The sequence below is a fragment of the Haliotis cracherodii genome, unplaced genomic scaffold (assembly GCF_022045235.1).
Source record: "Haliotis cracherodii isolate W230 unplaced genomic scaffold, xgHalCrac1.p SCAF_18, whole genome shotgun sequence".
In the NCBI taxonomy this organism is placed as follows: domain Eukaryota; kingdom Metazoa; phylum Mollusca; class Gastropoda; order Lepetellida; family Haliotidae; genus Haliotis; species Haliotis cracherodii.
The window spans coordinates 17150260-17211207 of record NW_027266273.1 but is presented as its reverse complement, the minus strand read 5'-3'; the positions used below and the strand labels follow the sequence as shown (position 1 = coordinate 17211207).

General features: G+C 39.3%; 4 protein-coding genes across 6 annotated transcripts in view; 2 read left to right on the top strand and 2 right to left on the bottom strand.

Moving 5' to 3' along the window:
* Positions 1-689: 689 nt before the first annotated feature.
* LOC139465819 (uncharacterized) lies at positions 690-16480 on the bottom strand. 2 transcript variants are annotated; one of them, XM_071247753.1, is made up of 5 exons: positions 16438-16480; positions 10257-10386; positions 7858-8241; positions 5734-5828; positions 690-3800 (listed from the first exon to the last, which is right to left on the bottom strand). In XM_071247753.1, the coding sequence occupies exons 2-5, from the start codon at positions 10354-10356 to the stop codon at positions 3657-3659; spliced, it is 723 nt and encodes a 240-aa protein (XP_071103854.1). In that variant the 5' UTR covers positions 10357-10386; positions 16438-16480; the 3' UTR covers positions 690-3656. The 2 variants fall into 2 exon arrangements, with proteins under 2 accessions (XP_071103854.1, XP_071103855.1); XM_071247754.1 differs by having other exon boundaries at positions 10266-10386.
* A 5500-nt stretch (positions 16481-21980) lies between these two features.
* LOC139465320 (protein lifeguard 2-like) lies at positions 21981-44176 on the top strand. The gene is made up of 12 exons (XM_071247018.1): positions 21981-22068; positions 28145-28234; positions 30012-30232; positions 31514-31578; positions 33870-33926; positions 35471-35521; positions 37244-37283; positions 38587-38624; positions 39879-39966; positions 41192-41296; positions 41918-41965; positions 42870-44176. The coding sequence occupies exons 2-12, from the start codon at positions 28150-28152 to the stop codon at positions 43014-43016; spliced, it is 945 nt and encodes a 314-aa protein (XP_071103119.1). The 5' UTR covers positions 21981-22068; positions 28145-28149; the 3' UTR covers positions 43017-44176.
* A 6013-nt stretch (positions 44177-50189) lies between these two features.
* LOC139465319 (single-strand selective monofunctional uracil DNA glycosylase-like) lies at positions 50190-56495 on the bottom strand. 2 transcript variants are annotated; one of them, XM_071247015.1, is made up of 4 exons: positions 56447-56495; positions 55010-55983; positions 53150-53269; positions 50190-51437 (listed from the first exon to the last, which is right to left on the bottom strand). In XM_071247015.1, the coding sequence occupies exons 2-4, from the start codon at positions 55973-55975 to the stop codon at positions 51024-51026; spliced, it is 1500 nt and encodes a 499-aa protein (XP_071103116.1). In that variant the 5' UTR covers positions 55976-55983; positions 56447-56495; the 3' UTR covers positions 50190-51023. The 2 variants fall into 2 exon arrangements, with proteins under 2 accessions (XP_071103116.1, XP_071103117.1); XM_071247016.1 differs by having other exon boundaries at positions 56441-56490.
* A 251-nt stretch (positions 56496-56746) lies between these two features.
* The window catches only part of LOC139465818 (charged multivesicular body protein 5-like), an 8958-nt gene continuing 4756 nt past the window's right edge, over positions 56747-60948 (top strand). Inside the window, exons 1-4 of the mRNA XM_071247752.1 lie at positions 56747-56880; positions 57196-57300; positions 58943-58989; positions 60099-60192. Coding sequence (XP_071103853.1) covers positions 56812-56880; positions 57196-57300; positions 58943-58989; positions 60099-60192 — 315 coding nt within the window. The 5' untranslated portion in view covers positions 56747-56811. The remainder of the gene's footprint in view (positions 56881-57195; positions 57301-58942; positions 58990-60098; positions 60193-60948) is intronic.

Genomic DNA, 60948 nt, shown 5'->3' with positions numbered 1-60948 from the left:
AACTTTAGTTTTCGGTCATGTCTGACATCGCGCTGTTCGAATACAACTCAAAACGAGTGTGAGTGAGTTGGGTTTAACACCGCTTTTAACAGTATTACAGTTATATCAAGGCGTGTCAGCTTAATGTGGGAGGAAAGCCCGAGGTGATGCAGGTCTCAGAAGTTTACCACTTCGGTGAAACCCACGAGCACGGGTATGGTGCTGACAAACCTAGAAAAGAAATCGGGGCGAACCGGGATTCGAACCCACAATCACAGGTTTCTGGCGTGCCCAAGAGACACAACTCACAGCGAATTGCGGCTCCTTAGACGACTGGGCCCCCCGTGCCCCCCGTGCCCCCTAACTCAAAACAAAGTTGAGGTACTGGCCGCGAACGGGTCCAGAGTATCTATATATACTACTCAAAAGAATTTAAAAAAACCAGGCAGGGTAACAAGCACAGGAACTCGTTATTGGTCAGTAAATAAAAATATATACCCCCTATATGTAAGTAAAGTACTTATATATAGGGGTATATATTCTTATATTTACTGACCAATAACGAGTTCCAGTGGTAACAAGTACCATATTTCAACATCTTTTGTTAGGATCTGGGTCCGAACCACCACCCTACCTCCTCCAGGCAGATGCTCTCTCCGACTTGTCATCCCTAGTATAAGTGACTGAGAAAAAAAAAGGAGCTTGGTTATTTCACAATTTTATTCAGGCAACATGACAGATTTAACATTAACATGATGACTGATGTAATTCTCCCAACTGCCGATACCCACACGTCAGATGAATAAACAGCTTGAATGTTAATGCTAGTTCAGTCTCTGGCTCTGAACACTACTTGTGAGAAGCAGGACAACATTGAAGTAATCACTTTTACCAGGCTCTTCACATGCTAAAATAGTTCTCAAGGGAAAGCACATGTCATGAATGAACAAATCACCATGCTGCATTATCATGGCAGAGTTACATGCACCAGCATGTACATGATACATTTCAAATATTCCCCACTAAATGTACACAAATGTTGTAATCTGTGGCAACTTAATTCATTATTAGCAGTATCTGCCCTCAAATTTCAGAGAGAGCATAAAATATGACCACATGGTATTGAGTTGGGTTGAAGGCTGTTTTAAACAGTATTACATTTATAGGCAGGAGTGTCAGCTTGATGTGGTGGTAAAGTCAAAAGTGATGTTTACCACTTTGATGAAGCCCACGAGCAACCAAGAAACAATCGGGCAGAATCTGGGTTTTGAACCAACGAACAGACTCTGGAGTGCCTCAGTGATGCAACACTGCACAACGAATTGCAACACCTTGGAGAAGTGGGGATGGGTCTCCAATGTCATAGCTAGTATTGTATTGCTACACCAGTGCAGGTGGCACAGGATTTAATGGTCTGTAGTAAGAGGTTCAGTCTGTTGAGAATTACATGTCTTTCAAATCAGGGTGGGGTTTAACACTGCTTTAACCGTTTTTCAGATATATGGTGGCATGACAGATGGATGGGGTTAATTCCTCTGGTGTGTTGAGAAATAACCAATATTCATTTCTCACCTTTCATTAAATACTTTTCTGTCAGCCGATATGTGTTTGGAGAAACCTCAAAGTTGTGTAGGTCTTAGAACTCTACCACTAAGTTGAAAACCAAAAGCACAAGTATGGTGCTGAAAAACCAACAATAAAAAAACGGGCAAATTTCAAATTTGAACCCAAAATCATAGCAGTCTGGGATACCTAAGGGATGCAACTCTGCATAGCGAATTGCAGCAGTGCAGTAAGAGACTGACCACTTGCCTTGTCGCATGTATCTTGAAATATCAGCACTGTATCCAAATATCCATGTTCATCCCAAGTCTTTATTACCTTTGCCACCCAGACATATGTGATAAGGTAAGCCATGGAGTAAAGTTTTGGGACAATTCACTGTAGACATCCCATAGTCACCAAAGTGAGTGTATGAACCAACAGAGATGGGCCAAAAACTTCACACAGAATTGCATCTTAATCAGATAGATATTTCCATACATTGCTAATGTACATATGTCCTCACAAAACAACACACTGGCATTTGAAAAAAGCGTCTACTTAATATTGGATGAATATATTCTTGCTTAAAGATTTGTAAAAGAAACTGAAATCATACTATTTGAGGACTCACGTTCCATATTGACCTGAACAGTAGTAACATGTTTAATGTTTTTTGTTGCTTAAGCAACTTCATATATCTGAAAACTTCAATAGATTTTACCCCACACATAAGTGACCATTCAAGTGAATCATGAAAGCTTGTTAAACTGAACAACTAGTGACCTACACTGTCAAACACTCCAAAGCATGAGAATAACATCGAAATAGTTGACCTACGATGGACAGTTTCATAAATAGTCTTATATTATTTACACAGAAACAGCAATTTACAGCATGTTGTAAAGCAGGTATATAAATAGTGAGTTTTTCATAAATCTTAACACATCAGATTTGTATTTATAGTTTAAACATAGTCAAAACTTGTTTTAGTTTTAAATATCTTTGCAACAAACAACATGATATAAATTAATAACACATAACATCAAATATTTTGAAATCAAGGCTTCTAGTATTGAACTGAAACATAAAAAGGTAATTTTCAAAAATATCCAATTCATATCAAACATAGTATTTGGTCTAAGCTTTGTGAAAGAACTGAAACGAGACTGAAATGCACATCTAATTTCAATCTGTTCATAAAATCAGATCTTTTCCTCCAATACGGTACCTCTCTTCATGAAGTCCTTATAACACCGCCATAGGAGGTTGATTCAAGGGGGCTTCCTTAGGATTGCAGACCCGTGAAGATCCAGGGTAGAACAGGCCTTCAGCAACCCATGAAAATTGAAATCTTATTGTCTTAAAACCCCACGTATCCCTTGCATATTTGGTGGTAAAAAAGAACTGACGTGACCCTCCAGCTGTTAGGTGTCATCAGGTCTACACACACAGAGTAAAAGATCTGATTTCATTGAGATTGTTCTAATGTTTAGGTCTACTGCAGTAGTAACAGACAATATCAATGATTGTTGCAAAATATGAATATTTACTACCAACAGACTCAGTGACCATAAATATCAAATTTTATAAAGACATCAAATAATATTTACATAAAAACTGATATTTACAAAATATCAGTACATTTACAATGTTTATGGGAATTAATGAAATACCCAACATGACTGCATGAAACCCATCTGTGTAGCTGTCTGTCACCCATCTGTAAAGCAGGTGCGACTAAAGGGAGGTAATTCAATTACCACTCGGTTATCTCCCTTGGATACTGGCTTGGCTGAGTGTCTATATCACAAATCAAATATTGATAGAACGGGATCAAAATAACTGTTTAACATCGTGAAATTCTTAAAGACTATGTAGCTCCTATGTGAATGGATTCTGAGGGATTTTCTAGGTCCCCATTGTTTTCATTGACCCATTGCATTAACAACTAAACGATTCTAACACAAACTATCCTGTTTGTAACAAATGAAACATAATCTAACCAATAATATAACAACATAAACACTGACAGACAGCTACCCAGATTCTCCGCTGAAGGCATCTGGTATAGACAATGGTTTCAGAATGACCACACAGCAACGATGGTAAATGATGTGAACGATTGTTGATGATCATGTTTTCTCGGGGGATGCTTTAGGTCGTGAGAGGGCTTGCAGTCTCCGTTTCAGTTTGTCTTTCTTCTTCCCTGCTAATGGTGTGAACTCCACATTGATTCTCCGACCTGCTAACTTGGTCTGGTGTAGACGCAGAGCAATCTGAAATATATACTTATCCTTTAGAAAAGAAACCCGAGACAGTTTGTGTGTCTTCAATAGTTATGTCAGGAAGCCTGCTGCTGTGAGGTGAGGTGAGGTGAGGTGAGGTGAGGTGAGGTGAGGTGAGGTGAGGTGAGGTGAGGTGAGGTGAGGTGAGGTGAGGTGAGGTGAGGTGAGGCTTAACCTCACCTCCAAAATTATTGTACTTATATTGCAATGCGCATGTATGCATGTGCCTGCTTGTATTAGTCCGAACTAACGCTGGCTTCATAGTGCTTGCCCACTGAGATACCATGCCACAGTTTAACATGGATACCCCACTCAGACGCTCCGAGCCAACCTGTCCTTGTTTTAACCCACTAATGTCAAGCACCAGGCAGCACAACAACAAGTACCATCTTTGAACGTATGACCTGGCCGGGGATCAAACCACCGGCAAATCAGTGGTTGTTATGGACAACATCGCACTCTGCCAGGGTACGACGTCACATCAACCATGTCATCGAGTCTGACCACCTGATTCAACTTGGTCGCCAGTTTTGACAAGCAATAAAGTCATCTGTTGGGCAATACATTACTCTCATTGCTCGATGATGTAACACATAAATATTTCAATGAAAATAAATCTTTGTAAAATTTGTAATGTGTCAACAGCCAGGTGAACTGTATAGAATTTTACTAGCTGAACATTCGTGAACTCGTTCCAACATGTGGAACCTACCAACGAAATAAAATTAGACAATCATGACAGTGATGATATTGAACATCCTTTTCATTGACAGTGAGTATTATTATGGAAAACAATTTCTGTTTCACAAAACATACCCAATGTTTCAGGGTTACTTCTTGCCCTTTCATCAGGCGAATGAAGAGGCAACAGGCAGCCCCGAAACACTATGGGTATGGATAAAAAAGACGTTGTTATCCATAATAATTCTCATTGTCATGTTTACATCCAACTTCTAAATGCCAATATACATATAGACATGATAACGACTATCATAATTTTCTTAGGTATCAGTAAGATTGGATTAACTCTGATCTTAATATTGATTTGTATTATCAATTCAAACAAAGTCAGTCTCCCAGAATAAATTAAAAAAGGCGTCAAAGTCAAGTCTGGAATGAATGGACAAGTCTAGATTGCCTCAGCTCCTGAAATTATGCAATGTTCTGAGCTCAATTTGCATAAGGAAGAGAATATATGGATGTCAACTTCTTTATTATAAGGAACACAGTGTATATGCTTACTCCTTCATCAGGTGAATGAATACTTACTTACTTACTTACTTCGCCTATTTCGCACACGGGCCCGGCCAGGCCATTTAATGTGTTTCCGAAAGGGGCGAAAGTGGTGTGTGCAACCCAAGAGGCTTGGGACTTATTGCTTTGATTGTTGCTGACTTCCTAGCTGGCTTCAATTTGCCCCTTGCTATGTCCATTTTTTCACCTATCAGTGCTAATTACCCCGGCCTCCAGTTTGCCCATTACCTATAACTTATCTATGATACATAAATGCTGGCTTCCATACTATCAGCGCTAATTACTGTAAAGTGTTGGCTTCCATTGTCTGTTGCTAATCTCCTATCACAGCCAATCATCTGTTGGCTTCCCTTGTTAGTTTCTACCCTTTGTTATTCACCTTTTGTTATCTTATTAATTTTGTTGTCCTTACATGTACATATATATGCTCTGTGCCTCATGGCATTCATTCACCTGATGAAGGAGTAAGCATATACTCCGAAATGTTGTCCTCCTCATAATAAAGAGGTTGAAACCTATATATTCGCTTCCTTTAAGGATTGTGTGTATCACTTCTAAATGCCTCTCAAAGACCTCAATTTGCATAACATTTTTTTTTATTTTGTAGATATATATTTTTAAATAAGATAACTATTTCTGGGACTAAATGTCAGTCTAATTAATATATTACCCCATGGCTTATTCTGTCCTTAAACTCCATATAAGCATAGCCACGCCCCTTCTCTGTTCCTTTCTCCTTTGGAATACGTGTACTCTTTACACCACCTGCAAAAACAGAACATTAAAGGTTGATCTAAACTGATAAAATATACAATTATCTTTGTCGTTCTAATTATCTATGAAACCAGTACATATTTCAATGAAGCTAGAAATATATCTCATTTAAAATAAATCTGATCCTTTATTCGAATATACCATTTGCATGATCAGAGGTCACTGCCATCAAGTTCATAGGATGAAAGTATACAAGACCTTTTTTTTGGAAAATCTTGTTCATATCAAACGTGGGATATAAATGCATGTATTAATAAGTGTGTCACAAGGCACTCATAAAGATGTGTCAGTGGTGTTTATTTGTTGTTTAACGCAGCACGAAGCAACATTCCAGCTAAAGGATGGCGTTCTGTAAATAATCAAGTGAGTGAGTGAGTTGGGTTTAATGCCGCTTTTAACAGTATTCCAGTTATATCACGGCGTGTCAGCTTAATGTGGGAGGAAAGCCCGAAGTCTCTGCAGGTCTCTGACGTTTACCACTTCAGTGAAACCCACGAGCACGGGTATGGTGCTGACAAACCTAGAAACATAATCGGGGCGAACCGGGATTCGAACCCACAATCATAGGTTTCTGGCGGGCAACTCTGCACAGCGAATCGTGGCGCCTTAGACGACTGGGCCACCTGTGCCCCCGTAAATAATCAAGTCTGGACCAGACAATCCAGTGATTGACATCATGAGCATCGAACCACGCATTTGGGATACGATGACATGCATCAACCAAGTCAGTGAGTCTGACCACCCGTTCGCATTAGTCGCGTCTTACGACAAGCATAGTCGCCTTTTACAGCAAGCATGGGTTGCTGAAGACCTATTCTACCCCGGATCCTCAAGGGTCAGATGTGTCAGTGTGCCCTTTTGAATTTTAGTGTGCCACCTAGAAGAAAACATCTGCTAATTCTGTGAATGTCTTTTCACTAAGGCTAGACAATGAATAGTCATGTTTTAGAAAAAGTGCTCCCTTCCTCTTAATTGAGATTGCTAACACCCAATGCTATTTTGTGCATCATACCGTTCACATCTTCATAACGTTCCATGTGTCTGTCATGTTTACTTGAGCGAAAGTACATTAATCACTGGCTTCAATTAACAACCATTGTCACAAGGTACTGTTGTCTAAAAACATTTATAAGTGGGTCCTTATAATTGTGCCATTGCGATTTGAACTGTGCCATTGTCATCAAAATACATGGAATTTTGACCCCTGCAAACAAAATATTTGGTCTAAGCTGGTCTAAGCTTGTGTATGCTGTGAAAACACTGAAACCGGTGAGACAGAAATGTACATTTAATTTCGATCTTAATGAAATCAGATCTTTTACTTCATTATGATTCCTCTATGCATTAAGACCTGATCATACTCCCATTGGAGGTCGCATCAGGTGAACTTTCTCATCAGCCAATCAGCATCAAGGCTTCTAATTTCTCATGAGTGAGCAGGCAGGCCTATCTGAGATATGTATCTCAAAAAAGAATACAATCGAGGAGTTCCAATGCAAAAGCATGAAGCCATGCAGTGATTCTTGTGGATATGTTACGCTTCCAGTCTTTTCTGAGTGGCATGGCATCATTATCCAAAATTGTAAATTTAACATTGTTTATTATAATCATGATAATAATCATCCTATCTCACACTATCTCAAACTGTGTATTTCTCTTCCTTCTTTCGATCCTTAGTGGAAAACATGCCCAAACAAAGGTTTCCAGCTTCTCAAAAACAATTCATCCAAACACATCCATCATCGCCATGGTCAACTCCCAGCAATCTGGGTCATGCATGCTTTTTTTGCTTGTTGACCACACATGCTGAACACTGGTTTCCCCAGCCAACTCATTCTCTTTCTGGATTATAATACTAGGCTATAGATGCGGGAATAGATGGGTGGGCATGTAGCATTTGAGATAGGATAAGTATAGAAATGTACCATTTATTGTAAAGTTGACAAATTTTAAACTTATCCCAAAATATGAACTATCAAGAACTTTGATGCCATGTTACTGTGGTTACACATTTACTGACCTGTCTTCCTGAAATGGTCTTCAAGTTGCTCCTTAGTAATATCCACCGGTAGGTTACTAATGTGTAATATGTATGATTTGGGTATATGGTGATTATTCACAACCGATAATCCATTGACAGGCATCACCGGCGCCACGCTAGGAATTTCCAAGTCTGTTTTCACTTGAGTCACCAGGACAGGGGGTTTCGGGGGACTTTTCTTTTTCACAATTGGCTTTGGAACAACAGGCTTAGCTGTTGTTTTCTTGTGGTTTGCATTGCGTGGGTGTTGTGCTATAAGTTTGAGTTTCAATGTGTCCGTCAACTTGGATCGGAATCGACCACGATTTTCCCCTGAAGACATCATTGAGCTCATATTGTCTTTCGTGGATGTCACAGTTCTTGCTGGAACAGAAATCATAGAAAACATAAATCTACTGTCATTCTTCTACAGCAAATGTCACTCATGTCAAATCTTTTCTCGATGTGAGAGTAAGTGATTTGGGCTAAATGCTGATTTGAACAGAATTCCAGTTATTTCACAGCATGTCAGCTGATGAGGAATGCCCGGAGTGATGCAGGTTCCAGGCGTCTCCCACTTTGGTGAAACCCACTTGCATGGGTATGGTGCTGACAAACCTAGAAACTGATCAGGGTCAACCGGGATTCAAACCCATGATGATAGGTTTCTGGCATGCTCAAGGGATGCAACTCTGCACAGCGAATTGCGGCACAGACGACTGGGCCATTCATTCCCCCTTTCTGAATGTGAAGAAACAGACTCATAGGAGCAGGTAACAGTTGGGTTCAAAACTTGAACCCATCCAAATGAGTGAGTGAGTGAGTTGGGTTTAACACCGCTTTTAACAATATTCCAGTTATATCACAGAGTGTCAGCTTAATGTGGGAGGAAAGACCAAAGTGATTGAGGTCTCAGACGTTTACCACTTTGGTGAAACCCACGAGCATGGGGGGTATGGTGCTGACAAACCTAGAAACATAATCGGGGCAAACCGGGATTCGAACCCACAATCATAGGTTTATGGTGTGTCCAAGGGACGCAACTCTGCAGTGCGAATTACGGCCCCTTAGACGACTGGGCCACCCGTGCCCCCCTAACAAAATGAAATATTACCATGATAACTGATCAGTAAGACTGAGAATGTGATTGTATGTATGATTTTGGGGGATCATGATGACGTATTCAGTCACAGAATCCCAACTAGATGATGATTGTAGGGTACTGATGACCTCTTCTGATACAGAATGGGCATGGGGCACTGATGACTCGGAATCTAGTAATATTAATAACTATATTGACATTAATTGGGATGTTTTTTATTCCAAATCGGAATATCTACTAACAGATGCTGCATACTTGGGGACGAATCTTGGAGTCTGGGCAGTTCTACATGAAGCCCTGCTTTGCTGCTGATAATAGTTCGACCAATGTCAAAGGGTCACAGGATTGTCCTGACAGATGTCTGAACAAAGATGTAAGTACGAGAATGATGAGTGAGTGAGTGACTGGCTTTATGTCACTTGAATTATTTTGTAGTCACCACTATTCACCATTGTACATCACTGAATCACTGTCTGGAAACGGCGGAACAATGAAAGATTTGCCCCATGTGGAGATGAGTCTGAGATCAGCAACCCATGACTAATGTAGATATGATTCCATTGTCAGGTAGGATTGCCACACTATTTAGCCTGTCCTGGGCCCACTTGCACAAAATGATCTTAGCGCTAAGACTATTGTAAGCTTATGTTAAAGTATGGGAGTTAAGATAATCTTAGTGCTAAGATCGCTTTGTGCAAGTGGGCCCATGACTGGAATGGTCACAGCGATGAACTGTGACTGATACCAGGACTATTGACATACACTTAACCGTTTCCTACACAAATTCCACACATTGTATCCACCGGGTCTTCATTTTGGTCGGCTCTTACAACTAGCATGAGATGCAGATCTATATTTGTTTGTTGTTTAATGCTGCAATCAGCAATATTCCAGCCATGATGGCCACCTGTGAATAATGGAGTTGGACAGGCAATCTAGTGATTGAAATTTTGAGTAACGATCCACTCTCTTGGGATACGCGAACAGCAATCAACCAAGTCTGATCACCCGATCCATTTGGTCACCTCTTACGAGCAGCATAGCATTTTAATGTGAAATCCCAGCAGGACAGATGCCAATCTATACTACACCACTTTTGGTAGGGATATTTTTTATTTTCCATGATACACAAAACTGATTCTCATAATGTGTCAAGTGTATGTTTAAACAGAATGCTTAAATATATTATCCTTATCAAAAGTGGAGCAGTATATATACCTAAGGGTAATATAAACCCAACCTAATACAACAGCAGTTCACTCAAAAAGTATTCTTAAATGTTACAAAATATATTAACTGCTTTTACGGAGTGGCTGTGTTCGCTTTGGCCTCTTCTTGTCGCCCCAGGGGTCTCTACTGCGCAGAGTACGACTGCTGGGGGCAGAATCGGATGACATGGTTGCTTTCGACTACCACTTCACAGATGACTGCAAGATGAACACAGGAAATAAAGGTGAGATAGTGAGATGAGACTCTTTCAATACTGTAGCAACATCAAGCAGTGTAAGGCAGCTGGGAATTGGTGCACTAGCTAAAAGGGCTAGTGACCGCACAACCAGAACCTATCAGGACTCAAGCCAATTGGCCATCCAGGCTGATCACGTCATTCAAAACCAAATTTGATAATTTTATGTTATCATATTGCTGTTTACATATCAGCCTTGTTATAGGTCTAAGGTCTGTCATATTGGCCAGAGGCAGAATTTTTTGGCCAGAGGCAGAATTTATTGCCCAGAGGCAGAATTTATTGCCCAGAGGCAGAATTTATTGCCCAGAGGCAATGCAATACAACCTGTTGAGGGCAAATATGTCTGACCGAGGACCAATAAAAGCTGATATGAAAACAGCCATTTGATGACATATTTACAGTTTGACTACCTAAGCTGTGTTTCAAAGTAGCACTGGGCAAAAGACCTCAAGAAAAAGCCAAACATGGCACAGTAAAAATAAACAGGATCCACACTCTAATGATGTGTGATGACAGCAGGCTATCACCTTGGTTCAATGTAACGAATGCGATCACGTGGAAAAGCTGTATTGGCTTGCTCAAATCCTGTACTGGTCCACTAAACCCTCAATGGTCCACTAAACCCGCATTGGTCCACTAAACCCGCATTGGTCCACTAAACCTGCATTGGTCCACTAAACCCGCATTGGTCCACTAAACCCGCATTGGTCCACTAAACCCTCATTGGTCCACTAAACCCGCATTGGTCCACTAAACCCACATTGGTCCACCAAACCCGCATTGGTCCACTAAACCTGCATTGGTCCACTAAAGCAGTATTGGACCACTAAACCCTCATTGGTCCACTAAACCTGCATTGGTCCACTACACCCGCATTGGCCCACTAAACCGGTATTGGTCCACTAAACCCTCATTGGTCCACTAAACCTGCATTGGTCCACTAAACCCGTATTGGCCCACTAAACCCGCATTGGTCCACTAAACCCGCATTGGTCCACTAAACCTGCATTGGTCCACTAAAGCAGTATTGGCCCACTAAACCCTCATTGGTCCCTAAACCTGCATTGGTCCACTAAACCCGCATTGGCCCACTAAACCGGTATTGGTCCACTAAACCCTCATTGGTCCACTAAACCTGCATTGGCCCACTAAAGCAATATTGGCCCACTAAACCCGCATTGGTCCACTAAACCCGCATTGGTCCACTAAACCCTCATTGGTCCACTAAACCCTCATTGGTCCACTAAACCCGCATTGGTCCACTAAACCCGCACTGGTCCACTAAACCCGCATTGGTCCACTAAACCCTCATTGGTCCACTAAACCCGCATTGGTCCACTAAACCCGCATTGGTCCACTAAACCCGCATTGGTCCACTAAAGCAGTGTTGGCCCACTAAACCCTCATTGGTCCACTAAACCTGCATTGGTCCACTAAACCCGCATTGGTCCACTAAAGCAGTATTGGCCCACTAAACCGGTATTGGCCCACTAAACCTGCATTGGTCCACTAAACCCGCATTGGCCCACTAAACCCTCATTGGTCCACTAAAGCAGTATTGGCCCACTAAACCCTCATTGGTCCACTAAACCTGCATTGGCCCACTAAACCCCCATTGGTCTACTAAAGCAGTATTGGCCCACTAAACCCTCATTGGTCCACTAAACCTGCATTGGTCCACTAAACCCGCATTGGCCCACTAAACCCGCATTGGCCCACTAAACCTGCATTGGCCCACTAAACCTTCATTGGCCCACTAAACCTTCATTGGCCCAATAAACCCCTATTGGTCCACTAAACCCGTATTGGCCCTCCAGCGCTTCTATATGATGCAGGTTTATTTGACTGAGCGTAATACAAACAGTTGAATATACTATATATTATGTAACGTATATTATGATGGAAGTTAGTCTCAATCTTCTTAACACAGACTGCATCTCCAGTTGATCTCAGTTTCACATGACTCCTACAAGAATGTCTAAACCTTGACTGGACATGGGGACCATACCACAGAGGTCCTTCTTTAGGCGCTTTCCCTATAATGCTCAAAATACAGTAGCCTACAGCTTTACGATACTTGATAGTGTCTACAACATGTCCTGTTTTGTTTTGATGAAATATAAAAAGTTGCTTGTGTATATGTAAAATGTCAGTCAGAAGAATCTGTTTAGTTGTTTAACGCCACACACAGCAATTCTAGCCATATGACGATGGTCTGAATAATCGAGCTGGACCAGACAATCCAGTGATTGACATGAGCATCGGTCCAAGCAACTGAGATTCAATGACATGTATTAACAAAGTCAGTGAGCCTGTTGCCTCTAAAGACAAGCATAGTCGCCTCTTACTGTAAGCATGGATAGCTGAAGACCTATTCTAACCCGGGTCTTTACCTGTCAAAATAGATTTTGACATAACAAACCTAACTGTCAACACTTCATTATCACATCAATCCTTCTGCAAAGTAGCATGCTTTGATTACTGTTGCAAGATACCAGAAATATATTTGTTATTCTAATACAAAAGTGAGAAAAATATTGAAAAAGCAGTGAAAATATGGCAATACTGTATTCCCTTAGTTGCTAAGTGAGTAACTTTGGTTTAATGCTGCTTTGAAGAGTATTTCAATAATACACGGCAGAGCCTGAAGTGATTTTTGTTTTGCTTAATGATGCACTCAACAATATTTCAGCTAAATGATGGCGGTCTGTAAATAATCGAATCTGGTCCAGATAATCCAGTGACTGAAATCACGAACATTGATCCACGCAATTGGGATACGAATACATCCATTAACCAAGTCAGCAAGCCTGACCACACGATCCCAATAGTTGCCTCTTAAGACAATCATAGTCACCTTTTACGGCAAGCATGGGTTGCTGAAGACCTATTCTAGACCGAATTATTTTTCTAGCCCGAAGTGATGCAGGTCTCAGACATTTACCACTTTGGTGAAACCCATGGGCATGGGTTGGGTGCTGACAATCCAAGAAACATAATTGGGGATTGATAAGGGGGATTCAAAGTATGGCTTGGCCACATGTGACAACACCTGGGCCGTTATTTACTCCTTCCACACTGCTATGTTTTCAGCTAAAAAGGAGGGTTTATTAAAATTACTTAAATATCAGTCTATGAGTATCGTATGTGCCCTTATAAGCATGAGAAGCTTCCCTGGAGGCTTTGGAAAATTAACAAAGGGGTTTTGGTGCTTACCGGTATGAAAAACCACAAACAAATAAAATTTAGATCAAGCTGTAGTAAACAAACCTAGTTCAAGCGTCAATGAAACCAAATATTTTCTATAATATTCAATAGCTAATTTTTTACCCCTTCCACTTTTGTACACAAATCTGTTATATACACAAGAAATTATAGACTGTCACGTATGTTTTTTGGTTATTATTTGGGGGCATTTATAAAGATTATGTACAGTGAGTGAGTATGGTTTTATGCCGCTTTTAGCAATATTCCAGCAATATCATGGCTGGGGACACCAGAAATGGGCTTCACACATTGTACCCACATTGGGAATTGAACCCGGGTCTTCGGCCTGACGAGCTATCGCTTTAACCACTAGGCTACCCGACCGCCCCAGATTATGTACAGATTAGTCTAGAAGGTGGATGGGGGAGCTTACTGGAGCAGGAGACTTAATATGGCAAGTTCAGTAACCGAGTTTGTTGTGTAATGGCATACTCAGCATTCTGCTACGAAATAATCCAGGTATACGAGAGCAGTCTGTAAATGATTACATATGGAAGAAACATGCAACAATGCTAGGGTGAAGCAATAAATTGCAGCAATCAGGGTTTATTATAATCACAATTGTAATGTAATAAAGAAGCTGATAATCCATTCATCTTGTCACACGTCATGTGCTTTCAAGCATGACAAGTAACAGCTTTTGGACACTAAGTGTAGGAGGAAGGTCATGTAAACATGACTGTCAAATGTATTACAGTAAACTACGGATATAACGAACTTACTTTTTTGGTCCAGACTATTTGCTGTAGTTATGCTGTATATATGATTATAACGAACTACGGTTATAACGAACTAAAATTAGTAGTCCCTTTGAGTTCGTTAGAATTGTACTTTACTGTACTCAACAAAGTTTTTCTTTATTTTTGGAATGTCTTAAATCAAATCCGTCCATTTGTCTCGACATTGGCGAGTAAATAAGTCAGTTGAATTATAATAGGGATATTTTAGAAGCAAACATGTGAAAGTGGGCAGAATGAATATTAACCAGATATATTACCTTGTTAATTTAGTGTTATTCTAAGGGTGAGAGTCAATGAATGTTGTTCAAGACCACAATCAAATAAATTCTGTCAAAATAATGGCTGTTGGTACATAATAAAATCTGGACCAGACACACCAGTGCTATAGCATTGACCCCCATCATCAGGGTACAATGACAGATTGTTTCAGCGGTAGAAACTAACAGTTTTCGGCCATTGTCCTTATGAAGATAAACACATAGCAAAACCCTTGAAAAGGGCCAATTTCTACTAGTCCTTGTGATACCTTAACTATTGGGCAGTTTGGCAAGGACTATAGGACTAGTGCCAATTTCTAACGCTGTTGTCTGTTTCTTGTTTAATGCTGCACTGAGCAATATAGCAGCTATATGATCTGCAATCTGTAAATAATCCAGTCTGACCAGACAACTTAGTGATTGACAACATGAACATGGATTCACGCAATTGAGATACAATTACATGCATCAACCATTTCAGCGAGTCTGACCACCGGATCCCGTTAGTCGCCTCTTACGACAAGCCTAGTCGCCCTTGTCAATCATGGGTTGCTGAAGACCTATTTCTACCCAGGATCTCCAAGGGTCACAATGACATGTAATCGGCGTGGTTGCAATGACCACAGAGCAAGACCATCCAATCCCCTTTTCTGTTGTACAAAGGGGGTAAGTGAGACGTGGTGTGGTATCCAAGGATTTATAAATAATAAAACTAAAAGACACTATATCCATGATGTCAGCCTGTGTTGACCATACTGAAGTGTGTGTAAAGGAAGGATGTCCAACTCCTACAAACACATACCTAAATTGTAAGCAGTAGTTTATCATGTTTATTGATATGCAGGACATATCTACATATTCATATCTGATGATACAAAACAAACAAGGCCAAGAAAAATATTCAGTTCATTCAGATGGTTACTAATGTGTGAGAGCTAGTTCTCTTCAACACTAGGCGGCACTGCTGTCCCAGTAAATAGTTGTTTTTTCCAAATATAATACTATATAAACCTTGTCTAGATGTTCTAATATAATGTTGGGCATTTTTCTATAACTTTATAACATTCCTTTTCCTCAAAATTCGAGCATTATGCATTACAATTTCAATTCAAAGCTGTGCACTGGTAATGTCGCTTACTTCCACATTCATCTGCTCAAAATGGTTTCTTGTCGTGTTAGGGAAACAACTGATTTTTTACGAAACAGAAAATATTTTCAATTCACAAGTTCATTTATGTGAGTAACAAAACAAATGAAAACCTAATATTTCAATGTGGACCAATGTATGATATCAATAGGCCTGCACATTGAATTCCCTATGTCCTGACGCTCAACATTCTTCCCCATTGTCAGTCAAGTTACTTTTTTTCACATCGTTGTCGATATGTCAACACATTACTTTCAATAGACTTGCAGACGATTATAACATGTCAAAATAAATTTGCAAGGGAATGGTAACACTTGGACAAAACGACTCGCGCTTGTGTACGTGAGACAGTGCACGCACGAAGACTCGACGCTGCCTTGCACCAGCTTGCTCAAACAACACAGCTGTACTTCGAAGGAACCTGGCTCACACCTTGATTTCACAAACCCAGTTCCGGAGTCAGCAGACAGAACTCTTGTATCAGACATGCTGATGCTCTCCTCCGAGTCGTAATTACAACATTAAATTGCTTCCAAATTAACATTAAAGTTTAACAACAACAGTCCAGGAAAAAAATACGGTATTATTGTCGTACTTACTGCCGTCATGACCTGACCATGCCCCTTTCTTCTTCACACTGCCATCTGTCGAGCAAACATGTCACATTGTTTAAGGGGAGAGAACTTGGTTTGACCTGTGAATATTGATCCATATTGCACGGGAACAAGTTTGTTACTATGTTAGAAATATAAATAGGTAACTAAAACAGAAACATTTAGGAAAAAGGTTACACATCTAGGGAAACTGAAACACCCTACCGGGACTATTTCCGTTATTACGCTCGACCATAGGCTTAAAAACGGAAATAATACTTAGGCTCATGGACTCACATTCGGATATTTATTAGGGCTGGGACGAGTCCACATTTACAACCCGGTACCCCCCCCCCCCCCCCCCCCCCCCCCACCCCACCATTTTACCCGGGTACCAACTGTTGGTTTCAAGAGATACAAAATGTACGATTGGGAATACCTTTACTACATTACTTGCAAAACGTATTTAGATACATGTATCAAATGATCTGGTCATGCATACACTGAAGTTGACTTAACTTATTCAACCATATGAAAAGTCAGAAGGAATGGGTGCATAGTCCGAAAGAATAACCACGGGTCCGGGTAGTCCTGAGGTACCCGGGTCCTTCCCAGTACCCACCCGACCCGGGTACCTGAGTTACCCGTCCCAGCCCTAATATTTATGTTTAATTACTTACTCCCTTCGAAAGTTGATACGTGGCGATGCACTTCACGAGGCAAATCCTAATGTGGATTAAATTTTCAAAGTTAAAATTCATGTTTTGTATTTTTTAAGTTTCTTTAATGATAGTTTCTAATTTTATTCAGCAAAGGGTGTCCCCTATTCAGGTAAGATAGCGTCAGCTTCCGAAATAAGGCCCAGGGCTTAATTTCGGATAACATTTTAAATGAAAAAGTGCTATTGACGTAATTAGTCCCGGGACTTTCATACGGGAAGTACCGGTAATATATAGGTCAACGTGTCTATAACATAACAGTAAATAAATAGAGAATCTAGTGTCTTCCGAGATCAACTATTTCAAGACGAGGTCATAAAATTTAAAAATACCCGCGATGCTTGTCGAGGATTTTTCCCCAATTATCAAGGATTCTTGAGATATTCGAAGAAACGAGGGGGAGATTCTATTTATCATCCGAAATCATTCTGCCAATTCTTTCTTTTTGTAAACCGTAATAAACAGTGTGTATGGTGTATAAAACAGCTAAAAAGCTAAAATCACAAAGAGAATAGTCATGTCTTTTGATTGTGGCGTAATGGTACCCAATGATGTTGCGCTTGTCTGTAGAGGCATAATGGTACCCAATGATGTTGCACTTGTCTGTAGACCCGTGAAGATCCGGGTAGAATAGGTCATCGGCAACCCTTGCTTGCCGTAAAAGGCGACTATGCTTATCGTAAAAAGGCGACTAACAGGATCGGGTGGTCAGGCTCGCTGACTTGGTTGATGCATGTTATCGATCTGAATTGTGTGGATCGATGCTCATGATATCAATCACTGGATTGTCTGGTCAAGACTCGATTATTTACAGACCGTCGTCACATAGATGGAATATTGCTGAGTGAGGCGTTAAACAACCAACCAACCAACCACTTGTCTGTCGAGCACTGTGCTGCGGTTTCATTGTAGTGATTTCCGTCGTGAGATATCCTTGATCTCTTGAGATATCCTGTATGGGCTTGTATGCGTTTAGTCTGTGTCAGATAAGCGTTATATGTGTTTGATAAGCGTTATAAGTGTTAAAAAAGGCATTGCAACATGTTTGCTATCATATTAATAACACTTAGCAACGACCCTGTATATATATATATGACCTAATTCTTGGTATGGCATATACATGTCTATAACTATAACTAGCACCTGTAGTAATACATAATATGCAGATATGTTAATAACCTTTATTCAATTACTTTTTAGTGTTTATTTCGACAATATTGTCGTGATGTAAGACGGTAGTCGTGATCAATGCATTATTTTAAACGGGAGTTCAAAAGGATTAAGCAATAATGGGTAATATAAATGGAGGATGTTTCATGTGTCGAGTGAAATATCATGTTTCTCTCGTCGAGTGACGGGGGAAAGGGAGATATAATGGACACGTAAATTCGGTATCATACATTTAGATATGATTATATACAAAATCAACTTTAACTTTAACAAAATATAATCTTGAAAACTAGGAGACCGCTGTTGGAAGCGAAAGAATACACGCTGGTCAAGTTAAAAAATGGCTCTTTGCGAAAAAACCAGCCTCGATTGACTAGTTATTTGAGATATTTCCTTTTTGTAACAAAACATTTTTTAAGGAATAACAAACGGCATGAAGCGATATTAACTCCATAATTGATCACGTGTCATTATTTTGCCTTGTCATTGTGGAACTAACGTAAAAAGGAAGTCAACAGTTTTTCTACGGACCAGACGCGCGCTGACGATAAGGGGAGACAATTTGAGGGGAGGTCACTCTTGTATCACAATAGTTCCATCAAAGTGTTATGTTCATAGCAATGAATTATCAAGTGTTATGTTCACTGCAGTGATTTTTTGTTTTGTTTGTTGTTTAAAGCCGCACTCAGGAAGATTCCAGTTTGACGGCGGTCTGTAAATAGTCCAGTCTGGACCCAATCTCATTAAAATCAGATCTTAGTTTTCGCTACCGCTAAACAAAGATCTGAGGACATCCCATTACGGGTCACGTCAGAACGACCTTTCGCCAATTTTGACCGACCAATGAAATGACTGACAAGAAATCGCCAATCAGAAGGCAGCTTTCTCGAGCTTTACGACACTAGTTTCTAACTGGCGACTACGCTTCGAAACATATTTTGACGTATTCTCGGTTCATAAAAAAAAAAAAAAAGTCATAAGAAGAACATTCTGGAATGGCTTATAGATGGCCTAGGTTGTATTTATATAATCATAAAACCCGTAACTGTCGTTCGGAATACCCTGTGTTAAATATTTCGTGGTTGCATGATGAGAAAACACATTCCGACTGTCACTTTCATGATCTGGTAAGCAACGCTCTGATTAGGTGGATGAAAGGTCGTTTTGACGTGACCCTTAATGGGATGTCTTCAGATCTTTGTTCAGCGATAGCGAGAACTAAGATCTGATTTTAATGAGATCGGTCTGGACCAGACAATCCTGTGATTGACATCATGAGCATTGATCCACGCAATTGGTATACGATGACATGCATCAACCAAGTCAGCGAGCCTGACCACCCGATCCCGTTAGTCGCCTCTAAGGACAAGCATAGGTTGCTGAAGATCAACCTATTCTATCCCGGATCTTCACGGGTATCACTGCAGTGAAATAACAAGTGTTGTGTTCACTGCAATGAAAATATCACTTTTCTCAACTTCGGAAAACTCAGTCTTTCGCACTGAAGTGTATAATAAAAGAATTTATTATACTCGCGTGCGTGTCATACTGATTTTACGAAACTGTTGTAAGAATTCATGTATATTACCTTCTCGGGAAATACAATTCTGACGCTTGTTTCGTAAAATCTGTACGACACGCATGCTCGTATAATAATCTCTATATAATTCGATTTTAAGATGTCACTCCCAATTGAATATATAGAGGTTATCACGCGAGTGTGTTTGGGGATGGTAAATATCATGCATTAGGAATAAACATTGTATTTAGCGAGAAATGGCGAGCTAAATACATAGTCTATGAGACGTCACGGCCACGGTCAGACGTTGTTGACAGTCGGTCTGTCCTTTCATAACGTTAAGAAGTGTAGTCAGATGTACACACAGCGACAAATCGAAACAAGGTATCAGTTCAAACATATTTCGGCCGAATCCAACCATTTTGATTTGTGGAGAAGGTTTCAAGCCACAGAGTCTACAAGCACAGATATGGCTACTGATCCCGCTTGGCTAGGCCTCGTGCCCTCGCAAAATTGTTTCGAAATTTAAATATCTCGAAAGTTGCCAAAACTTATAAAATGCCTTAGCTACGTCACGGTTAGACACTGGTGGTTAATTCTGACTCGATCGTCGAATGACGAGGGCGACGCCATGTTTGTTTATAAACAGTGAAAGTAGCCCTACTTGACCTTTGATATTTGCATCTCTATCCGCATATGACCCCAACGGATATCGTTTTTATCCGTTGGCTTTATCCTGCCGAGAAACCTACCCATTATATGATAAATAAATATATCAGTATGTACAACAAAAATAAAGTATTATATGTTAAAATGTGAAGATCTTTAATTGATTAATTTAAAAAAAAGAAGCATGTCCGAGTATACTCCCTTACCCTTTTTTCATGGAGGTCGTACCCGTACATCGCTTAAACAGTGCTATGTATTGAATTTTTGAGTCATCTTCTTTCATGGAATGTCGTTACATTTACTTGAAGTCCTACCATACACCAAAGGTTAAGTTAAAATGAGTCGTTTGGAAAAAAACTAATTTAAGACCAAAAACAGCGTTACTTAGCGATACTGTATGAAAACGTTGGGGCTTGGCAGTCATGTTTGGTGGTCGTGGACGGTTTGTTCAGAGAGTTATCGCCAGCAGACAAATTTTTAAATGACCTATGGGGAAAACGGATTATACTTGCCTGTTAAGTTTGGGTATCAGCAGTTTACCTATAATTAGCTATAAATAAATGTTTGGTGAGTGTCCGCGGCTACTACCGCTGTCCGGGTGCTGCTGCAACCACTCTAGTTTTACTGGATGTCACAATTGCCCCAGTCATTTATATGTACTTAATGCCTTACGTCCATATATATATATATTTCCTCAGCACTATAATAAAATCGGCATTAGTCCGGTCAAGTACAAACAAGTCCGTATACTTATAAAGTGCAATAATCTTGAACGCGACGTTAAACACCCTTCACCTCACCTCACCCAAATGATTCTGTCCCGAGGACTTTTGGTCCAATTCAATTCTCGCCAGAAACTGTTAAACCATTCCCGAAGGCAAAGCCCCGCAAACAACAAAAGGGAGGACGAAAAAGAGAGAAATCCCAATTTCTTACTGACACGCCTGTCAAACGGATCTTGTTAGAAAAGAAACTGAAGGCGAAGGAAAAGAAGAAACCAAAACCAAAACTAAAACGTCTGGCGATTAAAGGAAGAAGTAATTTTTTGCCAAAAGTTTTCAAATAGTCGTCCAGGTGAAGAATGGGTACAATGTTCTTCATATATTGTCATGAAGAGTGTACATCAAAACAAGGATTCTCCGAACAAAGTTAATCAGTTTCATAGTTCTATTTTAGAGTAATTATCAATATTAAACAGTTTGTTACATTCGACCCTTTTTTGTTACAATTGAACAATGATTGGGTACGATTGTAATACATGCTATCCAGGTGTATGGACAGTATACAGTAAACATATATTATATGTTAAAATGCGCAACTGATAGTGAACACTGTTCACGCATGTCTCTTATCATGTCTTTTGTAAAACCCGCTCTCGGTTACTGTCATCGTGACGCGTTGAAAGTATTGCGAAAGTAAGAATGAATTTGATTGGTCAATTCTCAACACTACGCACTTCCGTGTTTACTACTTTGCGTAATAGGCAACGGGCGTTGCTTGGATTTCAGTTGAAAGATATCGCCTCTATAACCATATTTTGGATAGTCTAACACCGCACAGGTAAGATGAAAGAGACTGCAACATCAGCTTATAATATTTACAGCGTGTCGACTGAAGGCATACTTTCTGTCTCATCTTATCCGATCTGTCACCGCCATCAGACTCTGATTCAGAGTGCTGCAGACATATGATTATGATGTGGGCCTAGTCGTATGTATACGGTTCAACAATCGTGAATGCATCTGTTTTAGTGATTCGTTAAAACTGTGATAGACAAAGTTAGTCAAATCAAGGCTAGCAGTAGCTAGTTTTTGTTCAGATAACAACCATAGTCAATCTGGATTTTTACTCTAGTTTCGGGCTAACGGATTATATATAGTGCCGTGTTTATCCCTGGTTAAAATAATCACATACTTAAACAGAATTTGTCACATTGCACTAAGATCGGTGTCTGTTTGTGTAATTACTATTTTAATGAATGACAATCTTAGGAAATTTAAGGCGTGGTGGAGTTGCCAAGTGGTTAAAGCGTAAGTGCACTCGTCATGCTGAAAGACCCAGGTGCAATTCTCAGTATGGGTACAATGTGTGAATACCATTTCTGGTATCCCCTGCAGCGATATTGCTTGAATATTGCGAAACGCGGCGTAAAAACTCAAATGACTCACTCTGGATGCTTGACTTGACGAAGGATATTTATGAGATTCAGCACATCCTCTAAATCGCGTCAGGGATAACCACAGGTCGGCGAGTGATAATATCCTTAAAGGGGCACTGATCTAAAGAAATTCCCCGGGACTGGTCGTTGCCTTTGTTATTGTTTTTCCTTGTGAGTACCCGGATGATACGCAACGCAACTGAGCGTGACAAGAGACTGGGCTACCATCTGCAAGGACAGCATAATAAACTTGGAGGCAATATTTGTTTTACCCATATTTGAACATTGATTGGTTAACCGTGATCTATTAAGATTTCCACAAAGGCTGCATGTTAATTAATTTCTTCAGCCTAAACAAACAGACAAAAAGAACGGCAGAGCTCATCGGTTGTTGTCATTTGGAAATACCCCTGATTGTTATAGTTTAAAAAAAAGTATCAATGCAGTGAAAGCATTTTCGGATTTCGGATTGCGTCGATAATACAATTACTACTCCCTTGTTGTCATCCACGTTTTCTGGTATAACCCTACACTTGTGTATTTGTCGTCATTCACTTGATGCTCAGTTAATGAATTTATTACATGTATTATTAGTGGTAGCACCCCTCCGTATACCCGAGGAAGCTTCCCATTTGGCATTTATTGTGTCGGGGGTAATTATTCAATCTAAATCCAGGTTTGACGTGAGGTGAAATATGTGTTATGTAATATGCACATAGCAGCCCAGCAAAAGATGAATGATCAGTTGATTTACTTTTTTTGTAAATCAGTGAATCGTTCGTAGTCATCAAAGGATTAACAGAAATTACATTGATTGATTAATCACTGTTATCTTGCATGGTGGATATGTCAAAAGTGAGTGTTTACATGTCTAGGTTTACTAAAACAAAGGGAATACACTCATATCATGGCGTGAAGTGCCGATGTAAAAACAACATACTTTGTTCAAAGGGTTAACCGATAATACATTGATTAATTGCTCATTGTTATCTAACTCAATGGATTTTTTTAGGAACCGTGGACGTTATGAAAATAGTTGTCACCTGGGCTTCCTCAGCTGACCTTTGAGACTTTTCACCTATATGAAACACCTGAAACAATTTAAGTGATCAGTTGAGAACCGAACACGGGTTATAATATCCCGAAACGATATATATCTTTTAAAATATTTGATTGTTACAGAGACACATGACATCGAATATGTTTCTTTGTACAGCTGCAGACGTTTGGGATATTGTTCCTTTGTGTGGATATTCACGTACACGTTCCTTAAACAAGGAAGCTGCCTAAAATTATACACATAAATTTGGTAGGTTGTAATTATGATATTCGCATTTTGTTTTCCTTCATTTGCAGTAGCATTGGACAGATTCATTCTTGTTCCTCTACGTCTTGGTTGGGAAATTCTTCGATGCTTGATAGATGTTGTTTTCACAAGTCTTTTCCTTTGTATATTACAGTCAATTTGTAGAATGTGATTCTCTCAGGCAAGTTATAAAATGTGTAAATATTTCAGTCAGTTTGACTAAAAAATCTGTCCATTTCTTTAACAGATTGACCAAAATTGATTAAGACGATCAATAGGGCCTAAAAACATCACAATAGATTATTATGTAGGATTAGAAGCCAAACAATATAGAAATGTACTTTTCATCATAACATTTTCAGTCTCTTGGTGATGATATTAAACATAAAAATGATTGGAATTTGTTGTCATAATAATACAGATGGACATATTTTTCAGTCAATTTGTAAAATAACTGAATATTCAGGCGTTACATAACTTTCCTAGGTGAAAATTTTGCACATGTTGACTGTAAAAATATAAACACGATAAAATAAGCAATGCTCATGAGAAATATTTACTTTGTGTTGCAAGTCAAAATAGTGTAAACGAAAATCGCACAATTACCAAGCAAGTGACTTATCAAAACTTCGTCACCATTACCGATGCTACCCACAAAGATACCTATATATAGCTACATTTCCTTATTATTTCCAAAACTGTATTTCATTTTGTTGATCAATGTGACCATATGCCTTATACTGTCAATAAAAGTGACAAATGTGCTTACGAATTGCGCAGCACAGGTCGCGAACTAGCCTAGGTTTCTGCTATATCATCCGGGTACTCATGGGAAAAAACAATAACAAAGGCAACAACCAGTCCCGGGGAATTGCTTTAGATCAGTGCCCCTTTAACATGTTAATATGTCTGTACTGCAATTGGCATACAGTATGAAAATGGTGTTATTTTCAATTGATCTCATTTCTGAGATGAAGAAATTGTCTTAACAGTTGGAGAGAATAATTAATTCCCATGTTCCCACGCAATTGGGATCGATTACATGCATCAACCAAGTCAGCGAGCCTGATCAACCGATCCCGTTAGTCGCCTTTTACGACAAGCAGTGGCCCTTTACGGCAAGTATGGGTTGCTGAAGACCTATTCTACCCCGGAATCTTCACAGGTCCCAAAGTACAATGAAAAATAAATATGATTCAGTGTAAACAGCACCAGTCATCCTTCTTTAGCCAATGTATTTTTCTATCCGTCTTAGACCATATATTTTTCATCCTTGTCAGCAGTGCATTCAAATATAACAGTATATATTCTGATTTAATCTAATAGTTTGCTTGTGTGAGGACGCATTTTTGAACGTAAATCTATGACAAACTCTCATTCAATAGATGACTTTTGATTGTTGATTACGTGTTCATGTATGAGAAAATATTTGTGATAAGATAACGATAAGAGAGAGGGAGATGGTGATCAAAGTGATGTCGCTTCTGAAACGGCAGATGAGGTCCAGTGTAGTAGGAATAAACGACGAGTGTTTATTGTAAGATAAACAACAACTGCAAGTCGTTTATTTCGTATATATATGAGATATCAACAGCCTTTTTAAGGATGTCAAGAAAATGTACAAGCTTTAAAAACATTTACCTGTGTTTGAATAATGGTGACTCCCTTAATACAATCCGACCTCGGCAATGTCGGACAAGTCCATTTTATGTACAGGGTGGTTACATTTGGTATTTCCTGGATATTTAATATTTGCAGTTAAATTTACACCATCATTTAGGAAATTTATCATTCTCCACCTCTGCGAAATTTTATAGCCAGAGGTAGATCCAGTGCTGCGTGAGCGCAATTCTCGCACAACCTTCACTTTTCTGATCTTAGGAAAATGTACGTCAGAAAAAACAACTTGGCATCCAGAGGGTTAAATACAATGTTAAAATACAACAGAAATTAAGAAAATAAGAACTTTTGAAAAATCCCTGTTTTAAACAAAATAATGATTTTGTCCCTTTTACCTGCCACTTACTTTAGAATGCAAGGTAAATTCCTGATTACAGAAATAGTTTAAAGCATTGTTGAAATATGATGACATGTTTGCTGTGTGGGTTAGAGAGGGAGGCTTGATCAGATGCTTCTTACCCTGTTTACAGTTGATTTATATGGTGAAGTGTTGTTATTGCACTCAGCAATATTCCAGCTATATGACGGCGGTCTGTAAATATCAAGTCTGGGCCAGACAATCCAGTGATTGATATCATGAGCATCGATCAACGCAATTGGGATGGATGACATGCATCAACCAAGTCAGCGATCCTGACCACCCGATCCCGTTAGTCGCCTTTTATGACAAGCATAGTCGCCTTTTACGGCTAGCATGGTTTGAAGGCCTATTTTATCCCGGATCTTCACGGGTCTACAGGCATAGTACGCATGTTGCATGACATTATAGTAAAAGTTGAAACAAGTACTGTAACATATCATTAAAAAAACATTATACATTTGATTTAGGTGTTACACACGCCCGACCGACCGACTGAATATTACAAGTTCCGTGTATATCACTGATTCAGTTGCATTTTTCTAAAATAAACTGTGACCAATTTTAGTCTATGAAGTTATTTATTTTAAAATAAAAAATTAGGCATGGCAGCTTTAACTAGGATTTGTGCGAGAGATGATCCTTCCCTGATACACGATTGGTCTCAGGTTACCTGGGAAGTGGCACTCTGTGGGTTGTGTCAGACACTGGTCCTGTGACCTTGTTTACATGTGTTGTACAGCTATGTCAACACTGTAGCCTAGACTGTGAACTGTGGACTGATATTGACTTATAATCGATCGAAGTGGAGACAGGATAATGGCTTCAGCTATTGTGCTTGAATCGTAAATAGTTGAATTGTTGAATTGAAATTGAACAGTGTTTTCGCATACATTTAAAGGTTTGTGATTTTGACTGTCTATGCATGATAAAACATGTCAAAAAAAAGGAAAAAGAAGTGTCTCATCTTTGTGTGGTTCATTTTAAGCCTAGTGGGTCAATGCTTTTTCCCCCCGTTTCTGAATTCAGCCATTCAATTAGCATTGTTTGGAGTTATCTTTCCTTTACTGTGTAACCGCCATGTTTTATATGGTACATTTTTGGGGGGGGGGGGGCTTCCCTCTTTAAGGAGGCACGCTATTGTACACTACATACAAAATAGATATAGTTTAGTTATTTCCAAGTTAATAGAATGTACTTTCAACAATTCTGTGTTGGAATACCTACACTTATTTTAGTGTCTTTGGTTGTCTTCTTTCATTAGCTTTTGTTGAGGAATCTAAGTCAGTGCAAAACCCGAAGCAGAAAGATTAAGCCGAGAAAAATGGCATCAGTTAGCAGGCTGGAGCCCTCACTTACTTCACTTTGAAATTATGTCTGAGGACACATATTTGAAAAACTATCTTCAGAAACAAAGGCAATCCGTTGTCAATGTTTTTCAAGTATAGAATGTTTTAACGTGTATTTAATGCTAGAACATGGCAATATTCATGTACAATGAATGTGTTCGTGAATAACAATGAATCATTGTTGCTTTTCATTTTGTCTTACGACAATCCAGAGATTGATTTTGTGAGCCAGTGTCCATGCCATCGGGTACAATGACACGTAATCAACAAATTCACAAGCTTGACCACCCAATCAATTTTGTTGTATCCCACGACCAGCTTTGGTTGCTAGGGGCCTATGCTAACTGGGAATTCTTGTAGGGGTACATTCATGATCATTGCGAATGAAGATTAGCTCAACAAAACATATAAGGCCAGACCCAAGTAATTACTTGCTATATAAGACCATCCTTAAATTTGTCACTGCTTGACCTCATCACCTGATGCTGATATCGTGGCAAAGAATTACCCAGTATTTCATTTGCGTGGATCGATCTCAGTGGGATAGCATTTAAATGTCAGCATTAGTCCAGACTAGTACAGACACCACAGGCTCGCTGACTTGGTTGATGCATGTCATCGTATCCAAGTTGCGTGGATTGATGCTCATGATATCAGTCACTGGATTATCTGGTCCAGACTCGATTATTTACAGACCGCCATCATATAGCTGGAATATTGCTGAGTGCGGCGTTAAACAACAAACAACAACAACAATAACAACAACCCAATTTTTATGATTTCAGTGAAGATGAGCAAGTACCCTGCAGCGCCGCCACCTTCTTATGACCAAGCCCATGGCTATGGCTATGACCAAAACCAGCCTCCAAGTACAGGTGAGTTTTTTGTCTGTATGACATTTTGCAGTGTTTTTGTAATGATAATAACATCATTACATTCCATATCAATATGAGGTTGTCATTGTTTCTGTGTTCAGTTTGTTTCACCCTGTTGCTGTTTATATACAAGAATATGGATTGGTTATTCCTGAATGCAGAATTCATTCACTCACTCACCCTGTAAGGTAAGATATTTAGAACATCATCTGAAGCAGGATCCGTATCTCAAGGACTGCACGGTATTACCAATACACTGCAATACTTAAGAATTGCCTTCACTTTGTGTGAGTTCATTGGAGTATAAACCTTCATAGAGTGAGGGCCAAACTGTGTGAACGTCGGAGCTTGCAACAACGTTCATACAATATTTGGCCTTCACTCTATGAAGGTTCATACTCCAATGAACTCACACAAAGTGAAGGCAATTCTTATAATTCTTTTATCACAATTTCTTACCTCAAAGGATATGGGCCAAGATCCACCACAATTTTATTTAGTACGTGTGACTTCATGTTTACACTGACAGCCATACAACAACCAGCTATATCGCGGAGTAAAATAGTTCCTCAAAAAGAGAGGTGACATGGGCGTATGGATGCACAACTTGCTCTTCAGAAACATCTTACGCAGCACATGTGTTCAAATCATATCCTTTTTAGATGAGAAAGGTCTGTAAAGAACTACCTCAGTAAGTCAGTAACAGCGTGTCGTAATACATTTTCATCAAGTACAAGACGTCAAAATGGCCGACACGAGAGATTTCCGAAGTTGTTAATGAACCTGTGGTGGTTACATGTGTTAGTCATCATTGATCAACTGGCCGATCATTGAAAGGGGATTAAAGATGCGTCAAACAGACACTAAGGTAAATTCATAGATTGCTGGAGACGGTCAATGTCAGCCAAGGCACGGATCGAGTCGATACTACGATAGTTTAGATGTGCATTTCTATGTTTGTTCATTAATTAGGATGGGCCGTAGCAAGGATATTCGTAAACAATCATGCAGTCAAGCTCTCTGACATTTCTCAATGTATACTGAAATGCTGAGACCAAGAGTAAAGGTTCTAAATAATCAGAAAGAACGTTTATGTATGTTTTTGTGCTAGGGAATTCCCAGGGGCTTCCTCAGGAATGTGGAAGTAGTCCGTCAGTGTTTACGTCATTTCAAGAACACGGTCTCGTGAAAAACATATGAATGTCAATTGTGTCGTTCATACACCTATGAACGTCAGTTTCGCGGTCATGTGACCGCCTTCTCGTCCAATGGAAAAGCCGTGTGTCATGTAAACTATTGTTTTTTTGTTCCAGTATATGGTGTAAAAAATACATAAATAGTTTTGCTAATACTGTGTCCTTTTACCTAAAATCTACAGCGAATTTCATTCACAAATGATGTTTCACTTAACAAATTGATAGACAAAACGACGGAACACGCAGAAGTTATTTTCCCCTAACATTGTTATCCCCCCTGCATCCATGACAAAATGGCAGCTCCTGACCATTCTGAGTAATATTTGCTTCAGTGTGTAGAAAATAGGATCTGCATGTACAATCAGTGTCAATCACTGTTGAACACTCAAGCTCCCAATATGTCGCAATATATATCGCAATACAGATACCTGCTTTGCAATATACATTTTTTGCCAATACACAGCCCTAAGTAGATCTTGTGATTCAATTTGATGAGATGAATTCGATATTTTTACTATAATTTTTAGTATCGTTGTTTATGATCCTAAAATATTTTTACTTTTTCTCCCTTTCTGTTGCAGGTATTGGATTTGCCCCAATTGAGATGGGCCAGGGCCAGTACAACACGGCCTACAGTGAAACGACACCTGCCCCTGCATCGTACCGACCCCCACCCCAGCAAGCCTTAGGGACATTTCCCCCACCTCGGGTGGAGCCTAAACCAGAAGATAATGACGCATTCAATGGAATAGTCGCGACAGGCTTCTCAGACAAAGCCATCCGACGATCTTTTATCAGGAAGGTATGTTTCAGCAAGAGGATATTTGGCTGTCTCAGACAAATTCTGCATTAAAATCATCAAAATTCTGCGTAAAGAACAAAACCATTTCCCTCTCAAAAATTAGTCAAACTCATTTTTTTTCTTTAAGATTTTTAATCTTTTGCATTCGGACATTTCCAGTTTTGTTTGAGGTATATCAACTTTATGTGGTCATTACGCCACAAGAATGTTTATTAGAGAGAATTAGTTATTTCAAATTTAGTTTTATTGTATTGTTTGGACTTTGTTATTTTTATATGTTGAATGTTTGGGTGTCATTTGAGGGCAAAATTGAAAAAATTCCAAACAAATTGTAAATAATGAAAATAAATTTGTTGATATCCAGGTATCCTTGGTAACAGGTATTGGACTGTCTTTTACCTTCTCACACATGTTTCTGGAATGTTTGTTTGTTGTTTAACGCCGCACTCAGCAATAATTGAGCTATAGAAGGCGGTCTGTAAATAATCGAGTCTGGACCAGACAATCCAGTGACTGACATCATGAGCATTGATCCACACAATGGGGATACGATGACATGCATCAACCAAGTCAGCGAGCCTGACCGCTTGATCCTGTTAGTTGCCTCTTAGTCGCCTGTTTCTGGAATGACAGATGTGATGGTTTATGTTTCAGGTGTAGTCGCCTGTTTCTGGAATGACAGATGTGATGATGTATGTTTCAGGTGTAGTCGCCTGTTTCTGGAATGACAGATGTGATGGTGTATGTTTCAGGTGTAGTCGCCTGTTTCTGGAATGACAGATGTGATGGTGTATGTTTCAGGTGTAGTCGCCTGTTTCTGGAATGACAGATGTGATGGTGTATGTTTCAGGTGTAGTCGCCTGTTTCTGGAATGACAGATGTAATGGTGTATGTTTCAGGTGTAGTCGCCTGTTTCTGGAATGACAGATGTGATGGTGTATGTTTCAGGTGTAGTCGCCTGTTTCTGGAATGACAAATGTGATGGTGTATGTTTCAGGTGTAGTCGCCTGTTTCTGGAATGACAAATGTGATGGTGTATGTTTCAGGTGTATGTTTCAGGTTTAGTCGCCTGTTTCTGGAATGACAGAGGTGATGGTGTATGTTTCAGGTGTAGTCGCCTGTTTCTGGAATGACAGATGTGATGGTGTATGTTTCAGGTGTAGTCGCCTGTTTCTGGAATGACAGATGTGATGGTGTATGTTTCAGGTGTAGTCGCCTGTTTCTGGAATGACAGATGTGATGGTGTATGTTTCAGGTGTATGTTTCAGGTATATGTTTCAGGTGTATCTTATCCTGATGAGTCAGTTGCTGATGACAGTCGGCTTCATTTGTCTCTTTATATATGTGTGAGTATCTCCTGTTATTTAATCATTAAGGGGGCACAGGTGGCAGAGTCGGCACAGTAGGCACTGTCTAAGTGGCCACATCTCACTGAGTTGGGCACACCTGCAAACTATGATTGAAGGTTCGATTCCCAGTTTTCCCTGATTATTGTCTGGAAGTTAATTTAAGGTACCGACGTTTACTACAATATCGGAAAAACTATTGGACCTACTCCAGTCAAAGTTGGTATGAGATTATTAAACAGTCATACATAACTGGATATTACATTTAAAGACAATCGGTGCATGAATTAAAAAATCTGTCTATTTAGCTATCACTATATTTCATCAACAACCAGACCTGTTCGTTAAAGGTGGAATGAGTTGATTGGTTCAACTGTGTCATATGGCCCTGTGATGTAGGGGTAGCATTATGCAGATGGCTGTTACAATGAATGCTCGTTCCAACCGTGACGAACAGGTCTGGTTGTTGATGTTCCAGATCATATGTTTCTAGGTTTGTCAGCAACAAACGTGCTCGTGGGTTTCGCCAAGGTGGTAAATGTCTGAGACCTACATCACTTTGGGCTTTCCTCCCACATCTAGCTGATATGCCCTGATGTGACTGGAATACTGTTCAAAGCGACGTTAAATTCAACTCACTCACACTCAGTTTAATCAGTTAGTTTCACTGTAGTGAGTGAGTTGGGTTTTATGCTACTTGTATTGTATTTTAGGTACACCATGGCTTGTAAGCTTGATGTGGGTGAAACGCCTGAAGTGATGTAGGTCTAAGACATTTGCGCCTTTGGTGAAACACGTGGACAGTGGTACTTCCCTCTCAAAATTAACATCAGCAAGTAGAGAGCGCATGTTCGAATCTCCAGATATGACGTCCAATAGAACAGTTTTATCTTGAAATAACCACGCTTTATTCTTCATTGTTTTTTGAGAGTTATCACGTAGCTATCTTAATAAGTTATATACACAGATATGTGGTCCAAGTAATGATGAAGGATTATGTATGTAGGAGTTCTTAAATGAAGAATGTAATAGCATTTGTTATGGGGTATGATGCTAAAATCATGTTGCTAAAAGAAACCTAGAAACAGAATTATGATCTGGGATTTGAACCCAACATCATTGGTTTCTGAAGTGCCTAAGGGACGCAACTCTGCATAGCCTGGAGTAGAGTGAGACCCTGGTTCTCAGTAACACGGCTTGAAAACACTTCTTTCTGCTTACCCCAAACCTCTTTGTTATTGGATGACACAGGCATGTCAGGTGGGCCTCAGAGTATCAGAATGGGAGCAGTAGACATATTTATCGTTCTGTTTTGTTTACTGGACAACCAATCATTTAGGAAAGCAGCCTTGTCCAATCTTTGCCATGTTTGCAAATGACCCTTTCAGTGCCTTACCTGACTAAAACGTGAAAGAAGTATATTTGAGAAATAAAGGACGAGTGGGACTTATTTTTTTCTCCCTGCAGTGTTTTATTGTATGATTTAACGACCATGTGTCGTTCATTTCGTATATGAGATTTTAATGTCATGCCTCTTTAAGGATGTTAATTAAAGCATTTGCTTGTCATGCCGAAGACCCGAGTTTGAATCCCGACATGGGTACAATGTGTGAAGCCCATTTCTAGTGTCCCCTGCTGTGATATTGCTGGAATATTGCTAAAAGCAGCGTAAAAGCAAACTCACTCACTCACTCACTCACTCACTCACTCACTCACTCACTCACTCACTCACTCACTCACTCACTCACTCACTCACTCACTCACTCACTCACTCACTCACTCACTCACTCACTCACTCACTCACTCACTCACTCACTCACTCACTCACTCACTCACTCACTCACTCACTCACTCACTCACTCACTCACTCACTCACTCACTCACTCACTCACTCACTCACTCACTCACTCACTCACTCACTCACTCACTCACTCACTCACTCACTCACTCACTCACTCACTCACTCACTCACTCACTCACTCACTCACTCACTCACTCACTCACTCACTCACTCACTCACTCACTCACTCACTCACTCACTCACTTCCCTCCCAAAAATAACATCATCCAATTTACATCATCAAGTAGAGAGCACATATTCGAATCTCCAGATCTTGAATTAACCGCACTTTATTTTCCATTGTTCTTTGCAAGTAATAGTTATCATGTAGCTATCTCATAGACACAGATATGTGGTCCAAGTAATGATGAAGGATTGTGTATGTAGTAGTTCTTGATATATATGTATATAATAGCCTTTGTTAGGACCGGTTTTATGTTCCATCTTTCAGGAATCCGATCAGGAACTGGGTGCAGACCGATGGCTTCTGGTTCTACTATGTGTCCTAGTAAGTCACTTTCTCCTTTGTGGTACACAATCAGAGCTCCAGATAAGCTTTTGGTGTTGTGGGTATTTTACCCATGCATTTTAAAATCATTGGGTATCAGTAATTCTATCTGGGTATTCAAATTTCTGTTACCCACTAGTTTTTACACATGTGGGTATTTAAGTTAAATATTTAAAAACACTATTCATCTAGTCCCTGCAAACTGGTGCCGTGTGGGTTCGAGAGCTTTATAGGACTCAAAAATACCACAATACTTCCACAAGAAAGTGTGATGGCAAATGATCGTGATGTAACTGTCACCGTGGAGTTTGGCAAGGTTGACGGAATGCCCATTTATAATTTCAAAATAAGTTGCTGATATGCTAATCGAATATGGAGGGTTACTTCACAATATTTTGATGATACGCACAAATTTTATTTTTGTAGCGTATCTGTAATGTTTCTTGTGTATTTGATACTTGGATTTACTGCATATTTCTGCATTTCTGATGCGTATTTTACGCAGATACGCAGCTTATCTGGAGCTCTGCACAATAACTCATTGCATTGTTTTGTCTTGAATTTGTTGAGGTGGGTGAATGTCCCCTTTAGCTGTGAAAGACAACTTTTTTCCACTGCTGGGTCAACAATAGTATTCACATGTTTATAAACTTAGAAGCTCCAACAGATGGTTCACAGCAACATGACAATCCACTTTTGTGTAATTTATATGCTTCTTGACATGTCAGCAAAACTGTCCTGTTATTCTGGAGTATCAATCTTACAGCAGAGTTCATCACAAAGTTTGTAGTAAGCTCAACTATGTATTTGCATCTAGTCTACGGTATTTAGAGCGCGGTTTTATGCTTTTGCTTAAAAATCATCGTGTAGGAATACATATAAGCATTTTAGGGGTTGTACTACCCCATTTGGATAGCTCTTCTATCCTGAGGATTACCTTCAGCATTCATATTATGAAGACAATTATAACCCAAATTAAACTGAGAATAGGTTCTTTTTATGTTCAACAATGTTGTTTTGAGAGGGTATTCTTACAGATAAGGACCACCTCCGTGGTCTAGTGGTAGAGCGTCCGCCCGGAGAGCGAAAGGTCTGGGGTTCGATCCTCAGCCGCGTCATACCAAAAGATGTTAAAAGATGGTACTTGGTGTTACCCTGTCTGGCGCTCGGCATTAAGGGGCTAAAACAAGGACTGGTCGGCTCGGAGACAGTATACCTTGTCTGAGTGGGGTATTCATGTTAAACTGCGGCATGGTATCTCAGTGAGCTAGCACTATAAATGGGCATCAGTCCGGACTAGTACAAGCAGCCACACAAACACACATCACGTACATGCACGTTGCTATATAAGTGCAAAAATCTGGGACGCGACGTTAAACCCCATTTCACCTTACCTCACCTGACAAATAATTTTCCGTTTTAGAAGTAATTTAATTTTTTGAACTTTGTTTACCATCATTATTATGATGCCATGTTCACACTCCTTCAGCTAGAACTCTCTCTGTGTTCCTGTCATTCATCTGACATTGTTTCCCTGTTTGCAGTGGCACATTCCTGGTGACATACTTTGTGCTGATTTGCATTCCGTCTGTTAGGTAAGTTTTTATTTAGATATTTATCCTATTCCTATGGGCCTTTGTTTGATAGGCATTTTTTAGAAGTTGAGGGATGACAAAGTAGAGATAATTCATGGATAACAACTTCTTTATTTACAGTAAAGGCGTCGTTTAGATCCTTATACTGTTGCCAAGGAAGGCATAAGGATCTATACCAAAACGTCGCCTTTAATGTAAATAAAGAAGTTGTTATCCATGAATTATAACTACTTTGTTGTTTAATGCCGCACTCAGCAATCAGTGTTCCAGCTCTATGACACCGGTCTGTAAATAATTGAAATAATTGACCAGACAGTCCAGTGATTGACATCTTGAGCATTGATCTACGCTATTGGAATATAATGACATTCATGAACCAAGTCAAGGCGCCTGACTACCGAATCCTGTTAGTCGCCTCTTACAGCAAGCAAGGGTTGCTGAAGATCTATTCTCTACCCAGATCTTCACGGGTACAGATTATTTAAGAATTGACTTCTATTTGTTTGCGTTTATCATGTTTATGGAGGTTTATACATAGGAGCTTGGTGTTGATTGTAAGAAATGATTGGTAACTGTCTTGAAAAACAACCACTTTTCAGCTGTTGTCTCACAATTACATGTTGGTATTAGTATTGGATTTTGATATTGTCTAGTTTTCGTCATTTGAATTTGAGATACAATAACAGTTGCGTATTCCATAATCTGGTATTTATGCAGCCATAATCTGGTATTCATGCAGTCATGATATGGTATTCCGACAACAATTACTGGTGTAAGTCACGCCTGTGAAGACCCGGGGTCTAGGTCTTCAGTAACTCATGCTTGCTGTAAAAGGCGACTATGCTTGTCGTATGAGGCGACTAACGGGATTGTCCCCATTGCGAAGATCCATGCTCGTGCTCGTGATGTCAATCACTGGATAGTCTGGTCCAGACTGGATTATTTACAGACCACCGTCATATAGCTGGCATATTGCTGAGTTTGGCATTAAGCAACAAACAAACAAACAAACAATGAGGCTTCTATTGTCATATGCAACAAAATAGGAGATTGAAAAAAGACATCACAAAATGTCCTGAGAACAAGACAGTTTTAAGAAATTACAATGTATCTAATTATTGGGTATAATCTCTGATGCACATAATAACGACTTGGGCACATCTTCACACCTTGGGGGTGGACAGGTAGCCTAGTGGTTAAAGCGTCAGTTCGTCACTCTGATGACCCGGGTTCGATTCTCGATGTGGGTATAATGTGTGAAGCCCATTTCTGGTGTCCCCGGCTGTGATATTGCTGGACTGTTGCTAAAAGCGGCGTAAAACCATACTCACTCACGCACTTCACACCTTGAATGTTTAGTGGACATATTATTGAATGTCTAAGGCGCCGAGATTCGCTGTGAAGAGTTGCGTCCCTTGGCCACGCCAGAAACCTATGATTGTGGGTTCGAATCCCGGTTTGGCCCTGATTATGTTTCAAGGTTTGTCAGCACCATACCCGTACTCGTGGGTTTCACCAAAGTGGTTAACGTCAGAGACCTGCATCATTTCGGGCTTTCCTCCCACATTCAGCTGACACGCCACGATATAACTGGAATACTCTTAAAAGCAGCCAAACACACTCACTCACTCACTTGAATGTTTTATCACTGACTAAAGGTTAGCCTCAGTACCTGTCTATGCTGGTTTTTGGTGCAACATTAATGTTATCTTTTTTTTATAGGCGACAAACTCCTGGAAATTACATCTGCCTCATAGTATTTGTGAGTAGCTTTTGATATTTACCTGTTTTACCTTATCCTGAGTCATACTAATTGCATATCTCTGAAGGTACTGGAAACTTACTGTCCTGTGTTCCCAGAGTACAGAAACATCTCACCAAAATTCACTGTTCCCAAGCGCGTCAGAACCATGTCACCAAGCAGTGTGACTCTAAATTTTCTCATTTTCAGCCAACGAGCTAGTTGGGAATTTTCATATAATTTTTTTGGGTATGGACTATCTTATCTAACTTCCATCACATATTCATCGATTATTTTTAGATTTGGCTGTAACTAATTCACATTTTTGCTCTTTAAATGTCCCCCTGTTTTCATGATGAAAACGTGTACTACATGTCATCATCACCTCAAGCCGTTCAAGTACAGCAGTTGACTGTAGGGATGTCCGGGACGACCTGTTTGTATCGAACATTCTCAGGAAGGGTTACTGACCAGCTTAAGAGAGGAACCTCCTCTCTCTCTCAATCCGCTGATTGTTCAATATCCGGAGACACTGCAATCCAAATGAACAGAAGTCATCAACACACTTCTTTCAAAGGGAGCAGTAGAGATAGTACAACCAGATGTCCGGGGTTTTATTCACTGATCTTCCTCGTCCTCAAAAAGAACTCAAACCAAAAGTTTTGTTTAATCTACCACATGAAAGAATTCAACAAAAAGTACCTTTAAAAGGGAGGCAGGTTCCACCTACCTGACAAAAGAGATGATATAACAGGACAATTAGGCTTAAAAAAATGAAAAGAATTGGCTCTAAGGCGATGACTTTTGAAAATATAGTGTTTTTTTTTATTTTGCTTGTTCAAACGAGTATGTAGCCAAATAAACAGTTGTGTACCATCAACCTGGGAAAGAGCCTTCCTATATCACTATAATAAAATAAGCATACAATTCCTATTGCCACCATTATCAGAGAAGCACATTAAAGCAGTGTGCATGTAAAGGGAATTTAAGTAACAATGTTATATCTAACATAAAGCAATGTGAAGGGTGTGTTTGGGTGAGATGTTTTTCCGTTCTATGGGAACACAGGAAGTTTCAATGAGAAGAAATAAGCAATTAGTATGAGCAAGGAAAAGTATATGATATTTTTACCTTAACAAAGTCATGTTTCTTGAGTTCTTCTTAATCACACACTGTGTCAGCCTGCACATATTGCCCTATTAACATGATTAATACTTCCATGTTGTGACTGATGCAGATGCGACTTGTTTTAAATTTAAAAGTAACTTAAGATTATATCAACTAATCTGTAAATATGTTTTCACGACAGTCTTTTCTGTTTCAGACATTGGCCTTCTCCTACATGGTGGGAACTATATCATGGTGAGGAGAGCTGTCATCACACTTAGACTTTATTCAACAGGAACAACTGGCGCAGTTTCATTCACTGTGCAGAGTTGCTTCCCTTCATCATACAAGGATCTGCTGATCGTTAGTTCGAAGTCCAGATTCAGGCAGATCATGAACATGACCCACTATCCCCATACGCATGTGTGTTGCGAAAAAGCAAGAAGCAATGACACAATGAGATGCCAACTGATATACCCTCACTCAGTCATTCATTCAACTTGAGATTTTATTTTTATTATGTCACAATACATTCCACACATGCTTCCAATCCCTGTAAGAGTTCTCCTTTTGATCTGCTTTTCGTACTTTATTTTGATTTGGATATATGGAATACAAAACGAGCTCCCATGTAATATGAAATTTATGAAGCGAGTGAATAGATCTGGTATCTGACAAGCGAACGCGAGTCAAATACCAGACCTATTCACGGGTTTCATAAAATTGGTATTAAATGGGAGCTGGTTTCATATTATATTTATCACTTGCCGTTTATAACTTTTTTCTAAATTTCACTGTCATGTGTGAATAGGCAGATATCTACATGATCCACATCATATTGAGTTTAACAGAATAAGGCTAAAAAAAAATTATTCTTGGTTCTCAGGCACCGCCGCATCATCACAAAGGCCACCGCACGTTTCGTTTTTATTTCCATTTAAAAAAAAGAAATCCTTAAATATCCCCCCCCAAAAAAGCCGCCCACCCGCCCAATATTTTCTGAACCTATTGCCTGAGAACCAACTTATTTTTTTCATCCTAATACTTCAAACACGTCAAAAGTTGACATGTATTAATTTAATATCATACAACAGCCTAGCTTAGAATTCAGGGTTCCATTCCACAAAGTTATTGTAGCACTAAGGTTATCATTATTCCCATTCTTTAACATAGACTTACGACTGTTGTGCGGGGGATCTCTTCACACACAGTCGTCTGAGGCGCCGTGATTCGCTGTGCAGAGTTGCGTCCCTCGGGCATGCCAGAAACCTATGATTGTGGGTTGGAATCCCAGTTCGTCCCGATTATGTCTCTAGGTTTACCCGTGCTCGTGGGTTTCACCTAAGTGGTAAACGTCTGAGACCTGCATCACTTCGGGCTTTCCTCCCACATCAAGCTGACACGCCGCGATATAACTGGAATACTGTTAAAAGCGGCGTTAAACTCACTCACTCACTCTTCATGGCCAGGTAATAAAAAATGTGAATGATATTTGTTCCTTTGTTCCAGTTACTATTCCACAAACATTGTACTGATCATGATGGGTATCACGACCCTGGTCTGTCTGTCCATCTCCCTGTTCGCCATACAGACAAAGGTAGGTGCAGTCAAGGAGTATCCACGAACCCAACATGGCTATCATTCTCGGTATATTTTACTCTTTACAAATGAGACCCGTGAAGATCCGGGGTAGAATATGCTTGCCGTAAAAGGCGACTATGCTTGTCGTAAGAGGCGACTAACGGGATCAGGTGGTCAGGCTCGCTGACTTAGTTGAAGCATTTCATGGATCCCAATTGCGTGGGTCGATGCTCATGATATCAATCACTGGATTGTCTGGTCCACACTCGGTTATTTACAGACCACCGTCAAACCAACTTTACAGGATTTTTAAGGATTTTCGTCAGCCCAGTTTCATATTCAGCCTCAGTCCAGTGTTACTCCGCCCAGTGTCACTGCGTGCAGCGTCACTGCATCCAGCATCACTGCGCTAGTGTCACTGTGCCCAGTTTCACTGCGTCCGTGTCACTCCACCCAGTGTCACTCCACCCAGTGTCACTCTGTCACTCTGCCATCTGATCCCCACAGGCTGTTTGGTGTTCCAGATTCAGAGATAGGAACCATTATGATTTTGGTCGAATCATTTTGCAGTTTTGCAGCGTGATTAAATCACAAAATTACAATTAAATTTATAGAAAAACAACTACCGTATATTGCATGTAAGTTGAGACCCAAATTATATGTATGTGTACTGTTCAAATGGTACCGCTTTACTCAATAATCCAGACATCAGATTGCAAGATGGGTTTTGACAGTATGGATAAATGAGACTACAAATTTCGCCATCAATATGGAATGTTGAGGAAAACAGAAGCTTGGTATCTCAGTATCGGCTTTATTCTGGACTAGTACACACACTACAGGCTCGCTGACTTGGTTGATGCATGTCATCGTATCCCAATTGTGTGGATTGATGCTCATGATATCAGTCACTGGATTGTCTGGTCCAGACTCAATTATTTAAAGACTGCCGTCATATAGCTGGACGATTGCTAAGTGCAGTGTTAAACAAACAAACAAACAAACAAACGAAAAAAAAGAAAAAAAAGTACACACACCAACCAAGATAGAAATTTGACTTAAAGTAACAGTCAGATCATTTGTTTTTTCAAATTTGTGTGTGTGTGTAGGGGGGATTTCTCATCTTCTGATGACTGTTGTTTAAAATCCTGGGTCAAGTTCTGGGTAATGTGACTCGGCTGAGAGAAAGAACCAGTGTTTGTTTTCAATATTCACCATGTTTGTGTGATTCTGTTGTCCAGATTGACTTCACCATGTGCAGTGGCCTGCTGTTTGTTCTGGTGATGGTGCTGTTTTTCTTCGGCTGGTCGTGTCTCTTCACCTTCTACGCCTACGGCTACAACAGGGTATGTTGAAGATCTTTGACCATCGCTACTCCTATTGTGCTGCTGCTATTATACTTTGCTAAGCACAGACATACATACGACAGCCGTAATGCTATAATCGCATCGTGGTACGAGGCCCCCTACCCCACATTGAACTTTTGGCAGATTCAGATCAGGCTCCATTGGCAGGGTAATTGGGAAAGACGGACAAATGGACAGACTGACTGACCCACTGACAAGGCCTTGAATTTTAAGGTCCCTCTTGAATAGCCTTAATTTTTAGTGTTTAACTTTTAAGGCCTTGAAAATCACTAAAATAGCTTGAAAAGCCTTGAATTTGAACAAAACACGTTATACTTGTGTATGAAAGTATTTTAATTCAGTGGAAAGCCATCTAAAGGCCGTGAATTTTAGTGTTTCAGATCTGCCCGAACATACAAAGTACATAAAAGCAAGTGAAGTTGCAATGGGCAAGAAATTACAAATGTGGATTTTATCCTTTTTGATGAGAAGTGAAGCTTAAAGTTGTTATTCTGGAAAAAGAAATGCAGATATTTTGCGGAGAGCTTGATCTGTAAGTATCAGTGATACTTACATGAATTTGACCTTGACTTCACTATGACCTCTAATTCGGTGTTTCAGATCTTGGACTGTGTCTATGGAGGTCTCGCTGCCCTTGTCTTTGGTTTGGTGAGTATGGGAGGAATGTTTCCTTTCTTAAGGGGGCGGTAGGGTCAAGGTCAAGGTGACAGCAAAACAACACTTTGAGTAGAAATCATGTTGAACGGAAAGTTTTTTATCATTAATTTCTCACATTCGCAATAACTTTGTCAGCGTCTTTGAATGAGTGAAGAACATTGACACCTTCGTTACACTCTCGTTAACATCGCTGGCACCAGTGTGGGCGTGACCACTACAAGAATGTTGAAATTTGCCCTCTTACCCAAATGTAGTAACGTTTATACTTTTGTTTATGTCTTTGGGAATGCCAATACAGTTATTTTTTAAAAGGTTTACGACTGACCATATTTCTTAGATTAATTAACCTTTTTGTTTGTTTGATCGGATTGCTTCAAGATTGCAGATGAAGGGAAAATCAACCAACCTCTGCCTTACATTCTTACTATACCAAGTACATGATAGTTGTAATGAAACAGAAATTCAAATTGACAAACGAAGAAAATAATTTAGCAGGGTAAGAGTATTCGGCGTCACAGCAGTCATCACTTGTTTGTAAACATAACGGTCAGTCAGTTGCAAGTTCAACTCCAAGCATGGTTGAAGCCACCTATCACAGTTGGGAGCTTTGACTGGTGGCAGCGATAGCTTTGTGAAGGAGATATCGCTATGAGGAAATTGGCAGAGCGCATGTAGAGGGAAGTACCTGCTATACTGGATGGCATTGTTTTTAAGTATGAGGATTTTTTTACTTTGGGGAAAATGGAAATAAAGACGAAATGTGCGATGGACTTTATGATGATGCGGGCGGTCCCTGAGAACCAAGACTATTATTTGTTTTAGCCTAAGTTATCATTATTTGGGTAAGTGCTTAAACAACTGATCACTTCCTGTTATGTACTGCCGACTGTTTCAGTTCTTGATCTACGACACTCAGATGATCGTCGGCGGCAGGAAGCACGAACTGTCCCCAGAGGAGTACATCTTCGGCGCTCTGCAACTCTACATTGACGTCGTCTACCTCTTCCTCATCCTCCTCTCCCTCTTCGGCAAGAGCAACTAAAACATCGGAAACTACATCAGAAAGACGTGCACATGACATGACTCGCTGACAGAAAGATACAAGTCAATATTTAGTGTCTGACACAACTGACACGATTGTTTGATTTCTGACATACAATCAGAATTTGAAGATAATCAAACGTCCACATTATGACCAAAATTAATGATTTGAGGTCAGTTTCATTGTGAAATTGACATTTATTTCCCTCCAGTCTTCAAGTCAATGATTGCCATGATTATCAATGATATAGATCAATGATGGTGTTATGATTATTGTTATGCTATGATTACTGATTTATATTGTTGGGAATTCACTCTCTTGGTGTCCATGGTAACACAGATGATTCGAACAGTTTGTACATAACTCATCCTTGCTGAAGGATGCCAGCTCGGTACTGATGTTATGAGATCTGTGTACGCAATACCATCACTGACAATATATCCCCGGCAGCTACTTCCATGATGTACCACAAGGAGGGTTATGGCTGAATAGGCAACAGCATTCATTGGTTCGTGATTGAAAGAAAATACATAGCAGACTATGTGATGTTTGTAAAGTAATCACTCACTCCAAAATTAACATCAGGAGATCACTTTGTTATCATTTTTATTGCCCCAATGAAACAGCACCTTCCTGAATTATATTAATCTTTGGCAAACAGGTGTTAATTTTAAACATTGCTTGTTTTGTGGGCAGTGTCAGTCTGAGGCTGCGGCATGTTGTGTCCAGGCGTTATTGATATTCCTTCTATAACCATGACATGACCAAGGACAAGATTGTATCATCAAGATTCTGAGACTTTACGTAATTTGTCATGGAGTTGAAATTAGTACAATTTGAAATAAAAAATTCTGTTGCAGTTGGTTCAGTAGGTACTGTATTTTCTTGAGTATAGTGCACACTTTTTTCCCAAGAAACGCAGCTGTGTAGTTGAATGATTGAGGCACGAATTGAGATATAAACTTTGACTCTCTTTTCTTAAACACTTCCTTTAAAGTTAATAATATTGTTTATTTACAAAGTCTGTAATCTTAATGGTTAACTTGACTGTAACCATGGTAACTTTATCTTATGTCAAGGGAAGATAAGTTAATTTTGGTCTTCTCTGCAAAGTGCCACTCTTGCCTCAAGCTTCTTAATTCACAGCATGGATATTTTGAGATAAATTCTGTAGTTAGGTCAAAGTTGGGACCCAGTCCAAGGTTTGAGATAGTGCTATGTATTTTTATCTCAAATTTGAGACATGGGGTCAAATGTGTGTCTATTCAGGCAGTCGGGACTGGAGAATAGGGTTGAGATATCAGCAATTTGAGATAACAGATTTTGAGATAACAAGGTTTGACTGTACCCCTAGATCTTATGTTAAGTGATTATATGTTAAGTTAAGAAAACACACATGACATGAAATTGATTATCGAGCACATTATGACAATAATAGGTGCTCTTTCATCACATGAAACTTGATTACTATAGGTCGTTATGACAACAGGAGGGTTCTCTTCATCACATGAAACTTGATTACTACAGGTCATTATGACAACAGAAGGGTTCTCTTCATCACATGAAACTTGATTACTATAGGTCATTATGACAATAGAAGGGTTCTCTTCATCACATGAAACTTGATTACTACAGGTCGTTATGACAACAGTAGGATTCTCTTCATCACATGAAACTTGATTACTACAGGTCATGACAACAGAAGGGTTCTCTTCACATGAAACTTGATTACGACAGGTCATTATGACAACAGAAGGGTTCTCTTCATCACATGAAACTTGATTACTATAGGTCATTATGACAACAGAAGGGTTCTCTTCACATGAAACCTGATTATGACAGGTCATTATGACAACAGAAGGGTTCTCTTCATCACATGAAACTTGATTACGACAGGTCATTATGACAAAAGAAGGGTTCTCTTCACATGAAACTTGATTACTATAGGTCATTATGACAACAGAAGGGTTCTCTTCATCACATGAAACTTGATTACGACAGGTCATTATGACAACAGAAGGGTTCTCTTCATCACATGAAACTTGATTACGACAGGTCATTATGACAACAGAAGGGTTCTCTTCACATGAAACTTGATTACCGGTACTATAGGTCATTATGACAACAGAGGGGTTCTCTTCACATGAAACTTGATTACCGGTACTATAGGTCATTATGACAACAGTAAGATTCTCTTCATCACATGAAACCTGATTACTATAGGTCGTTATGACAACAGTAGGATTCTCTTCATCACATGAAACTTGATTACTATAGGTCATTATGACAACAGAAGGGTTCTCTTCATCACTTGAAACCTGATTACTATAGGTCATTATGACAACAGAAGGGTTCTCTTCATCACTTGAAACCTGATTACTATAGGTCGTTATGACAACAGAAGGGTTCTCTTCATCACATGAAACTTGATTACTATAGGTCGTTATGACAACAGAAGGGTTCTCTTCATCACTTGAAACCTGATTACTATAGGTCATTATGACAACAGAAGGGTTCTCTTCATCACATGAAACCTGATTACTATAGGTCGTTATGACAACAGAAGGGTTCTCTTCATCATATGAAACTTGATTACTATAGGTCATTATGACAACAGTAGGATTCTCTTCATCACATGAAACCTGATTACTATAGGTCGTTATGACAACAGAAGGGTTCTCTTCATCACTTGAAACTGACGAGCATGTTTTGACAGCTAGTGTTGCACTTATTACAGTTAACAACTAAATGATAACTGCTTTGTGACTGACTGTGTAAGAGAGATTTTCTTCACATCATGGCTGTGATTTTTGCTCAATCCTTCTGTGACATTTGGATGTTGATATATAATTGATGGAAAGCATATTATTAGAAATTCAACATGTTTCATCCCAGATGTTGTTTGCATATTGCTTCCATCACTGGCCAACAATGTATGAAGCTGTTCGTGTTATAATAATTGCCAATACTGAGCTGAAAATATTTTAGATATTTTGAAATCCTTTATGACATGAGAAATCTTATGAACTTGTTTGTATCTTGTAAATAAGCTTCACTGGGGTTTCAAAGTTTTTAAACTGCAAATGGCAAATGGTGTGATATTTGACAAAATCTAGTCTTGAGTATGAAAACTCATTCTCAGAGTGAAAGTATTGCAAAGAAATCTAAAACAGGCCTTGCATGTCAACTATTTTTCAGCACTCTGTTTACCAGAACATATACCTGAGGCTCTGTTTACCAGAACATATACTTGAGGCTTTGTTTACCAAAACGTTTGTTTAAGTCAATGACTTCTGTCTCCTATCTATTTTTGATACACTCCCATGTAGATGTGAGAGAGTTCCTGTATCATCAACCAATGGTTAACTCTACTTCTTTGTACTTCTCTTGTGTCTCTCTTGTGTTTTGGGGTATTTCTGTACTTGAAGTTTCTTCACAGCCCTGTATTTTACAGTATCACTGGTTTCCGAATGTAAATATGGAAAGATATTTTTGTATGTTTCAAAAAGATTAACCCCAGATAATATTCTTATCTTCTATTCTTCTGAGACTGTATGTTTTGGGGCTAAGTGCCCATTTTGAAATATTTTAATGTATTAAATGTTTTATTGTCATCGCATATCGTGTCAATTTATTGGTCCAGCTTAAAAACAAGAAGTGTCAAAATGCTGATGCTCTCAGGATTTGCTTGCATGTGATTTGTCGATGCCTTATTAGGCTGGTTCTTAACATGAATATGCCAAAGACAATACAGATCAATTTACTATTTTTGGATTTGTATGTACAGTGTACTTTTTGAATGAAGAATTTTCCTTTTTAAGGTGGTTTCATTAAGCTCACCATGGTCTTTTGGCCAATTGCGCCTTTTGAATTGGAATGTTTCAGTTGTTGAAACTGTAAGTACCACAGTCATGGTATGTTTCCATTCCAGAGCTTTGATGGCTAAATATAAAAATCTGACAATAGCTTCTGATTATTAGTGGTGTCGGATTTCTGCATGCTATCAAAATCCTTAATTGAAGATGGAAGTCTACGGTGGCCCATAAGGGACATGGAGTCTGTTTTTCCATATTTTGATATTTCACTTACATTTATCGTAACCTTTTGCAAATTAAAACGATTTGTCTTACAAATATGTGATAAATCATGTGTATAGAAGATATTGAATCGGTGAAAAACGAAACGAAAATGTCAAAAACACTAAACGAAAATGTCAAAAACTAAAATGAAAATACAGAAAACTATTTCCACCGCGGTGTAAATATTATCACCGCGGTGGAAATAGTTTTCACCTCGGTGTAAATATTATCACCGCGGAGTAAATAGTTTTCACCGCGGTGATGATATTTACACTGCGGTGGAAATAGTTTTCTGTGTATTCATTTTAGTTTTTGACATTTTCGTTTTGTGTTTTTGACATTTTCATTTTAGTTTTTGACCTTTTCGTTTTGGTTTTTGACATTTCCATTTTAGTTTTTGACATTTTCACTTCCCATTTCAGCGACTCAAAAGCTACTTAAAAGTACATTTTCTATGTTTTTGGATGTTTTTATACATGATTTATCACATATTTGTATGGCAGATTGTGTTAATTTGCAAAAGGTTAAGATAAAAGTAAGTTAATCATCAAAATATTGAAAAACAGACTCCATGTCCCTTATGGGCCACCGTAGAAGTCAGAAGGCGTATTTCTTTTTTTAACCTTTCAGACCAGAAACTCAAAATGGATGACACTTCATGTGTCAGATGATCGCCAGACATTCTTAAGTTGAAATGACATGATTGTTGAAAAACCAACGAACCAGTGGCCAGACCAGCGAGCATCTGATAATATTGATGATGAATAAGAAATTGATGTGATCTGCTTATGTTCCCCACACTGAGGAGATGCACCATGGATCTACCTTTCAAATGACCCATGAAGATCTGAGGTAGAATCGGTCTTCAGCAACCCTTGCTTGCAGTTAAAGGTGACTATGCTTGTCATAAGAGGCGACTAACGGGATCGGGTGGTCAGGCTCGCTGACTTTGTTCATGCATGTCATCGACCCTAATTGTGTGGATCGATGCTCATGGTGTCAATCACTAGATTGTCTGGTCCAGACTTGATTAATTACAGACCGCCGTCATATAGCTGGAATATTGCTGAGTGCGACGTTAACCAACAAACAAACCTTTCAAATTAACTTTATGATTTCTAATGGAGGTCATGACATTAGACACATGTCAGATTGCTTTTTAAAGTAAGATCATATCCCACATGCCAAATGATCTCCATATGTTATCAACAGTTTAGGCTAAAAAAAATAATAGTCTTGGTTCTCAGGCATCATCTTAAAGTTAGCCGCACGTTTCGTTTTTATTTCCATTTTTAAAAAAATCCTACCCCAAATCCTTAAATATTCCAAGTCCAACGGTAGTCAAATACTGTATTCTAGTTTTATACTCATCATGGAATACATTTATGTAGGGAGGCCCTTTCCCAGGTTGATTGTACACAATAGTTTATTGATTACACAACTGTTTATTGGTTCATACCAGTTTAAACAACAAAAAATAAAGACACCACCCATCCGCACTATATTTTCAAAAACCATTGCCTGAGAACCAATTCTTTATTTTTTTAAGTCTTAATGACCATATTTCAAATTTGTCTAATTACCTCATTAACTTGTCCTGGAGGTTCAGTATATATTTGCTTGAGTTGCAAGAATAAATAGCAATAGTTCATGTTGACGTCATCTGTGGTTCCAACTTGTCGACTGGCTTAACACGATCTGTGTCAGTGTCAGTGTCAATGTGTTTGTATAACAGCTTCTAATTGATGTGGACTTAGGTGATGACATTTCAATGCAGTTGCTTCATCATACATCTGTATAGAGGACACAGGTTCTAGCAAAGTATATATCTGTCTTGTGATTTGATTTTGAGTCAATATGAAACTGTTAATAACTTCAATGTTTTGTGTCTGAAAAGGATTCAGATATTGGATAATTTCAAACCATATTCACCATAATGAGAGTCAAATAAGTGCCCTTTTACCAGTCTGCAAGTAATCTTTATTAGGGCAAGCCCAAATTTGACATGATTCTGTATTTGATACACATGTTGTATTTATACGAGACGGACAGGACCTTATTGATTAGTGTTTAAAACATGCTTTCTGTAACGTGAAATATCAACAAGATTGTCAGTCACCTTGTCTATTCATCCATTGCGGAAATGTTGGATTCCATTTCATTGTTCTTTATCAAGGTATAATTTGTATGTTTGTCTGGTCAAAGCTACAGGAAGCTTGAGTATTGAAGTATTGAGACAATCAAGATGCAGCCAATAGGCGAGGGGTGCATTTAGTGGTCATATGTGTTAGATGAATGCAAATGATTTTAAAATTTGTGTTTGTTAATTTTGTTGGAAATAAGTCAACAAAAGAATAATAGTGTTGTATTACATTTACAGTTGATAGCCCTGATTATCTGTAAAACTGTCAAGTGTATTTATAAACGATACCCCTCTGGGTGCGAGTGTGACTGATACTGATACAAAATGTGTTACGGTAATCGAACGCTGATATTTGGTTCTGTCCTGTGCTTGATTTATGATCTGTGTCATCTTTTCAATCTTCTGTTTATATGTTTGTGAAATTATTGTTAATAAAGATACAGATATGTTCAGTTTTGGAGTTTGCTAATCTTTATTTAGCTCATCTTGTCAGGACAAGAATCTGTGAAACTTGGTGTGAAAATGTGTGACTATATATATATACTACTCAAAAGAAGTTAAGGATCACCTGATTCTTTCATATTACTATAGTTAATATCTCATGTCATGACAGATTAACTTTACCATTATGAAAGAATCGGGTGATCCTTAACATCTTTTGAGTAGTATAGTTACAATTATGACTGATAAACCTGTGGTGGATTGACATTTGGAGATTAAACTTTTAAACTTTTAAACATTTTTGACATGACATTTTGGTCAATGCCATTGGTCCATTTGTCAGCCTCTGTTCAGACATAATATGCACTTGGACCGCCTCTGTAGTCAAGTGGATGAAGTGTCCGCCCGGAGAACAGAAGGTTGGTGGTTCAGTAGCCGGATGTCAGACCAAAAGAATTTGAATATGTTACTTGTTTTTATTCTGCTAGCACTTGGCATTAAGGGGCTAACACAAGGACTGGTTGGCGCTAAGTTGGCGCTAAGTTGGCAAACGGCGTCTGAGGTATCCATATTAAAACTGTGGCACAGAATCTCATGGGGCTACCACACACACTCACACGCACACGCACACGCACAGATGCAATAACTTTGAACATGACATTAAGCACCATTTCACCACCAAACAATTGGTCAAGCTTAAGTGACAGCCGTATTGAATATTACATTTTTGACACAAACTAAAAGGTGTACAGGCCACAACACCAGTCACCAGCTAGTTTAAACATAGGGTTTATGTATGGGATAAAACAATTGTTTACATGGGATCAAAAACCCAAATTCGAGAGATTTAAATCTCATTAAAAATCTGAAAGGAAGGTTTCATCAAACTTAATCGAAAAAATAATCAACATTTATCAACAATTTTATGTTTCAAACATACTTTCCATGAACCTTAGGAAAGGGGCGTAAACTATCTCTTGCCGGTGTACGGTACTTGAAAAAGAAATTCTTACAAGCATTGTGATTAATCAGCACCTGTTTCCTAGTGGTTCACTCACTGGGCTTCCGAAACGAAGGTTGCAAATTCAATATAGAAAAATATACAGAAAACATTGGTCATTTGATTTCCACGCATTTCCTGAAGTACATTGTGTCCAATGCAAAATAAATCTCTATCAATGGACATTCACATGGAACAATATCACCAGAATATCTGAGCCCAGCATCACTCTGGACTTTACCTGAACATCAAGCTGACAGTCACATAACGGAAATAGTGTTCAAAGAGGCGTTAAACCAAACACTCATATATTTTTCAACAACAATACAAATGAGGCCATGTTACTATTTATTCACAATAGTGTCCATTAAATCTAGTTCCTGCAACTGTTTCTTGACAATGTCACTCCATCCCTTATTGGCTGCTGGGTTAATAGGGCTTGGGTGCATGATGCACTCTGTACGAATACTGTCAATCCCGCTTCCTCGTAAAACTGTCCTCGCACGATTGTACGCAAATTTCCCCACACCCACTATGGTGGTAATGTCAAGAAGCTTCAACACTTCCAGCAACGCCTTGTCACAGGCAGCGTTGATCCTCTGCAGAGTCCTGGACTCGATCTGTGGCGGGGTGATGTTTTTGCCCGTGTCGCTCATGAAGGCAAATGGGCACATGTTGTACACGAAGCAGTTGGTGAAGAAAGTGTCCGGGCTGCCACACAGGTTGCGGAAGAAACCCCAGAACCTTCGCCCAGAAACCTGAAAATGAAGGAATCGTTAGAATAGGTGAAAATTGTACCTGTCTGTGGTTGGTTGGTTGGTTGGTTTGTTGTTTAACGCCGCACTCAGCAATATTACAGCTATATGACGGCGGTCTGTAAATAATCGAGTCTGGACCAGACAATCCAGTGATTAATATCATGAGCATCGATCCATGCAATTGGGATCGATGACATGCATCAACCAAGTCAGTGAGCCTGACCAACCGATCCAGTTAGTTGGTTGCTGAAGACCTATTCTACCCCGGAATTTTCACAGGTTGTACCTGTCTGTGGAAGCAATTGTATCATGTATAGGAAATGAAAATAACAAAGTCCCAGCAGTTACACTTCGGTCTGACATTGCAATTCGAAACATTCAATTCTGAATCCACTCCTCTGTGATACATCAGTGGTGAGTACATACGGAGAAGACCTCCCCCTTCTGAATCCATCTGCCCCATGTGCAAGGTAGGCTTTCAGTGAGCACTGTTGCACAGTGCTGTCGACCCCCTCAGTAAGAACCAGTGATATCTCCAACCTATGAGTTATTAAACTCCATGATACACTGAATAATCAAGGTTGGGATCTGTCACACTGTTCTCTCCAAGTGCTTGGACAAAGGTTTGCTCTGTGTAGGCTTAAACAAATAAAGAATGGGTCCTATTTTTGAAAATATAGTGTGGGCAGGCAGTGTTTTTTGTTGTTGTTCAAACTAGTATGTAACCATATAAACAGTTGTGTACCATCAACCTGGGAAAAGGCCTCCCTACAAAAACAAGCATACAAACTCGTATTGCTGCCATGACCTTAACACAAGATGTGCAATAACGCAGCGCGCATGTAAAGGGAAATAACTGAGTGCTACATTTTTTTATTTTGGGGAAAATGGAAATGGAAATGAAAATGAAATGTACGGCAGACTTTATGATGATCATGATGATGCTTGTGGTGCCTGAGAACCAAGCCTATTATTTCTTTTAGCCTTATGTGACAATTTCTCCAGTAAACATCCTTTTGGTGACTACTGTCTTTCCTCGATTAAATATACAGGTGTGTAATCTTTTGAGACATTCTTTACCCCTGGAGTTTAATCAAGGCCCAGCATTAATATCAATTTTTGTCTAATGGTTCACTCTGACCCATCTTCAGTACCATAGTTTAAATCTTCTCTGTATTGCTTCTGTTTGGTGGGACAATGTGTTGTATGCATGAAGCAGATAGATCGTTACATAGAGATTAGAATAGGGAATAATTCTTTAATCATGGCCCAATGTATATTTGAAGCCCAGCATTTAATCCAGGAAATACAGTATGTAATCTCCATAATTACCTCCAGAATGCATGCTTGTCGTAAGAGGCAACTAACAGGATTGGGTGGTCTGGCTCGATGACTTGGTTGATGCATGTCATCGATCCCAATTGCGTGGATCGATGCTCATGATGTCCATCACTGGATTGTCTGGTCCAGATTCGATTATTTACAGACCGCCATAATATAGCTGGAATATTGCTGAGTGCGGCATTGAACAACACACAAACAAAACACCAAACCTCTAGAATGCCGAATTAGGTAATAAAAATGAAAAAAAAAATTCATGCTTTCTACTGTTTTTATTGCTATTCTTGATAAACATGATAGATAGGTGCAATGTTTTCATTGCCTTACTGATACTTAAAGTCTGTCTTTAATTCATTTTCTCAGAATCTTACCTCTGACCTTGTACAATTGAGTCCGGCCACCTGACGTTTCGGGTGTTCTGGACATGGCTTGAGAACAGCACCAGGTATCTTCAGCCAATCTCTCACCATGCTGCTCTCTCCAAATGGCACCTACATGAGACATAAAGCATACAACTAAACAATTCCTCACGAAGTGTCGTTGGCTAAGAATACAGACATCACCAGTACAGTGTAGCACTCGTAGCCAAGCTCATTTCTATAAATAGTTGGAAAAACAATCCAAAAGACATCAAAATAAAGAAATTACAAATATTGTGAAGATATCAACTGTATTCACCTAAATACTACAGATAGCCAGAAAGGCATCCTAAAGATGGGTGGGCCTTTTCGAAGGTTGGGAAGCCATGATACTCTTTACCCCAATACACTAATACAGTTGACTTTGTACTATCTTATATCAATTTACATAGTTTATAAGTGTAATTTTATAATTAGCGGAGTTGCGGAAAGTATCTTTAAGAAAATATATTCATATTACCTAAGTAAATGTTATGCATCGGTTATGACTCGTATCAAACACTTTTGTGATTATTCCAGGAAAGTACTGCATCAAATACGCAGGAATCATGTGTCAAGTAAAACCATGGTAACAGATCTGTGCTATAGGTCTTCAGCAACCCATGGTTGCAGTAAAAGGCGATTATGCTTGTCGTAAGAGGCGATTAACAGGATCAGGTGGTCAGGCTCGCTGACTTGGTTGATGCATGTCATCGTATCTCAAATGTGTAGATCAATGCTCATGATGTAAATCACTAGATTGTCTGGTCCAGACTTGATTATTTCAAGGACGCCGTCATATAGCTGGAATATTACTAAGTGTGGCTTTAAACAACAAACAAACAAAACATCAGGGCAGACACCTTGTACACCAGCTCCTCCACTCAGACCAGAGTACAGACTAGCCTTCTAACTTCCTAGCCCTTCTAACTAGACACCTCAAATCAGTCGCAGACGTAACATGTTCGCGAGACGGCTCTGCTGTCTCTTGTACACGAGACGGGTGCGGTCCGCAGTACTCACTGAAGCGCTTGATACTAATTAATATGATGAATAAGCTTTTAGAAAATACTACATGTTAGTTTCTGAAAGATATGTACATAGGTGAAAATCGCTGTCAAAAACAGAGCATTTTGCTCAATTTTTGCACATTTTTCTCCCAATTTGACCGTTTATTATTTTTCTTATGGCATTTTTTTCATGTCATACGATAACTAGTATGATGTTCAATGACTCTACGTAATTTTGTTTTATTATTTTCACAAATAACACTTGTAGAGACATTTTTGTGCAACAAGCAGAAATCCATGGTCCACTGCCAGGCCGTCACGCATACGAGTGACCCCTCTCAGGTGGTCACTTGTACGCGAGATGGGAGACCCGTCTCGCGTACACGTTACGTCCTCTACTGCTAATATTTTAACAACAGATCCTCTGAGCCCTATATGCATAGGACTTATGAACAGCTCATGAACAGCTTATTCAAAATATGTTTGGATTGCAAATGCACCATGCGGGAAGTGGAGAAGAGACGCAACACCCTAAGAGCATCTGTATAAGAATATTATTTAGGCTTTGTAAGTTCCTAATTACAATATGTAGGTTCTGGTTTTGAATTTGTGTTCTTCTGTCCATGACTTGATGAACATATCAGCTTCACTGCCGCTACAGGCCCAAGTTAATTTGATTGACCGTTTAAAGCCAAGATATACTGAGGTTGTATTTTTCGCATTGCTTAAAAATATTAACTATAAAAAATACCCAAAGGTCTGTCAATGTTATTTGAAACGCAGCATCAAACAACAGACCAACTAATCAGGTCTCATTACTCACCCCGTTCTGTGACATTCCCCATGGACCAGGGTTCATGCCAAGGAACAGGATCTTCTTCCTCGAGTTGCAGAACTTCTCAACAAAGTTGTAATGTGGCTCAAAAGCATATTCCAGTGGGTTGTACACATATGCCACCTTTGGAGGCAGGGTTATCTCCCTTAGCTCCTCACACTGTGTCTTCTCAATAGAAATATAGCGCTCTGCTACTGATGGTGATGATGACTTCGGAACAAACAGGTAAATACCTCTTTGAGAATGTTCTGTCTTGATATTCAAGCACCTGTTTGTCAAATCATTACAAGTTTCAGTACCAGAATTCACAATGTCTGATTCTGATATGGTACTTGAAGATTGTTTTGATTGTTGGGCTCTCTGAGAGTCGTCTGACTGGCTCAAATACAAAAAGTCAGGTTCAGTTTTGTGATTTAGCATATCAAAAGGAACAAAACTTCCATGCATACCAGCGTTTGTTGCGGATCTATTCGTAATACTTGGAACTGGAGGTGGAGAGGTATCTGATATGAAATGGTTCTGTTTGGTAAAGTTCCTGGAATCAGCTTGAACATTCATACTTGAAACTGTAAATTTCTGAGGTACATGAGACAACATTCTCTTGTCCCCTTCTTCCTGGCCTCTGTAATTTAATAGTGTAGTATCACTGTGGTGATGTGATTGATTGAGTTCATTCATAAACGAACCAGGAATGCCTGCGTGGGTCATTGATGTCACCTCTCTCGTTTGGTTAATTTTTCTTGGAAACCATGGTAACATATTCCATTTGGGTACTTGATTCAGCTGATCATTCTTTGTTAAATCTTGTGGTTCATCCTTTCCCACTACTTTTCTACATTTGAAATAGTCCTCCATCTGTTTCTGTGAAGAGATTCCAGCAGATGGAGTGTCACTGTCAGAACCATGAACTCTCTTCAAGGAAGAAGCAGATACCCCACTACCTTGACACTCCATTCTCTTTCCTGAAATGTTGAAGATCTGTCCAACTGACACTTCTATGGATTCCTGACAGTACTGGTAGCAATTAAGATATCTTCTTCCTCATACGTACGAAAGTAGTAGATCTACGTGACCTGTTTTATGGAGCATTATTATGGATCTATCTTTGAAAATGATCACCATAAAATGTCATGAACCAACAGTATATGTATATATATCATTACCCTGTGTTAATATATAGAGTCTATGTCACGAATAGTATGAAAGGTAATGTTTTCATATTTAAAAGGAATAAGGGCCTTGTGACATGTATCTTATCTTATAGGATTCATCTTTCAATTTCTCTGTATAAATGTGTCATATTCATTAATATTAATAATCGAGAGAGTCTCTCAGAGACAGGTCATCCTGCTATATACAATAAGCGTTAAAATATCATACAGTTACGGTGATGTCTGAGTCATGATCATGAGAAAGTACCTGTACCGTGTACGACGCAATGTTATATTTAGGAACGTTATTTACACACGTCATGACCTCACACAGCCTGATTGAAATGACCCAGTATCACATGAGCAGCATCATGGAGTAATCTTTGCAATCGCCAAAATAAACCGATCTAGCCAGTAGATTGTGTGTGTAGTCACCTAAAGCCATTGTTGAATGTAGCGTTATATTATCTTATAGTAGTTTGAGACTAAAACAGCAGATTCTTACAAACATTTCGTTCTATATCAGTTTAATATAACAAAACTTAAATAACTGCTCCCTTAACAGGAAGTACCTGTGGACGCCATTGTTGGTGTTGACATCTTTACTGAACGGAGTGTCAGCTCGCTCTTCTCTTCAACATGAATCGCCTATTTGGAAAGGGGAAAGCAAAGGAACCTGCGCCGAATCTCACAGATTGTATTTCAAATGTAAGTAAGATGACAGTAGTCAGTCGTATGTAAATATGTTATGTACATAGCAATAAACTGGGTTACAAACATTACAGAAATATTGTTAGCAAAGGAAAATAGTCAAGATTATCGCTTTTAGATACATCATTAGTCACATTGTCACTATGAAGTCTCTCGATCAGATCATGTGGCTGTTCATGTCAAATACAGGAATGTACAAGATAAAACGTGAATAATGAATGTTGAAGCCCTTACCATTCATTACGATTACGAAATCTTGCGTTATGTCCGGATCTGGTCCGTCAAATAGCCAATTTGTGATTCTTGTATCAGATTGACAGTCGAGGAGATTCGGTTGACAAGAAGATAAGCCGGCTAGATCAAGAATTGAACAAATACAGGAATCAGATGAAGAAGATGAGAGATGGTCCATCAAAGGTAAGAATGACAAACAACAGGGAGTGGAGCACTTTACTGGGTGCACTTTTTCAGATCCATTTAGTGCTGTGAGAGCTCTAACAGCTTGGCTAATTAATGCGTTAAGTAGCTGACGTTCTTCCACCATGACCACGAGTGCTATCACATGTAATCAGTTCTCGTTTAACAGGTCATTAGCACCCTATTAACACACATGCATAATTCAGTAAACAATGAATTGCGCATGCGTGTGACGTCACAGTCCGCTCTCCCATTCATCTTTTCTTGAAACCACGCACGTCATTGTTTATGTCAACATGACCGACCAATCGGATTAACCTGATTAACGCTTGAAAAAGTAAGAATTTATGACTAACCCTTGCCCTCAGCAAGCTAACCTAAGGACCTAAAAGGGGTGTTGGATTGTAATGACGTGTAAGTTTCCCTAAGACCGAAAAGGGGTGTTGGATCATAAAGACATGTAAGTTTCCCTAAGACTGAAAAGGGGTGTTGGATCGTAAAGACGTGTAAATTTCCCTAAGACCGAAAAGGATTGTTGGATCGTGAAGTGAGAGTCACTGGAGCATGGTGATTGAGCGGATGGTAGAGCTCAGGCTGCGCCCAGTAAATTGCATTGTTGCCAAAGGACATAGTCCTGGGGGTGTAGATTGCTGACTTTGTGTTTTTATGCTGTTGGATCTCTACTTAACACATTGGTGCCGACTAAATGGCATTATGTCTTTCTGATTCTGCAAACACAATGTAGACATTAATAAAAGACAAGAAAATGCTGGTTAACTTCAGAGCTTAATTTGTTTGCAACAGGTCAACTTTTCACCTTTTCGCAGATAGTGTGTGTGACATCCATTTGTCATAAAAACAATGCTTCACACTGAAATTTGGTGATACATACAAGTGAGTGTGCACAATTAGAATGAGAAACCAGTCAAGCAAGTAATAGCTGTACCTTGCAGGGTTGTTTAGGTTGTTGGTTTTGCTTGGAGTTTAAAGTCCTTTACCATGTTTACTGGTGGTTAATCTTTGACCCATGAAGATCCGGGGTAGAATAGGTCTTCAGCAACCCATGCTTTACGTAAGAGCCTACTAACAGGATCGGGTGCTCATGCTCGCTGACTTTGTTGATGCATGTCATCGTATCCCAACTGCGTGGATTGATGCTCATGAAGTCAATCACTGGGTTGTCTGGCCCAGTCTCGATTATTTTTCAGACTGCTGCCATATAGCCAGAATATTGTTGAGTAAAGCGTTAAACAACAAACAGACAAATCTTGTCCAGACTTTAAAACTTGCATGTTGCAGCGATAAAATTGTTATGTTGTTGACTGCTCTTGAACAATATCTACTCTTTTAGATAGTTTCATGGGTAGTATTCTGGCAGATATGCATTGAAACAATGAGCAAAAACAATGTGACTTCATAAGACTACAGATGATGTTTGACATTGCTCCAAGTAGGCTACATGTAATCTATTTCACCTGTAATTGGTCGCTTTCTTTATCTAAGCAGGGAATATAGTATGACATATTAGTTATCATTTTCTTTCCAGTGTTGTAAATATTTAAAGTCATGATTGTACATAGTTGTGACTGTGCCTTGAATGAATTCATGGGTATTGTGTGTTATTTATGATTTTTCTTTGCAGAATATGGTCAAACAGAAGGCAATGAGGGTTTTGAAACAGAAAAAGATGTAAGTTTCTTTGTGTATCAACATGACCAATTGAATAGATGATGAGAACCGATTTATGCACTTGGTATCTGAAGTTAACACCCAGCTATAGCAGTCATCATTAGCAGTGAGGGACTCTTTTATAGACTATAAACTTGAACATAGGCAGTGAAAGGGAGTAACCATGATGACACTTTGAACAGTAATTAACCTGCATGGAAAAAGGAAAACCAGCTGTTCCAAATTAAAGGTAGTCATTGAGCACTCTCACAAGTTGTTGCTTCATGCTAACATGAGGCCTACATTATTGCCCTGTTTTTAGTGTTGTGGGGTTAGCTAGGTGAGGTGAAGGTGAAATGGGGTTTAACTCACTCACCCAAGATTATTGCACTTTGTGACGTGCATGCACGTGTGTGTGGCTGCATGTACTTGTCCTGACTAATGCCGATTTTATAGTGCTAGCCCATTGAAATACCATGCTTCAGTGTAAAATGAATATCCCCCTCAGACCAATTATATGGACTCTTGAGCCGAACAGTCCTTGTTTTAGCCCCTTGATGCTGAGCACCAGGCAGGGTAACAACAAGTACCATCTTTTAGCGTCTTTTGGTATGATTCAGCCGAGGATCGAAGCCCGGTCCTTATGCTCTCCGGGTAGACACTCTACCATTAGACCATGGCGGCGGTTGTGGGGTTAACTACCCATATGTCCTTGTTTTGCGAGACACCTTCAATCAAGGTGTTGCAGCGATACATAAACAGTGGGGCAAAGGAACTGTGACCATTGTGACATAGTAGGTCACATGTTACTTCAGCATGTGTGTTCCTCTAGCCTTTGAATATCGCTCGATGACTTCCTTTAAACGATACCATAAGTTTGGTAGATTTGATACATTTATACCCTCTTGCTGTGAATTATTCAGTTTATTATGTCTATTGTTTTTTAGTAATTTATAGATCATCATGATCATATAGATTCCTGTGTCATGATGTAAGATACTGTTGTTCCAGTTTTGAAAATGATTAGTGTTCATGTATGATCACAGATGAGGTTAATGCTTGTTATGAACCTGACAGGTCGTGTGTTTCTTTGATCTTGATGAACACTTATGACCATGATTCCTTGCCAGGTATGAAAGTCAGCGTGACCAGCTGATGCAGCAGTCCTTCAACCTGGAACAACAGAACTTCGCTATCCAAACCATGAAGGACACCAAAACAACAGTAAGTAGAAGTCTGTCTCAAAACAACAGTAAGTAGAAGTCAATCTCAGAACAACAGTCAGTTGAAGTCAGTCTCAGAACAACAGTAAGTAGAAGTCAGTCTCAAAACAACAGTAAGTAGAAGTCAATCTCAGAACAACAGTCAGTTGAAGTCAGTCTCAGAACAACAGTAAGTAGAAGTCTGTCTCAAAACAACAGTAAGTAGAAGTCAGTCTCAGAACAACAGTAAGTAGAAGTCAGTCTCAAAACTGCAGTAGGTAGAAGTCTGTCTCAGAACAACAGTAAGTAGAAGTCAGTCTCAGAACAACAGTAAGTAGAAGTCTGTCTCAAAACAGCAGTAAGTAGATGCCAGTCTCAGAACAACAGTAAGTAGAAGTCAGTCTCAGAACAACAGTAAGTAGAAGTCAGTCTCAGAACAACAGTAAGTAGAAGTCTGTCTCAGAACAACAGTAAGTGGAAGTCAGTCTCAGAACAACAGTAAGTAATTGAAGACTACATCATAAAGAAACTGACCGATTTTCAGTTAGAAATATTATGAATATATTTCTTGAAATATGAATATATTTTTTTTTTCGTTCAGGGATGTATATGTTTTCTTTCATATGTTATGCCTCCAATTTCTAGAATTATATTAGTAACTACTTTTGTAATATGCTCGTGTATGATGTAGGGGCACTGATGAGGCAATCATCTAAAGTACCTCAATTCGCTGTACAGAGTTGTATCCCTTGGGCACTGTGATCATAGGTTTGATTCT

What these genes read in the sequence shown, in the direction of transcription:
- LOC139465819 (XM_071247753.1), bottom strand. Translation starts at nt 10,356, where the DNA reads ATGTCATCCGATTCTGCCCCCAGCAGTCGTACTCTGCGCAGTAGAGAC. An exon ending in AGACCATTTCAGGAAGACAG is followed by an intron (nt 5,829 to 7,857) that starts GTCAGTAAATGT and finishes CTGTTTTTGCAG; the next exon opens with GTGGTGTAAAGAGTACACGT. An exon ending in AGGACAGAATAAGCCATGGG is followed by an intron (nt 3,801 to 5,733) that starts GTAATATATTAA and finishes TATATATTTCAG; the next exon opens with ATTGCTCTGCGTCTACACCA.
- LOC139465320 (XM_071247018.1), top strand. Translation starts at nt 28,150, where the DNA reads ATGAGCAAGTACCCTGCAGCGCCGCCACCTTCTTATGACCAAGCCCAT. An exon ending in ACGCCTACGGCTACAACAGG is followed by an intron (nt 41,297 to 41,917) that starts GTATGTTGAAGA and finishes TCGGTGTTTCAG; the next exon opens with ATCTTGGACTGTGTCTATGG. An exon ending in CTGCCCTTGTCTTTGGTTTG is followed by an intron (nt 41,966 to 42,869) that starts GTGAGTATGGGA and finishes CGACTGTTTCAG; the next exon opens with TTCTTGATCTACGACACTCA.
- LOC139465319 (XM_071247015.1), bottom strand. Translation starts at nt 55,975, where the DNA reads ATGGAGTGTCAAGGTAGTGGGGTATCTGCTTCTTCCTTGAAGAGAGTT. An exon ending in GGGGAATGTCACAGAACGGG is followed by an intron (nt 53,270 to 55,009) that starts GTGAGTAATGAG and finishes TGTCTCATGTAG; the next exon opens with GTGCCATTTGGAGAGAGCAG. An exon ending in TCAATTGTACAAGGTCAGAG is followed by an intron (nt 51,438 to 53,149) that starts GTAAGATTCTGA and finishes CTTCATTTTCAG; the next exon opens with GTTTCTGGGCGAAGGTTCTG.